Source organism: Ipomoea nil, unplaced genomic scaffold (assembly GCF_001879475.1).
Source record: "Ipomoea nil cultivar Tokyo-kokei standard unplaced genomic scaffold, Asagao_1.1 scaffold3069, whole genome shotgun sequence".
Taxonomy (NCBI): domain Eukaryota; kingdom Viridiplantae; phylum Streptophyta; class Magnoliopsida; order Solanales; family Convolvulaceae; genus Ipomoea; species Ipomoea nil.
In genome coordinates, this window is record NW_017619497.1 from 3,505,265 (window position 1) to 3,577,353 (window position 72,089).

General features: G+C 34.5%; 4 protein-coding genes across 9 annotated transcripts; 1 reads left to right on the top strand and 3 right to left on the bottom strand.

Moving 5' to 3' along the window:
* Nucleotides 1-5,492: 5,492 nt before the first annotated feature.
* Nucleotides 5,493-8,678, bottom strand: LOC109164631 (GDT1-like protein 1, chloroplastic). The gene is made up of 12 exons (XM_019313150.1): nt 8,437-8,678; nt 8,171-8,231; nt 7,592-7,870; nt 7,243-7,296; nt 7,031-7,092; nt 6,886-6,954; nt 6,707-6,758; nt 6,550-6,624; nt 6,343-6,472; nt 6,115-6,185; nt 5,905-5,952; nt 5,493-5,835 (listed from the first exon to the last, which is right to left on the bottom strand). The coding sequence occupies exons 1-12, from the start codon at nt 8,592-8,594 to the stop codon at nt 5,764-5,766; spliced, it is 1,131 nt and encodes a 376-aa protein (XP_019168695.1). The 5' UTR covers nt 8,595-8,678; the 3' UTR covers nt 5,493-5,763.
* A 10,860-nt stretch (nt 8,679-19,538) lies between these two features.
* LOC109164641 (disease resistance response protein 206-like) lies at nt 19,539-20,429 on the bottom strand. The gene has a single exon (XM_019313162.1). The coding sequence runs from the start codon at nt 20,340-20,342 to the stop codon at nt 19,770-19,772; it is 573 nt and encodes a 190-aa protein (XP_019168707.1). The 5' UTR covers nt 20,343-20,429; the 3' UTR covers nt 19,539-19,769.
* Nucleotides 20,430-30,749: 10,320 nt separating this feature from the next.
* On the top strand, nt 30,750-37,390 carry LOC109164555 (pentatricopeptide repeat-containing protein At1g74600, chloroplastic). 3 transcript variants are annotated; one of them, XM_019313054.1, is made up of 5 exons: nt 30,750-30,915; nt 31,516-31,620; nt 33,346-36,308; nt 36,672-36,841; nt 36,974-37,390. In XM_019313054.1, exon 3 carries the CDS (start codon nt 33,430-33,432, stop codon nt 36,139-36,141), a length of 2,712 nt encoding a protein of 903 aa, XP_019168599.1. In that variant the 5' UTR covers nt 30,750-30,915; nt 31,516-31,620; nt 33,346-33,429; the 3' UTR covers nt 36,142-36,308; nt 36,672-36,841; nt 36,974-37,390. The 3 variants fall into 3 exon arrangements, with proteins under 3 accessions (XP_019168599.1, XP_019168600.1, XP_019168598.1); XM_019313055.1 differs by lacking the exons at nt 30,750-30,915; nt 31,516-31,620 and adding an exon at nt 33,237-33,242; XM_019313053.1 differs by lacking the exons at nt 30,750-30,915; nt 31,516-31,620 and having other exon boundaries at nt 33,250-36,308.
* Nucleotides 37,391-38,661: 1,271 nt separating this feature from the next.
* On the bottom strand, nt 38,662-44,016 carry LOC109164598 (cation/H(+) antiporter 18-like). Of its 4 annotated transcripts, none has more exons than XM_019313113.1 (4): nt 43,730-44,016; nt 41,349-41,596; nt 40,151-41,152; nt 38,662-40,050 (listed from the first exon to the last, which is right to left on the bottom strand). In XM_019313113.1, the coding sequence occupies exons 2-4, from the start codon at nt 41,538-41,540 to the stop codon at nt 38,842-38,844; spliced, it is 2,403 nt and encodes an 800-aa protein (XP_019168658.1). In that variant the 5' UTR covers nt 41,541-41,596; nt 43,730-44,016; the 3' UTR covers nt 38,662-38,841. The 4 variants fall into 4 exon arrangements, with proteins under 4 accessions (XP_019168658.1, XP_019168660.1, XP_019168661.1 ...); XM_019313115.1 differs by having other exon boundaries at nt 41,349-41,593; nt 43,730-44,008; XM_019313116.1 differs by having other exon boundaries at nt 41,349-41,593; nt 43,724-44,008.
* Between the last annotated feature and the right edge of the window lie 28,073 nt (nt 44,017-72,089).

The following is a 72,089-nucleotide window of genomic DNA, read 5'->3' on the forward strand; positions in this document are numbered from 1 at the left end:
TCGATTAGTTATCGACAATCAGTTTCATCAATTTTTTGTTGATTTTGCTCACCCTTAGTATGGAGTGTTCGTCCAAACGACATTGTCTTTACATATTTTCTTTTTTTTTTTTGAATGCTACTAGCTCTATTATAATGTAGTATCTATTCATATACTTTCTCAACCTACTGAAACACAAAGAGCCAATAACGCCTCCACTGAGGCTCGAAATCACAATCTTCCAAATGGAAGTCCAATCCGGATACCATTAGACCACATAGTCCTGGTACATATTTTCTTAATTAATAAAACTTAGTTAATTCCGACCACTCAACTTAATTAATCCATCAGGTCTGAGAGTAATTTTAATCATGTATCTTACCCTCTTCGTATTTAGTGCATTTATTTTAAGAATATTTTAATAAGTTATTTTTAATTATTAGCCACACACAATACTGAATGGCAAATTATACCATGGATCATGGTCTATATTGCATTGTGGATCTTGGTTAAAAAATAATATTAGATTCTGTGCATGCAGTTGACACCTTTTGTACGTGCAATTAGTCGTTTATGTATCTATAAAAAAAAAAAATTGAAAGCACGTCACATGGTAATTAATGACGCATAACATGATAATTATGGACACATAAACTGTTAACTGCAGGTATAAAATATGTTAACTGCAGAACATAACATGTTAATCAACATGTTATGTGTATGCAGTTAACATTTACTGTACATACAGTTAATAATTTATGTGTCTATAGTTATCATGTTCTGTAATTATTATGCTAGGTGCCTTCAATTTGTTTATAAGTACATAAATGGTTATTATGCTAGGTGCCTTCAATTTGTTTATAAGTACATAAATGGTTAACTACAGGTACATAATGTGTTAACTGTAGATACATAATTTTTTAATCAAGATTCACAATACAATATGAACCTTGATGCATGGTATAACAGTTGATACCAAAAAACGCAATCCGTTGTATTGTGCCTGTTAGTCCATTAACTCCTAACCGGTGAATTGCAAGCAGGTTATGAGCTCTAACATAGAAATAGTGAATAGTAGTATAGAAGGTAGAGATCGAAAATAAAAATGAAGCAATAGGGAGAAAGTTAGAATTCCAATATAATCCATCAACTCCTTACAAAATAGGGGATACAACATATATATAATATACTCATATTAATAACAATAATAATGTTGAATGTTACAGATGTTATAACCGTTACAATAATGTCCTCACTTAATATTATTTATAACACAATCAAGTCAAGTAAGCTAATTTGGATGAAAAAATGTCAAAGTTGGATGCCAAAAGATAAAAATGCAATCTTGCTACTAAATTGAACAAAAAAAGTGTAATTAACCTTTTGAACAAGTAAAAATCGTGTAATTATACCCAAATGACCTGTTATACTGAGCCCGTCTGGTTCGCTGAAAAATATTTGAAGGAAATGGAATTCAAATTACATGGAAAACAAATTATTAGAAAAATGAATTTCATTGGTGAAAAAGAAATTACTGAGAATATGAATTTCATTATTTGGGTGGGTTTGAAATGGTAAGAAATTATGAATATAAAGACCAATATACCCTTAACAATCATAGTGATGATAATATATACATGTGTAATTAATAAACTTTGATGAGGGTAAAATAGTCCAATTATGTTATACTTCCTTCTCAAATCCTTTGGAAAACAAAATACCAATCTTTTGCTCAGATTTTGTTTTCCTTCACTTTCAGGAAGTCAAATTCCAATGGAAAATATTTTTCATCCAACCAAACAACATAAAACAACATTTTTCTCCACTTTTAAGAAAAAAAATTTCATGAAAAATATTTTCCATCCAACCAAACACCCCCTTGATAGTTATTTGTAGGTTATTATGCTTATTTGACATTTTAAATATAATTTTTATATTTTAAAAACAAATTAATGGTCCATGACATCACATTTCTATTTATTGTTAAGAGCAACCACATCACTGATTTTTGCTTAATTTGTTAGAAAGAAAAAATCAACATGTGATTTTTAACTAATGGGAGAGGTGGTTTTTGTGAGATTTTTATTCCTGCAATTCAAATTTTTGTGTGGCCCATGCTGCAACTTATTTCTAAAAAATAAGTTGACAGGTGCGCGTTTTGTGCACCTGCTGAGCCTAGCTGGCGCATGCGCTAGGTGCATAAATATGTGTCTTTTTAATTTATTTTTTTTTCCTTTTTGATTGTCAGTTCTTGGTTTTTTTCCTTGCTTTCCTCCCTTCTTCTCCCTCCCTTTTCTACATGGGTAGGGCCGGTCCTGGCCTTAGGGGGACCGCACAAGGCCTCCAATTTTTGGGGTCTCAAGTTTTTTTTTTTTTTTTTTTTTTTTTTTTTTTTTTAAATAGTTTTGATATAATTTATTATTTTTATAATTATTATTATTATTATTATTATTATTATTATTATTATTATTATTATTATTATTATTATTATTATTATTATTATTATTATTATTATTTTGAATTCATAGATTGATTTTAATTGTAATTGAAAAATAAATTTTTAGAATGAATTGACATCAGAATTTTGGTGAATAATTATGTATTTAAATAAATATGAACGAAAAATGACACTTTTTAATTAACTTTTGAATTGTATTCTTTCTTTGTTAAATTTTTATGCATTATATTTGGACAAAAAAAATTAATTACATTTTTATTTTTGTCATATAATACAATAACTTGAAGTTCATATTTGAACTCAATTATAGAGATTTTCTAGATCTTCTAGACTTCAATCTTCATCTTCCAAAAGTCTTTTAAAATTATGTTTCTCACCTTTATAAATAGAAATCTCTATCATTATAGCGAACTTTAAATATTAAATAATCTCTCTCTTGGTTGAAGGATCGAGATGTGTTGGCGGTCGAGGTGTTCACGGACTGTTCTACACTACAGGGTTATTTGACCTCCGGCTCGAGCTTCCTCCCTCATATGGGATTCATCATTGATTTTTGCAGGGTCACCATATCTACTTTTATGCATTGCTCTATTCATTTCGTTCCTAGACATACAAATGTTTTAGCTCATACGCTTGCCGCGTCGGTCTCTAGCTAGAATGTTTCGTTGTATTGGGATTCTATCCCGCTCGACTCTATTTGTGCTTTGCTCAGTTAATATATTACCGCTTTGCGCTCGTTTTCAAAAAATAATCTCTCTCTCTCTCCCCCTATATTCTTGTCTCTCTATTATTATCTTTGTCTTTGTAGTTTATTTTATTATATTTAGATTGCATCTTGGGACAAAAACAATGAAGATCCAAATTAAACTATTAAACATAGTCCTTATTTTTAATGGAACATCCCTGTACATGAGTATGACAAAAAACAAATAAAATCTTTAACTAATGTGGTTGCTCAAACAAAATTGATGTTTAAAACAATATTTTTATTATATTTGCAATAAAATTGATTTAAAAACATTTTATTTTTCCTAATATGAAAATTAAATAAAAATGAAATTAACTAGTGGTTCGTCAAATATGTAGCTTCGTCTCCTGTCAAAGTGCTAATATGAACCATTGAGTTGTTAATATATATATATATATATATATATATATATATATATTGAGTACTACTGACTCTTTTGTTACAAATTACAATGTAGTAATAACGTCATTTCATTTGGGAGAGTCACTTCGTATCACTAGACTATAAGGTTATTGGTCTATAAAATAATATTTTTTTAAAATAGCATAGCAAGATAACATGTAAGTAACTGACATTTTAAGGACATTCTAAATAGTAAAAAAAAATTATTAGATTTTTTTCTCCTCAAAATCGGAGAGAATGTTTATTTTTTCTTTAAGAAAAAGATCAAAGAATGACCACCAACATACGATCACTTGATAGGCAATTTATATCATCATGCTCATAATGTACAAAATTCATATTCATTATATCATGTTTATGTGTATGTATATTATGAACATAAATTCTATGCATTATAAACATGAAGTAGGTATATTATGAAGTCAAATTATGTGTATTGGATCGACCCTGATCCACGATATAACGATTGCACTTGACGTGCCCAACTGACTTGTGCAATTCTAGGTGCTGTTGATGTGTGAAAGTTGAAATGCATACCATCCTGGGTGCTCTCTCTTCCATCTCACCAAGAAAAAGCTCAACAAAATATGATATTCTCTCTTCCATCTCACCCTAATGTTAAAAAAAACAAATAATAATAATAATAATAAAACTCACAAAAAATTGATTAATGGTGATGCTTTAATAAAGTTGATTTTTCTATGAAAATTAGCCATCCAATTACACAACTAGGTTGCCACATTTCCATGCAAGATTTTCCAAATGATTACATCCTACCAAGTTGACTTTTTGAAGCCATCAGTCTCCTTTGCGATTAAAGGAGTGGTTTTCCTTCAAATTAAGAAAATATCCTAAGAACCATAACTTTCCTAAGTCCCATTTAATTAAAGTAAAAGTTGGTTCTTTGTTTGTTCTCTTGAAACCAGAAAGAGTTGTTTTCATGGGCACTTGAGAAAGGGGACCCCCCCAACCAAGCCACAAGGGACAACATGGGATTAATTGAACAGTTTATTGTGTTAATACCTTGCTGGTAAACATATATCAATTTCTTAATCTTGTCGAGAGTATGATCAGCCCGAACGGGTTTAACTCACTGGTTCAGTAGACAGTATTTGGGAGAAGAGGAAAAGAGAGTATGATGTTGATGAGCATGATCATATTTACATGGTGAAAATTAGCCGGCCGGGGGTTAAGATGGATGTGAAAAAGCTAAGAAAGCATAAAGAATTATTGGTTTGGAGTGAATTGGATCTATTCTTTGATGCCATTGATGTATGAACCACTGAATGTTGGCACAAATCCATAATTCTTGCCCTCCAGGGATCGTATGATGCTGGAGAAATATCAGATCTGATCTGATCTGATCTGATTAGCTACTTCACTTCATCCACCCCAGCCCTTTTCTCTGGAGTGGATCCAAGGTGGATGTGCACACACACACACACACATTTCACAGTGGAAACCAGCTGCATATTTAGGACAACTAAGATTTTTTTTTTTTGGGTGACCAGAAAACCCCACAGTCACTGCTCGGGGTAAACCCTGCCTTATGACCCTAGCCGACAAAAGATTCTGATGCCTTGTGACCCTAGCCACCACAAACCAAGAAGGCTAATAGGCTGCACTCACTGGGTGTCGGGAACTTGTAACCTCGTGGTTATCACGCCAACAGTTTGACCAATCTGGATGGGGTTGCCCTATTTTTTTTTTTTTTTCTTTTCTCTTTTTGATTCTTCAACTCTTTTAAAGAAATTCAGTGAATAAGCTGCTTTGATTTGCCTTTTTGTGACTTTTCCCATTCTAGGATGGTGATAATGGTGGTGTTTATGCTTTCTGGAGTTCAAATAGAATACAACTGTCTAAGAATATGCCTTTTCAAGATTCTCTTCTTATATGCAAAGAAATGATATCCTAAACTGCTTGTTATGACAACATTAGTAAATATGGATCTTTGGTCATATAAACAACTTCCAAATCTACATAGTCTTTGAGTTTTGAATGATATTTAAGAACTAATGAAATTTCTGGGACAGTTTCAAACTGCTAATTGGAAACAAATAATCACCTGGAAGCTCAAAACTGATGGCACTCATAATTATTCCTCTCAGCTCTATAGCAACCTATGGAAGTAAATTCTGCTCCTTAATACAAATTTCGAAGAGGGCGACCGCTCTTTTCAGGTTACGATCTCTACCAAGGTTACCACAGCAAATACTAGGAATAGCGTACCGCCAATGTATGCAATAACCTGAAACAAAAGACGTTAATTCTCTAGCTTTGCCATGAAGTAAATATGCTCAAGATATAGGAAGGTAACCTTTTCGGATAAGAATGACCCGAGTAATGAGCCACCAAGAACAGCCAGCTGCACGAATTGTCGTGTTAAAAGATGTTGTAGCATGGATAGATCGATATAACGAGAGAAAGAGAAAAGATATCCGAGACAAAATAGAAACAAAAATTGCATTTTCAACTCTTAAATCACTGTCTACAAATGAAAATTTGGTACGAAATCTGTTTAACGTACCAGAGTTGCCACTCCATGGCCAGCAAGCGCGCCTGCAATTACTCCAAGAGGCGAAGAGGCTGCAGCAAGAGCTGAAATAACAGCATTCTGTTAGTAGTTGTTGAGCATATAATACATGTAAACGTAAATGTGCAATTCAACTATAAGCTTAGGCTTTTAGTTAAGATGCATGCTTCAATTTGGTATCAGAGTCATGCCAAAGGTCATGGGTTCGAATTGTGGTCCCACCTATTGTAGAGAAAAACGATTTGTCACCCCATTCAGCAACGAAGACTAAAACAAATGTGCTAATGAGAGTGTTAGCAGAAGCCAATATTCCAGCACCATTTCCCGAAAGCTCTGAAACAGCCAGCTCAGCCTGGCATAGGAACGACCCACATTAGCCCGTTAAAAGTACATGAAACCATTCTAATTGGATTATCATATAACGTTTACCTCCTTCTGTTCTTCTTCAGCTTTCATGCCATCGCTAGAGGAGGCATCGAGCAAGGTCGAAACACCAAAATACAACTGCAAGTAGACAGACACATAATAAGGACTGCATTGCACATGTGATTGGTTCTCGTGCAAAATTGCATTACGAATTAATTACCAGAAGGATAACCGCAGCAATATCATCAATAGGCAAATCGGTACCACCAATCCTGCATTTATGATGTTTTGTTTGCTTTAGTAGATTGAGAGTTCGTGTCTCCAATCATCTATTTATCCGAGAGGTCTACAATCAGGATACCTTAATAGTGGCATTTACATCTAAAATTTATCCAATACCTGAATGGGAGGACATCGTCGACATAGTGAAATGTACGCCCAAGGACAACAGATATGATCGTCATTACCCTGAGAGAATATTAAAAATAAAATAAAAATTCGTTCACTTCATTGCTATGTGAGATGAAGAAGCAAAACAACTTACGCTAGTGCACCAAAAGTTCCAAAGAATGTGACGATAGATGAGTTCCGAGCAGCTAGAAGAGCCTGTTCATATTATCGAATGATCAAACTATCCAAGATTTGATTGAAGAATGGCACTGAATTAGAACAAAAATATGTGGCGCTAAGAATAATTTTTTCAAAAAAAAATATAAAAAGTAAATCTTTTTATACTATTATAGAAGAGTCTCATACTGCAATGAAGAAGGTTTTGTCCCCAAGCTCAGAGAAGAATATCAACAAGAATGCCTGTATATAAAAAGAGAAATTCAAAAGATTAGTAGGAAAGAAAACCATATATTAGATTGCAGTAAAAAATTGCACTTTATGGATTTGAAATTGGTAAATTCAAATGCATCTTGTTGTTAGGCTCATTTCATAAGTACAAAAATAAAAGGTTCATCCAAATGCATAATCATTTTGAATCGTTTAAATTGGAGATCCATTTTAGGTAGGGCTTACGAGAGAAATATAAAAGCAAGAAAATTTTTGTTTTCATATGAGCAAAACAAGATTCTAAACGAGAAGTCGGAGATTTCCTAACTGAAGCAAAACCTGTGCTTATATCGCCAAGATCCCCAAAGATGGACGTGGCCTGCAATCCAGTAGCAATATCTGAAGCAGCAATCGCTTCTTGAGTACCAAGGAGAGCGAGAAGCCCAGACATCGACACAAATTTAAGAAAGTTATCATGTGAGATATTTAAAACTTCATTTTTCCTCGGTCTATTCAGTAATGTAGATTTCCTTGGAAGGTTGCATTCTTCCCCAGCATGAGGCAACCTTGCAGTGCAGCAACATTTACGCTTACTGGTCTTGACCTCCTGAACGAAAAACCGTATTTTTAGATGAGAATACCAACCAAGTGAGACTTCCTAAGAACACCAAGATCTTTCAAAGTTTGGCAATTAGCAGAGAAAACTTATCTACTCAATCCGTCCGATTGAACATATAGAACAATGTAGATAATTATCACTTTAGGCAGGAAACAAACTCCAAATGGCAATCATATAATCCTTCAAAATGCTAAGCAACAAAATATAAAATTTTATGCAAAACCAGAACAAGAAGAAAATGCAGCAAATTGGAAAACCAATCAAAACTAAAGTAATAACTTTAAATACCTTGAGGAAGAAATTACCACGTAATCCATCATATTTGCATCCACAAAGCTGCCTTGAACACCTATCAATTGCTCAAACATAAAAGTAGAAGAGAAATGAACAACATTCCTACATATCATCCTATCTTAAAATTAAAACACCTAAAACTAACTGCACAACCATTCAAATATCAAGATTTGATTTTTACTACATAACAAGATCTCCCACATTTTGTACACTTAAAGAATCCTGCTCATAGTCCAAGAAAACTGGAAACAAAAACATACCCGGAGATCGCAAGAGTGTTATTGGGACGAGATGATTTTGTATGGAATCGAAAGGTGAAGAATCTAACAAATTTATGAGAGAAATTTAGAAGGGGAACATGGGTGGGTGTCATAGGCCTCAAAAGCGGGCGCTCTGAAGAGAGCGCAACGCCTAGCATTCTTGATCTCCTTCTGTTTTGCTCTCTGCGTGGTGATGGAAATGGTGGGCGCAGGGGATAGAAGTAGATAAGCTTATCAGTGATTGCGCGCCAATTAGACCGTTACATGCTTGGGCCGTTTTATCCATTTGCCAACAGTTTCTCTGCACAAGTTTCAGGTTTGCCAATTTGATTATTGTTGTGCGGCCTTACTAGTACATTATTTATGTATTGAATGTATATTATTTGACAAGATATATAAAATAATGTACTTTTAAAAAAAAATACTACTGAGTCTATTACAATGCAATATTTGCTCATAATTACTTTCTCAATCAATTGAAGCACAAATAGCCAATATTGCCTTCATTGAGGCTCGATCCCACAACCCCTTCCACTTAAGGGAGTAACTTGGTGCTTACTTAAAAAAAATATACTTTACGTACATAAATAATATATTTTTAGTATATTAAAAATGTACTTTTTATATATGGTCCACACAGTTGTGTAGACCATGATCCATGTAATAGAATTGACGAATTGTTATGCCGTGGAACCGTGTCCACCTTGGTTCTATGTTCATAATTATAAAATTCTGTGTTCATAGTTTTTTAACTTCATACTCACAATTATTGAACTCTATATTCAAAACAACAGAACTCTATATTCATAATTACTGAACTCTATGTTCATAATTATAAAACTCTATGTTCATAATTTTTGAACTTCATATTCACCATTATTGAATTCTATATTCACAATTATAAAATTCTATGTTCATAATTATAAAATTTTATGTTCATAATTTTTAAATTTTATATTCATAATTATGAACAATTTTAGAATCGTGTCCATCTTGCGTTCCAGCATAATTTGCCCAATGTAATAATGATTGACCGATACATGTTTGGGCCGTTTATAAAGTTGGAGAGCATATGCATGTTTGGGCATTTGCTCATTGCTAACATTTTTACTTTTTTTGGGCCGTTTATTTTTCGAGCAATTTATATCATAGACTAGGGACCAAATAGTATCAATCGTTATGCTCTGGACCCGTGTCTAGCATGCAGTAACAGTGCCGTTAGGCACTATTATCCTTTTTTTTTTTTTTTTTTTTTTTTTTTTTTTTTTTTTAATTTCAAATTCGTTATAGGAGTATATGTTCATAATTTTATTACTATATGTTCATAATTGTAAGTTCATAATGTCAGAGCTCTATGTTCATAATTCAATAACTGTACATTCATACTTCCATAACTGTACATTCATAATTTCGTAACTGTACATTCATAATTCAATAACTGTAACTTCATAATTTTCGAAGCTCTTGTTCACAATTTTAGAGCTCTATGTTCATAATTTTATCACTATATGTTCATATTGTAAGTTCATAATGTCAGAGCTCTGTGTTCATAATTCCATAATTGTATATTCATAATTGCATAACTGTACATTCATAATTCCGTAACTGTACATTCATAATTCAATAACTGTAAAATCATAATTTTCGAAGCTCCATGTTCACAATTTTAGAGCTCTATGTTCATAATTTTATCACTATATGATAATTGTAAGTTAATAATGTCAGAATTATGTATTTATAATTTTATAACTTACATTCATAATGTCATAACTGTACATTCATAATGCCATAACTGTACATTCATAATTCCATAACTGTACATTCATAATGGCACAAACGAATAACGTCGTTAACGGCGAGACAAATTCAATTTTTTTTTAACTGGAATGACGCGTTTTTCTTAAAAACAACGTCGTTTTGGACTCGTGTCCACAATGCATTGTGGACACGGGTCCAGGGCATAATTTGCCAAATAGTATGAGTAGTTATGCTGTGCATTACGGATGCAAAAACGACGTCATTTTATTAAAAACACGCGTCTCCCTTTTAAAAAAAAAAATCAGGTTCGATTCCCAGCAACAACATTATGTTGTTCATTCATTATGGAATTTTAGTTCATAGATTATGGAATTTTAGTTCATAGATTATGGAATTATAGTTTATCGATTCTGGAATTGTAGTTCATCGATTATGAAATTTTAGTTCATAGATTCTGGAATTTTAGTTCATTCATTCTGGAATTTTTAGTTCATTCATTTTGGAATTTTTAGTTCATAGATTAGATTATGGAATTTTAGTTCATAGATTCTGGAATTATAGTTCATCGATTCTGGAATTTTAGTTCATATGTTGTTGGTGGGAATCGAACCTGATTTTTTTTAAGGGGAGACACGCATTTTTAATAAAACAATATCGTTTTTGCATCCGTATACACTATGCATGGTGCATACAGATGCACAGCATAATTTGCCAAATAGTATATGGACCCTGGATCAAAACGATGAGATATAAAATTTATATTTGTAAAGTGTAGAATTTCATAACACAAAATACAAAAAGATCACAATACAAGACACATGCACATGTTATATATTTACTTATTTTTCAAATCTGATTTAGATACATAATTTATATTTATAGGGACAGAATTTCACAACACAAGGCATAAAAATTCATAACATAAGATCTAATTACAAATTTGTTTCAGGTACAAAATTCATACTCTTAAGGTATAAAATTTCATAACACAAGATATAAAACTTATAATATAAGACATACATACACTAGGATCTACTAGAATCCACAATGTACTGTGTACCCTGGTCCATAGTATAATTAGTATGCCTTTATTAATGATGTTGTCAAAACTTTTTTTTTTTTTAATATAAGTCTTTGAGATAATTAAAATATAAGTTTTAAAGTAATCATTTGTCAAATTGGTCATGACCTAAATACTAGCATGGAGCAATACCAATAATAATTTAATTTTAAAAAACCTAACGCCACTCATTTTGGCACAACTTCATTAATTATAATAATAAAAAATTACACTTTTCTTCTCTAAGTTATATGATAATTGGAGAATTCGTTCCTAATTGTTGTCATACTCACTTTTCGTCCCTAAGCTATCATTGGCGTTACACTTTTCGTTCATTTACTAACAAAACATTAGGGACGAAATTTGCAACTTTAATATAACATAGGTATGAAAAGTAAGCACAAAAAGTTTAAAAAAAAAAAAATGCAACGCCAATGATAGCTTATGGGCGAAAAGTGAAAACAACCAACATTTTGGGACAAATTTTACAATTATCGTATAATTTAGGGACGAAAAATATAATTTTCTCTTATAATAATGAAATAATAGAAACTATTTATTATTTGTCTGAAATAATAGCAATACTTATATATATATATATATATATATATATATATATATATATATATATATATATATTGGGTCTATAAATTCCAATGTGCTAGCTTATAGTGATTTCGCCATTGAGTTACACACAAACGTTTTACAAAGAAATTGAACAATTTTTTTTTTAATTTTTTTTGGTAGATAGGGAGAAATTAATTTATGTTATTCTAGCACATTTTCTTTGGATGATGAGGGAAACTTATAGTCACTACTTGAGTTTCAAGGTTGTACACGGGTAAATCACACTCTTATGTAATTGACTAATTGTCCTCAAATCACATAAGAAAGGTAAATCACATTAAAAAGACCCTGTACAACAAATTCAACCGATCCCAACAGGTGTTAGTAAGAATTTAACTCGTAATCTTTAAATACGAGATTCATATTCTACCCACTTAAATATCTATTTTGGGGCTCTAACACAATTTTTTACATTTACAAATCAAATTTCATTTGTAATGTTATTTTTTTGTAACTTTAAACATGACAACTTATCAATTACTACCGCTTTAAAAGCAAAGGTCAATCACGTATCATAATTTTAAATGGTTAAAGTCTTAAAGTAGCTAAGATGTGGTCGTAATATATTAATCTTGTTTAGTTTATTGGTTTCAACTTTGATTTATTTAGTTCATATATTTGAATATTTGATAAAATTAAGATATAAACTAATATTGTTAATCCAATTATTATATATACCTACTGCATGTGACAATAACGTGAGTATTATATTGCCACGTCAAAATATGCGTATGTGTGGTAATCAGCTTGCCAACTTTCATTATTTTAATATTTTAACAAATAAAATAAAATAAATATGTTTAAAGAAAATAATTATGATCTGGATTCTAGATAACCATGGTCAATAACTACTAGATTTGAATTGTCATGGTCAACTTGGAAAAATCACCTCCAATCAAAACTTTGAGCATCTTCACACTGCACGTCTGCACCCACCCTCACTACCTCCATCAAAATTTAGAAAAATCACTTCAAATTATATGTTTTCTATCTTGAAAAATTATCCTTCGTTTTCCCAAAAGGGATAATAATTTTTTACCGAAAGTATTTTTTTAAAAGTAATTTATAATTTTTTTTTTTACAGAAAACTAAATAAAAATCTTTAGCCGGTCCCATTCATTCATGAGATGAAGAAATATTTTAGCATGTCCGTATAGACAACTCAATTGATACTCCGTATTCAGATGATAAATTGTGAACAATGATGCAAAATTGACAGTTGCAGATGTGTTAGGCTCCAAGCACCGGACCTCCTACCTAAGAGACTATTGAGTCACTGTGATTATCCCTCCACTATCTTATTGGATTGGAACTAGCCTTTCATGGACCATTTTAGCATTTCAAATCACGTGTTTTTCCAAAGACCACAACATTTGCTACTAATTAAATGCAAATTATATAATTGAGGATACAAATTAAACGTGTTTGCTTTATTTTTATTTTTTAAATTTTTTAATTTTTTTTTAATTTTTTGTCTTCATTCACCTAACGTTTTGATCACCACCGCCAATTATTATATTTGATAAACTTATATTGACAAAGGTGCCAACTAAAACGAATCAGGTTGAGTTCATAATCCAATCAATAATGACCAAGAAGTAATGAAACAACACTGATGGAATTAATTAAACCGGGGGTCCGACTTAACTAACCCGAATGAGAATATAAATAATAAATAAATGATACGAGCGATATAACGAAGGCCGTGAGACCGTAGCTTGTATTAAATGCCGTGGAATTGGCTATTACAATGATTCTTCAGTACAAAGTGTGTCTGTAAAGTAGATTGTAGATAGCATGTCCCTTGTTAGGACAAGGAGGGGGGTTTTTATACAAGCCAAGCCCCCCAACCGCCTCCCCCTAGAACGGGGGGTTAGTTGGATCTGGAATTGACCGCGCCCGGTCTCGCGACCGGGCCGCGCTGCGGGGGCCAGGCCGAGCTCATCATGGGCCCATGTGGGGGTCGGCCCGGCCTCCTGGGAGGCAGGCCCGGCCTCCTGGAGAGGCCGGCCCGGCCTCCAACGTGGCCCGTGCGGGGGCCACGTGGCGAGGCCCCGGCCGGGGCGGGTACGTGGCGCCGCCCCGGGACCCGTTCTTGCTTCGCGCCCTCGCGCCCTCGCGTCATCAGTCCCCCACTCTCCGAGCTGCGAGTAATCGTCAGTGAAGGAGAGTAGATGCTCCGGCCGACCCTCCAAAATGTCGACCCCGAGATGTCCGCGTCCCAGCCTTATAGGTGACGTCAAAGTGCACTTCTTGTGATAATGACGAGAACTCCATCCGGAACATGACTCCTTCATCTGCTAGGACGCATACGGACCGCCGCATCTCTGCCATGTCACTCCGTCACGGCACCGGCGCGGTGGCGTCGCCGTGACGCTGCCATGGGGGTGGCCTGCAGGCCGCGCCTTCGTGGCCCCCGGCCGACCTCCCGAGCTCAAGCCACGCCGGGGTCGGCCTCGGCGACGGTCGTCCCCCTCTGCCGGGGTCGCGCCGAGGTCGCGCCGACCTCCGATGCCGAGGTCGCACCGACCTCGCCCGCCGAGGCCGTGCCGACCCCGGGGTCGGCCGACCTCGCGTGCCGACCTGCCACGCCGAGGTCGGGCCGACCTCGACCTCCGCCTATGGCCGAGGTCCTCCAAACCGCCCCTGTTTTTTTTTTTTTTTTTTTTTTTCCGAGCCTAAGCACTCGGGCTCCTCCGTCGGGGTTGGTACGCGAGGTCCGGCCTCGTGCCCCCTTAGGGTACTTCAGCCGCTCGAGCTAAGTCCTTCCGGACTACGCCACCGGGCTCTTCCGTCGGGGTTGGTACGCGAGGTTGGACCTCGTGCCCCCTTAGGGTGCGCCTAACCGCTTGGGCCCAGTCCTGTCGGACCAAGCCACCGGTTCCTCCGTCGGGGTTGGTACGCGAGGTTAGACCTCGTGCCCCCTTAGGGTGCGCGTTAGCCGCTCGGGCCAAGTCCTTTCGGATTGCGCCACCGGGCTCTTCCGTCGGGGTTGGTACGCGAGGTCGGCCCTCGTGCCCCCTTAGGGTGCGTCCTCCGTCGGGGTTGGTACGCGAGGTCGGACCTCGTGCCCCCTTAGGGTTCGCGGGGGGAAGTCATGAGTGAGCACCCGTTCCCCCTTTGTTTCATGATTTTTATTTTATTTTATTTTATTTTTTTTTTTTGAGAACCAACTTCGTAACAAGGGTCCTACTCACAACGTGTTTCGTGACATGAAACTTTATTCCGCTTATTGTTGTTCACCAAGACATTATTGGGGGGGGGGGGGGGGGAATGGTCTTCCTCCTAGAATAGCAATGCCAAGATCCTCCTCTTACGTGGCCGTCCTGGTGTGGACCTGGCGGTCCTTTTGACCAATTTGGCGGCACGCCTTCAAGTAGCAACTGCGGCTCACCTTTTGGTCCCCTCGGGCGACCCCGACACCGACCTGTGTCGGGAATTTGAGGCACAGGTGCTCCATGGAAATCACGCACCTGAGGTCCTCTTGGGCGGGTCGGCCGAGAATGATGTTGTGGGCGCAGTTGATTTTGACGACTACGAACTCGACCTCCCACCTCCTGGTTTGAGGTGGGGTGCCTATCTCTGCCTTCAAAGTGATCGACCCCTCTGTCTCGATTGAGTCCCCCGTGAACCCGGATAGGGGGGTTCGTACCTGCTCCAGCTGCCCTCTTGAGAGTCCCAGCAGGGTAAACGTGTCGTAGTACATGACGTTCACCGAGCTACCCGTGTCTACGAGTACCCGGTGCATCACCATGTTGTTGATGTCCAGCTTGACCACCAGGGCGTCTCGGTGGGGGAGGGGCCCATCTGGCAGGTCGGCGTCGGTGAACGTGATGGGCTCCCTCTTTGGTTTCTTCTCGTGGGGGGTACGTGTGACCTTCCCCATGTACAAGCTCCTCGCCCACCTCTTCCGCTCGGCTGGCGAGTCCCCTCCCTCGGGCCCTCAAAGATGACGTAGATGGCCCGTTTCTTCGGGGGCTGGGAGTCCTCCGTCGTCTTCTCCTCCTCCTCGGAACTGTGGTCGTGGTGGTCCCTCTTGCGGGGAGGAGCCGAGGTGGATGGCGCCTGGCCACCCCCCTTCCGCCATACATTGCCCTGCTTCTGGCCCTGGGCCTGTTCCTGCGCCTGGCCGGGCTTCTTAATGAATTGGCCGAGGTAGCCCATTTGGATGAGCTGTTCGATTTGTCTTTTTAGGAGGATGCATTCGTCTGTATCGTGTCCTTTCTGCCGGTGGAACCTGCAGTACTTGTTGGGGTCCCCCCTCGCCGATATCTTCATGCACTCCTCCTTCGGGAATACCACGATTCCCTGGTCCTCCGCGTGCGCCAAGATAGTACCCACGGGTTGTGTCAGCGGGGTGAGATAGCGTGTGGGGTTCATCCTGGGCCCCTCAGCGTACTCACGTCGGTGTAGTCGGGGCGCCTTGCGCTCCTCCTGGGGTGCCTTGTCTTTTCGACCTCTTCCTTCTTCCTGCTCCTTCTTCCTCTTCTCGGCAGCCTCGGCGTCAGCGTACCTTGCTGCCTTGTCCATCAGGTCGGTGTAGGTCCTGGGGGGTACCTGATGAGGTCCTGGTGAAAAGCGCCCGACCTCAAGTTGTTCCGGAAAATTACCATGGCCGATTTCGCATCAAAGTCGGCGACCCCCATGACCTCTTTCTTCCACTTGCTGAGGTACTCGGCTAGTGATTCCGAGCTCCCCTGCTTCAAATCACACAGGTCGGCAATTTGCTTCTTCCGTTGTATGTTGTTGGCGAAATGGGATAGGAACTGCCGGGTGAGGTCCGCAAAGGTGGAGATGGACCCCGCCGGGAGGGATCCGAACCAGTCATGCGCCTGCCCGTCCAGGGTGGCGAAGAACCCCCTACACAGGATGGCGTCTGTCGCCTCGGTGATCATCATGGCGGCTCTGTACCTGGTCAGGTGTGCCCGTGGGTCCGTGGTCCCCGAGTACGCTTTAATGGTGGGAAAGCGAAAGTCTCGAGGTAGGGGCTCTGCCATGATGGTATCCGCGAATGGGGAGGCCAACACGTCCTGGGGCTCCGGAGACCCGTCCCTCTCATCGATCTTCCGTTGGAGCTCGTCCATCCTCCTCTGCAGCTTCTCGACCTCCACCCGATGGGAGCTCGGAGCTCTACCTTTCGTTTCCCCCGATCGTTCGACCCGGGAGGCCTGCTCGCGTCGCGGGTGGAGTCGGGGGACCCGACCTGCCGACCCGCGCGAGGCTGCCTCGTGTCGCGGCTGGGCGCGGGGCCCATGGCTCGGCGACCTCCGGGTGACCGATCCCTGTCGCGGCGGCCGGCGGGAGCATGACTCCGCCGCCGGCAGCCCATTGGCCGGCCTCGGACCCAACCTATCTCGGGCTGTCACGCGATCGCCCAACCTCTCCAGGGCGGGCCTGGTTTGGGTCGGCGCCCTTCCATCGTCATCACGCAAGCGGTCTCGGCGGGAATCCCCTCCTCCCCGCCTCTCCGATGGTCGAGGCGAGTTGACCTCCCCCTGGGTGACAGGTGCCTGGGGCGGTCGGGTGCTCGGGCCGCTGCGCCCCCGGGTAGGAGGAGGCGGAGGTGACGCCGGCGCCCCCCCGGCGACGCCTAGGGCGGCTTGTTCCTCTGCTCGGAGGCCTGCCGCGACGCGCGCCAGCGCGGTGGAAGCTTGTTCGAAGACCGCCACCCCTTCCCGGATGAGTGCGCGAGCTGGAGCGGGGGCGGCGGGGGGTGCTGGTGGCGCACCACTACTACGGTGGTTGGTGAGCTGGGCCCTCAGATCCTCCCCCGACCTGGCGGAGGCGGCTGGTTGGATGCTGGGGGCGGGGTCCCCGTTGGGGCCGTTCCCGTTCGCGACGAGCTGGGTGCTGCGGGAACCATTGGTATGACGAGAGCTGGATCTCGATCGTGCCATCGCTGTCGATGAACAATAGTGGGGAGAGCGCTCAAGCTTGTACAGCCGTTCTCAACAAGAGCACCAATGATGGATTTAATTAAACTGGGGGTCCGACTTAACTAACCCGAATGAGAATATAAATAATAAATAAATGATACGAGCGATATAACGAAGGCCGTGAGACCGTAGCCTTGTATTAAATGCCGTGGAATTGGCTATTACAATGATTCTTCAGTACAAAGTGTGTCTGTAAAGTAGATCGTAGATAGCATGTCCCTTGTTAGGACAAGGAGGGGGGCTTTTATACAAGCCAAGCCCCCCAACCGCCTCCCCCTAGAACGGGGGGTTAGTTGGATCTGGAGTTGACCGCGCCCGGTCTCGCGACCGGGCTGCGCTGCGGGGGCCAGGCCGAGCTCATCATGGGCCCATGTGGGGGTCGGCCCGGCCTCCTGGGGAGGCAGGCCCGGCCTCCTGGAGAGGCCGGCCTGGCCTCCTGGAGAGGCCGGCCCGGCCTCCTGGAGAGGCAGGCCCGGCCTCCAACGTGGCCCGTGCGGGGGCCACGTGGCGAGGCCCCGGCCGGGGCGGATACGTGGCGCCGCCCCGGGACCCGTTCTTCCTTCGCGCCCTCGGGTCGATTCCCAATATATTCGTCAAACACAATATGGAATTACTGTAGTTGTATTATCTTAGAGTTAATACTCAATTTAGGTCCTTAACTTTCATTATATATATAGGGATGCACTCAGGTGCGAATAAGTACTCAGGAGAAAAATGCGAACGAATCAGCGCGCGACACGTGTCCAGATCTAATAACTTAAAAAAAAAACGCGGTGGCATTTTCGTAAATAATTGAACATCGAAGTGCAAGTAAAATCGCTTACAAGTGCACCTACTTTCACCTATAAGTGCATGTAATTTTGCCTTGTTAGCATTCACTTTCCGCAAACATTCATGCACCTGGGTGTGCTTATAACTATATGTGCAACTATTATAACTATAGGTGCAACTACTTTCACCTATAAGTGCATGTAATTTTGCCTTGTTAACATTCATTGATCTGAGTTCAGCGGGTAGTAATACCTCTGAAAACCACTCGCAAACATTCATACACCTAGGTGCAACTACTTATAACTATGTGTGCAACTACTTAAAATGATAGGTGCAACTACTTAGAACTATAGGTGCAACTAAGTATTGATGCTCAGTGTAAATTTTTACTTGCACCTATAATACATTTACATGCACTTGTAATACATTTTACTTGCACTTCGATGTTCAATTATTTACGAAAATGCCACCGCGTTTTTTTAAAAAATCAGTGTTTCTCATCCATTACACGTGGACGAACAGAATTCATTCCCGTCCAGAATTCATTCCTATTTCGCGCCTGGGCGAAGCATTCGCATCTGAGTGCGATTATATTTATATATATATATATATATATATATATATATATATATATATATATATATATATATATATATATATATATTATAAGGAAAGGGATACCCAACATATACACACTACTAGTGAACCACAAACCACTTGGTATCCCATATATTGTTAGTCCAATTAAAGCACCAAAATTACCACTTAACGGAGAAAAGTTAATAAGGGTAAAATTCAATTTTTTTTACGCCTTCACTGAGGCTCGATCTCTGAAGGTTCGATCTCATAACTTCCCACATGGAAGAGGTCACTACCTGCCATCTGAACACAAGAGGGTAAAATTCAGTTAATTACATCAAAATAGGAACAGATGAAACAATTATTTTGAGGGGAAAAAAAAAGTAACTCTTCAATTTTATTCCAAATTTTGTTACCTTGGAAAACACAGAGAAATAGGCACAGACATACAAAGGTAGTCATCGGACGAGGCTAACATTGTACCACATAAGTTGTGCCGTACGTACGCATACATATAACTTGTTTTCATAAATATGAAAAAGGCAATTATATTGAAACCCTATTTTACAATTATAGGGTGTGGACTATGAAATTATATTTCACTACCAGCACTCGTAGAATTTGATATCCACGCGAAGTCTGAAATAAACCTCGCCTTCAAAGGCGTCGGTCATGACGGTGGCGACGCCGCGGTGCATGAAGAAGTCGCCGGTGCCACCCACCACCGATATATCCCTAGTCTTATTCATCAATGGGTCTGCGCCAATGAAATTTATGCTCCCTTGAGAATCCGTAGTGTTAAGCACAAAAGAGAACCCAAGCCAAGCCGTGTAAGTATTCTTGGTGTCGTACATGTACATCCCTTGGGCCCTCCCCACCGGCGTGGAGTGGAAGTTGTTGTCTAAAGTGATGGGGTCGTCGAAAACGACGACGTTGCCGAAGTGGAACTGGGTGGCGAGGATGGTGTAGTTGCCCCACTGCGGGGCTCCGACAATGGTGGAGGTGGCGTTAGCGGCGTTTTGGCCGTTGTAGATGACGTCGTGGAAGTACAAGACTAGGTTCTTGCATGGCTTGTATGGCTTCTTCCTGCCCATTGGGTGTGTAGAGGAGACTGAAATTAGGAAGAAAAAGAGGCAAAAAAGAGTGAAAATATTGGGATTTCTTGATGTTGTCATTTTCTTAGCACTAAAAAGAAAGGGTATAAAGTTTGTAGTAGTAAGTAGTTAATGAAGTGTGGTGTGAGGAATGTAGTATCCAAGACAGGTTGCCTTTTATAGGAGTTGGGAGTTGCCTAGTTGGAGTGTTTGTATTTTTTTTATTTTTTTTATTTTTTTGAATGCGGGAACATTAGCTAGTATGTGGAAGTGTATGTACACTAGGTAAATCTTGTATTGTGATCTTAGCTGACAAAGAATCATAATGAGCTAAATCAGTCTAGATTCCTCATAGTTAATCAGTTCAAATCAAAAGATCAATAGACTGCTCCCATTCAAAGTCTGCTTTGTAACCCTAGCAGACAAAGGACCATAAGGAGATAAACAGGTTAGATTACTCATAGTTAATTGGCTCAAACAAAAAATGCATGCTAATAAACTGCCCATATTTAAAGTCAAACTTGTGATTATATGGTTACCAAATTAACTTACTAATTTGGCCGGTTTCCAATGTGTTTGTACTTTTGTGTAGTGTTAGCTAGTTGAAATGGACAGCCATTGCGTAGAAAGGCTAAATAATAATAATAATAATAATAATAATAATAATAATAATAATATTTTGGTTGATACCATTTGTACAGTGATCATTAAGTCAATAGTTGATTCCAATCCATTATTCTATCCAATTGTTGGACTTTTCTAATCTACCTACTACCAAATTATCTATGTATTATTGTGTGTAGGAATGCATGTGTAGGTTTCAAGAAGAAACATATTAAAACAAAAGTCCAACTCATATATATCAATAATGTCCTGGAATCAAGTCAATCAACCCACGAGCACTGCACATATTGGTGTATCTATATGGGCTTATTTTAAGATATGAATTAATTGTTTTTTTTTTTTTTTAAAGATGTGAATTAATTGATACCTTTTATATTAGATGTAATTACATACACCATATCTGGTTGTAATGGTTACTAATTCAAGTGGCTACTAATTTAACTCGGTTTGTTTCTTTTTATATACGTAATTATAAATGTAAGGTGCATGATTTTTGTGAGTAAGATGAGTGAGTTTTGTATATAAGGTGCGTGAGTTCGTGCTTAAGGTGCGTGAGATTTGTGCTTAAGGTGCGTGGGGTTGTGTACTTAATGGTAGTAGTTGTTAAAACTTAAGGTGCGTGAGTTTTATGCTTAAGGTGCGTGGGTTTTGTACTTAAGGTGCGTGAGTTTTATGCTTAAGGTGCGTGGGTTTTGTACTTAAAGTGCGTGAGTTTTATACTTAAGGTGTGTGGGTTTTGTGCTTAAGGTGCGTTAGTTTTGTGCTTAAGATGCGTGAGTTTTGTGCTTAAGGTGAATAGTTGCTGAAACTTAGGTGCGTGAGTTTCCTTCTTAATGTGCGTTGTTTTCATCTTAAGGTGCGTGATTTGTATGCTTAAGGTGCGTCAGTTATGTGAAACTTAAAGTGAATCATTTTTAAAATCTTAGGTGCGTGATTTGTGTTCTTAAGGTGCTTTGTTATGTGCTTAAGGTGCGTGGTTGGTGTTCTTATGGTGTGTGATTTGTGTTCTTAAGGTGTTTTGTTTGTGTGGTTAATGTGCGTTTATTGTGTACTTAAAGTGCGTCAGTTTAATGCTTAATGTGCATCCAATCGCACAATCGCACGGGAAGCTATTCCTGCACCTGATCCCTTCAGTATTACATTTGTTAGTATAAGTACATATTACATTTCATCTTAACTCGAATAATCTCACACAGATTTTTACCATAACTTAATTATCGCTCTTGCACTATGATGAATGGTGTTGGAAGACAAGTGATAGCAAAGATACGTCACATTAACATGAATAGCTTTTATGTAAAAGTCTTCCAATAAAATTAAAAGGGTCTAACATCCATTTATAAAACACAAAAGTATCTTCATATAATTGAAAAAGAGGGTGGGAGGGGAGAGAGAGAAGGGATGTTGCCATGTTGGGATTATTGGTGGGTGGCAATTTCATTAGTCTATTATGATTGGGGCATGTGCTTGGGCCTCTACCATGCATGTTCTCTTTGATGATACAATGAGTGTCTCATGGCTAAGGATGAAAATGAGTAAAGTGTTATAAATAGTAATGATTGTGGACATTATTGTGTAACGATTTCCGTTATGTCTCTATTATTGTATTTCGTTAGAATTGTTATTATATATATGTCCTTCTAATGTACTGATCAGTTGGTGGTTGAAAGGAATAAGAAACCCTCTATTTTGTCTATACTCTTCTTCTTGTTCTTACGGTTCTTCACTACTGTTCTTCACGAGCTAAAGGCCTGCAAACAAATTAAACTTGCAATACAACATAAAGGCCCTGTTTGGTAAAAAATTGGCCTATAGGCCAATTTTGGCTTTGACCACTATTAATTGTTTTTTTTTTTTTTTGTTTTGCCACTATTAATTGTTTGATTTAGTTAAAATATCAATATAAATGTTTGGTTAATTAGCTTTTTGCAACTCCAAAAGGCTAAAATTCAAAAAGCTACTCCAAGCAACTTTTTCAATTAGCTTTTTTGAGAAAAGAAATTATACCAAACAGCTATCAGCTAACAACTAATTTACCAAACACTTTTTTACAATCAGCTAATGTTATCAACTATTTATACCCTCAAATTAACACAATCAGCTAACAGGTAACAGCTATCAGCTAACAGCCATTTTACCCAACAGGGCCAAAGTCATTTGTTTGCTATTAGTGAATTGTTCGGTCAAATTTTAATTTGATTTAAATTCAATTAAATTTAAACTCAAATTTAAATTTTAATTTTTTGATTCATAACTCGTCCAGGTGTTCGCGAGCCCCCACCCACCCACACACGTAGCACTATAGTTTAAACTTGAACTCGAACTCAATTCAAACCAATCGAATTAAGTTCAGACCGTCGTATAAAAATTAATTAACTAGTCATTAATATAACTAGAGTCTAAATTTTTAGTAATTGTAACTATTTCAAACTCAAATGACTCAAGTTTGTCTATGTTCAAATTTGGCTTAGTTTGTTTGCACTTCTACTCATGGCCTATATATCCATACAGGTCTAAGAGTTGAGCAATTAGCATAAATTATAAACTTTTAAATTATTTCTGAATTCAAACCACATAAATTGATTTGTAACAAGAAAGTGAGTAGTCAAATGGTTTGAAATTAAAGATGAGAACTTAGATAAATTATATTGAAATAATGTAAGTCGATCGCTTAATAGCTTAGATTAATTATTATGATCTACCAACTTGTATATATATTGCACTTGATAACAATATACCTACATTTTGAATAAAGTGATAGCTGAAACAAAAAAAATATTTATTTATTTTTAAAAAATAATAGTTTGAAACCCCCAAAACCTCGTCTCTGTCATGCATGTTCGTTCTTGTACCTTCTCTATAAAATATTGGTGGGAGACTGGTGAGGTTAGGTGAGTGTAGTTTCGATTAGGTAATTGCTTAATGATATATTGATATGAGTTAATGTCATGTGAGTCTTCTGAGTATAGTAATTTTGCAACGTTTAGTTTTAAACTTTTAAATTGATCATTGTGATTCTTTGAGTTTCAAATTGTTATCATTCGTGATCCACAAGTTAACCACCCATGGTCCTTCAACTTTCAAAATTTAACCAGTCGTGGTTCTCATGAAAGGGCCATGAATGGTTAAAATTTTATAGTTGAAGAGTCATGGATGGTTAACTTGGATCACGAATAGTAACAATGCAAAAGTCGAAAAACAATGTGTAGTCAATTTAAAAATTTATTACTAAACGTGACAAAATCACTATACTCAAAGGACTTCATATGACATTTGCTCTAATTATATTCATAAATGCTATATGGTAACCCATTACAACATTTTCTAATCCTTTGATTTACCAACTATGGGGTTGTTGATTTTTATTTTTTCTCTTAAACAACTGTAACATCAATAGAAACAATCAGTCAATAATTATAAAAATAATTATAATAATTATTATTATTATTTCAAAAATAAAAAAGTTTACTTTTGATTTCTAATTGTGGAGTAATAACAGATTTACCTCTTATTTTCAAAATTATAGGTGTCACCACTTTCAATTCTTAAGTTATTATCCTTTTGTTAACTAGTCTAGTAAAAATTACTTTTAATTTTCAAAAGTTATACTTAATTAATCAGGGTAATAATGAAAATATAATTTGGATCTTTTTTTTCTTCTTCCCTCTAAATTGTACTCAAACTTCATGACTTCGCTTAGTCACTATAAAACTCATATCATTGGCTTCTATTACATTAAAGTGAAATTCTCTCTTAGCTTATTATTTTAATTTGTCTCAATTACAACGAATAACAAATTTATACATTCTTAATTATATTAATTAGCTAGAAATACAAAAAGAATATAAAAATTATATATCCAAACTCAATATTAGGGTTCTTTAATAGAATCAAAACCGTAAATGAACTCCCACAAGAAATCTTTTACTTCAATGTTAGGGTTTGAAGTAAAATAAGTTACTCAAAATTTAATTTATCACTTTTTACTTTGTAATAATAAAATATATACATCATATTCGTTCAGTATTCTTTATGAGGTAGTATCTGTTCTATATTTTTTAAAACAATTTCAATCCAAAGAATTTAAGACCTTCTATTGGGATTTGACCTATGACCACCCGTTTAAAATGATAATCGCCTAATCGGGATGCCATCATACCAAGATTAATAAAATGTTTTATAAAATATCGGGCTATACAAAACGACTGGCCATAGGTACAACATGCAATAATTCACTAGTCAGTACTGTTATTGTCATATAGAAAATTCAATGAAAATGAGACCGGGGAATGTTCAAATGTGGTCCACCATTGTTGGAAGATGTCATGATTGAAAATACACTTTACGCGTTATAGTTGGTAAAATAATTAGTGTAACTTTAGAAAGTAAAATGCTTTCATATGTACATATTTTATTTTTTATTTTTTGCAAGATGACGAGATTGTCACAGGTCCATATTTAGATTTTTAGGTGATGAAAAAAATTGTATTGTTAGTCATCATCAAATAGCATATACTAAGTAATTTTTTTTTTTTTTCTCAATAGCATGCAAAACACACATATAGGTCAATTACATTAGAAAAACCATGTGAAACAGCTCGAGCAAAAATGTATTGATAAGAATTGAACTCGTGAATAACTCATAAATCATACATGATAAGTAAACTGCACTAAGAAAACCTTGTGCGGTTGTGAGACGGACTCAACTGAAAATATGTTGGCAATATTTGAATTTATGACATTCTGACACGATAATCATGTTCATATTTGATTGAAAGATGAAATGGCTGGAAATGAATACAAATTATGACTCACTTTTTTTCTTAGGGTAAAAATAAAATAAAAAGTAAGAATAAATATAATATTATTCCAATTAAATTAAAGTTGATACTCTTTGCTTTTGTTTTGTTTTGTTTTGTTTGTTTTTTTTTTTTTTAACTCCAAAAAGAACTCAAGTGGATGAAAACGACATTACGAATCTGAATCATTCTTCTACTTCTTTGACTTAGTTTATTTTTCTTCTTGTAAATTAATCTGGATTATCCTAATATTATAAGAGAAAAATAAACCAATTCAAAGCCAACCTGTACATAGTTAAATAAAACATTAGGGCGGTTGCGGGAAGAAGATTCAATCTCAAAAGACTTTAGGCACAATTAGACATATTTAGAGAGAAATTTTTGCATAAATAGGTAGCAAATTATCACAATTTTTTTTTTTTTTTTTTTTTTTAAGGTCTTTAACCATCCTCATGAATGTATGAAGCTGCTCATTTTCGTTGAAATTATTGATATTGTAATTCGCTTTCTTGTTTTGTCCTTCCTTTCCTTATATATATATATATATATATATATATATATATATATATATATATATATATATATATATATATATATATATATATATATATATATATATATATATATATATAATATTTTATGCTTTAATTTTTATTTGCTCTCCCTTATGTCCCGTATTTGGTTTCAATAATACCCATACAATTATTTTATTGACAATTGTAATCAATCTTGACTATATTATCTTGCATTTGTAAACTTAGAATTACCAATTTAAATACGCAAATTCAACATTCAATTATCTATGCATGAACAATTCTAATATAATCTTGCCTTGATATACTTTAAAATACTTATTTAAGAAAAACATTGGGCATTATCTCAATTGCGCAATGCGCGTAAAAAACTACTATATATATATATATATATATATATATATATATATATATATATATATATATATATACACACACACACACACACACACACACACACACGCGCGCGCGCGCGCACACACATACACACTAAGTGCTTGTTTGGTAATTGAAAAATTCGGTATTTTTAGAGTTTAATTTTGAGTTTTGACTATCATTGAAAATTTTATTTGGTAAATGGTAATTTGGAGCAACGAATTTGTTCCAAATCGTCAAAATTGCAGCGTTTCAAATTGGCATTTTAGGCTTTTGCCTAAAACACCCTTAATTCTTTTTAAAAAAATTGTTTTATTAATAGAAGCCTGATGGGGAGCTCAACGACCTCTTTTAATTTAAATTTCAATGTTCAGTTGTTGTTGCTGTTGTACATGTTATTATTATTATTAAATTTTGTCTTTTACAAATTAATCGTTAACATTAAACAACTAATTTTATCAAATATTTTTTTTACAAACTACTAATATAATTCGTTGATCAAACCCGCTAACACAATCATCTATTCATTATCCGCTAACTTAATGCCAAACAAGCTCTAAGTATTATAGTTATAGGATATACACATATTGATTGAGAAAAAGAAAGAAAGAAAGAAAGAATCACTTTTAACACAAATGATCAATTAACGCAAGATAAAATGAATCGAAAAGTAGCTAGGGATAGGAGAAAAAGGGGATTACGTGCGGGAAAAGTAACTCCATTATAAAGGTGGATAGATCTCGTGCATGAACCTAATTACCTAACGTACCTAACCAAGAATATGGAGCAATTAAAGCTTATGATTGGTCCGACATTGCATCTACAAATTCAAAGCTAGCATTCATTTATTTATACTGTCGGATGGTACTACGAAATATTCAATCTAACAATGCAACTCTCCCCTTTTATGCTACTGTTGAAGTATTGGGTCTTCTATACCAATGTAATTTAGATCACTACAAAAAATAAAAATAAATCATTCTTAAATTAAATTACTACAATCTATACATATTGAAGTTACTTTATTTACTTATAGATTTTCTAGGTAAATCAATAAAATTTATAGATCTTTAAACTGTAGGTATTTAATTCAATTTCGACTCTTCAAGACTTCATTCAAGTGAAAAAAAAAAAATTGAATTCTGAAAATTTAGTCATGGTTGATCTCGGTACGGGTTGTAATGGCCCGTTTCAAGGAAAAATACACTTTGCCCAAGTTTAATATTTTAACGATAAAAAATTAAAAACTAAGGATCCCTGAGTACGTACTGTTACATTCTTATCCATATTTCATCTAGGATAATATTTGATTAGTTATTTTTATATTTAATTAATTAATAAATTACATTTTTTCACGTTAGGTGGAGTCAACCAATTCACATGGTCAATACATAAAAAATCCTCATAAATTGGTTATATTAATAAAATTGGGATGTGAAACTTTAAAAAAAAATGTTAAGACAAAAGATCCCCATGCATTCAAAACAATACTTAAAAAAGATGCCCAACAAATATAAACTTTAGAATTTAAGAACTAGAGTTGTGCACATCTAGCTAATTCATCAATTTTAAATGATAATGCACAAAGTTTGTTTAATTTTAACTTCTCATTAATTGTTTTGCATTTTATTATTATTACTATTCTTTATACATGTGATGTGTAAAAGTAATGGTTCAAAAGTGGTACTTAATATTAAAATTATGATGATAATAATAAACTAATTTTAAAAATAATAAGTAAATAAATAAAACGCAATTGCATAATATATATTATATTAAAATTATTATATTAATGATAACACTTATTTTTTACTATATGTTACCCCATATTTTTGTCCATTTTGTGCGTATTATGCATGGTGTGCTTAATTGAAAAATTGGACTAACTAATGTGTCTTTGCTTATAGTTTCAACCATTTGCATAACAAAGGAAAATGAAGCATTTTGGAGAAAAATTAACTAGTTTAGGAGCTAAGAAGTGCATGAGAAGGAAGCAAAAGGTCATTTGGTAGTAACTCACCCGGTAAGAAAGTGCACAAAATTGAGCAAAGTAGCTAGGGACATAGCGTGTTTCCAGCACTAGTCACGGGTGTTGACATGCACATCAATAGTTATGCTATGCAACCGAATGCACCATGCGCATGTGCATACAAGGCAAAACGATGTCGTTTTGACTAAAAATGTGCGTCCCATTTAAAAAAAAAATCAGGTTTGATTCTAGGCAATAGCATTATTGTGGATATATAGTTATGAATTTCTGGATATTTAGTTCATTCATTGTGGATATTTAGTTCATTAAATTCATTCTAGATATTTACTTCATTCATTTACTGTGGATATATAGTTATGAATTTATGGATATATAGTTATGAATTTCTGGATATATAGTTATGAATTTATGGATATTTAGTTCATTCATTGTGGATATTTAGTTCAATCATTGTGGATATTTAGTTCATTCATTGTGAATTTTTACTTCATTAATTCACTGTGGATATATAGTTATGAATTTGTGGATATATAGTTATCAATTTGTGAATATATAGTTATGAATTTATGGATATATAAAAATACTATTGCCGGGAATCGAACCTGATTTCTTTTTTAAGTGGGACGCGCGTTTTTTAACCAAAACGACATCGTTTTGTATCGTATGCACCATGCGCATGGTGCATTCGGTTGCACAGCATAATTTGCGCATGAACATGAGGAAGGCCTGGACCGGTCATGGGCCTTAACACGCTCGTGACCCGGTCGTCTCCACAAATGGGCTACGACATGTTCATGGCGCCGCCGCCCGTGAGATGGCCCATGTTGTGCGAATAAACATGTAATTTTCGTATCTAAAAAGAGAGTCCAAAAAGTGAGAGTGAATATAGTTGCATAGGGCGTAGAGAGTAGAGTGAGGTCTGATAAGTGGGAAGAAGCCATTCATCATGTCAAGCCTACAAATTATGCAGCTGAAAGCATACTATAGTTCATAAAGCTAAAGGGCTTTCTTGTCTTTTCTCTCCCTAGTTAGTTATAACCGTTCATCTCTGGTATATAAGTGTATATGCTTTGTTCTTTTCCCGCCTACAGTTTATAGAACACACCTTTGTAATTCAGCTCTCTAGCTATGAAAGCTTCTCTCCTTTTCTTGCCATGAACTGAGCCATTCCATCAAGGTCTCGAACCCTAAACTAAGAAAACACTTTTTCTTTTATCTAAAAGGGTAGATTCCTCTTGTTTTTCAAAAAAAAAAAAAAAGGTAGATTCCTCCTATTTCCATATTCAGTACCCAAAGGAGGTGTAGCTAGATTTATTCTTCTCGGTTGAATTCCCAACCTTAAAAGTTTGACAAAACATTTGAGATGATTAAATCACAGTGACTCATCAATGACTCAACAGACAGGGTCTAATGTCAGTACACACAAGGAATCTGTCACTTTGGACATAATTCCCAAACAAATTGTGAGTATTGATGCCAAATACCTTGTGTTCAGATGACACATCTGTGGCTCCCTTTGAGGGAGGTCATAGGATTGAACCTCGGTGGTGGGATATTGAGAAAGTATAGAACAATTTGTCTTTGATGATGATTTCTCAAAAGTTGAGGTTAGGAGTTTTGGAGATCTTGAATGATTTGTACTTTTATTTGATATTTAACTTCCCTAATAATAATAATATTATTATACTAATCCGCATGGGCAGCTCAACTGGTCATAGAGGTGAAACTTTGAAAGAATGATCAGGGATTGAGCACCGATCTAACCTTTGTGGTTCCTCTTTTTGGAAGAATAATATTATTATACTAATAATAATAAGAGAAAATACCATTTTTAGACCCTCCACTATAATACATGTATTAATTTTAATCTTTGATTATTAAAATTTTCAAATTAAGTGCATGACTATTTAATTTATATCACATTAGATTCTTAACTATTAACATTTACAAATTAGGTGCATGACTATTTAATTTGTATCGTGTTTGATCCTTACTATGCTATTAGACGATTAAACTAAAAAACAAATGCAATTGAATTCTTTAACAATGTAAAATGATGCAATCGAGCTAAATGTGACCAACATGCCATGGTCGCCTATTGTAAGAGCTTATTTTGACGCTTATTCAAAAAATTAATTAATTTTGCAAAATACTAAAACAAGTACACTCATCCTCTTCACCGCTCTGTCCCCGTCGCCGCCTCTCACAGTCTCACCCCTCTCACCGTCTCTCTCTGTCTCGCAGCTTTTCTGTGACTCAGTCTCGGCGTCTCCGGCTCTCCGCCCTCGGCGTATCCCGCACAAGAGTTCGAGTACAGAAGCGATTCTTACCAGGTATAAAATCCCCCTTTTCTATCTATGTTTTTCCTTGTATATGTGTAAATTGCTTCTTGAAATCGACCATTTTGTGATTTTTTTTGGCTGTATTTACAATTTAGGTTATTCCCCTTTGGGTTGAATTTGTTTCATATAAAAATCTTTAACTTTATTCTGTTTAATTTCTTTTTCATTTTTTTTACAAATTTTCGGCGTTTGGTGTTGTAATTCTAAACTGCCACTAAAAAAAAAAGAAGTTATTACTTATATAATATAATTTTCAATTTTTCATATTGCTTGGTTTATTGAATTGATATAGAATTTAGCATTTAAAAGGTTCCCATCTGTTATGGTTGTTGTTTAGTCCATGAACCATGTCTGCGATGATGTTGGTTTAGTGGGATCATCCCACTAAATTTTCCTTATTTTTCATCATTTTCCATGTGTCAGTGATCTGTTTGTAAAGCTCTGGCTTGAAGCTTATGCTTAATTTGCTTGTTGAGTTATTGTCCATAATGAACCAACAATTCAATCTTTTGTATTGGGAAAAAGTGATTTTGTTCCTTGAGTTACCCAATACTTAAACATGCATAACAGTGCCTTGAACAATGCTTTTAGGTACTCTACTGGCTCTCCAGCCTAACAAGAACAGATGAGAACTTTATCACTAAATCTGGGACTTCAAGTGAGGTGTTGCACTGATTGCACCAGATACATCTCCAAGTGAGTAATTTTCTGTATGTGGCATTGTTTAATTCTGTTTAAAAAATTATTTTTAAAAGTTAAATTATGCAATATGATACTATAGGAAGTTAATAAGTACTTGATATAGATGAACTTGCCCTTCCTCTTGCCTTGTGGATCCTTTTAATTTCACCATTACTGTCTAGTGTAACACTAAACATTAAATGTTGTTTGTGAACTCTTATCTGATATCTAAAATGTGAGTGTTGAACTCTAAAACCTGGAGTTCTAACTTATATGTAAGAATACTAAAACTTGCACTTCTAACTTATATATAAGACATATAGTTAGTTGTAGATGGTGACTTTTTAGTTCCCAAGATAAATAATCAAGTATTTTGATCATCTAGAGAAAAAAGTAATCCAATGCATGTGATTTTGTTAATAAAACGATTACACTGTTGCTTTTGCAAATGACCATAAACTGAACCCTAGTCTACCACTTTGCATTTTATACTTAAATGCTAATATTGAAAATCTATGTGAGGGCAAATGATGAATGTATATTTTGATGCCATTATATTATATTTTATTATATTATATATAGTAATAATTTTTTAAAAATATCATTAATTTAAAATGTTATAATCACATATAATGTATATGGTTAGTTATAATTCCAAACAAAAATAGATTGTATATTTGCTATATATAAGCATGCTAAAATTATTGTGTAATTGCTATTTTAAATAATTATGTATTTTTGAAGTAGCCAAAACAATAGTTTGCTATATAATTAAAATTTAATTAGTAGTTTGTTTATATAATCAAATTGATGCTAAGTCTATGATTAGATTTAAATTAGTTAGTTATTTATTGTTGAACTTTATCTTGAAATCATGCATTCTTTTGCAATTATGATATTTAAATAATTGTGCTATCATACTATATAGATAATCCCAATTTATGTATGTTGATAAGTTTAAGAGAAGGCAAATAAATATGTTATAACATTTTTAAAAAAAATTCTATTGTAGTATATTATTATTGAACAGTTCTGTATTATTATTATTATTATTATTATTATTATTATTATTATTATTATTATTATTATTATTATTATTATTATTGTTGTTGTTGTTGTTGTTGTTGTTGTTGTTACATAATCATATGGATGCAATGTTTGTAGTTAGCTTTAAAAAAATAATCATATATTCATATGTATGATGCTTTATTTATAAATTGATTTGTGTATTTTAATATTAAATTATACTAATTGCTTAGACATATTTATATAAAAATTAATTTGCTAACTTACAGCATACATATAAATCAATTTATGTATGTTGTTGAGTAATAAGGAAAGCAAAAAAAAAAAAAAAAAAACCAGAGGTGCATTTATTAATCAAATTGATGACTTATACCATACATAAAATAAATTTATGTAATATATTAGTAAGTTATTCTAAATTTAGATTATATTAACAGTTTATAAGTAGTTTTTTTTTTTTTTTTTTTTTTTTTTTTTTTTTTGGCATTACTGTTTATAAGTAGTTAGTTACTAATATCTTTGCTAACTTACACCGTACATAAAATCAATTTATGTATGTTGTTAAGTAACTAAGTTATTTTTTTTATATGTTTATATGGAGTGGCAAGTTTGTGAGTAGTAAATGTAAGGGCATTAAGCATTTTATATTAAAAATAGAATTAGAATTTGAAACCATTAATTGTGATGGTAACAGATTTGGATCTTTATTTACAGTTAGGCCTGGGCATAATATGGGTTTCACCCGAATTTTTATCGGGTTCAACCCGAAAAACTCATAATTCAGTTCTAAACCCGGCAATGTGGCGCCCATCTCAACAAATGAGTTCCGTCCTCAAAAGAAATTATAAACCAAAAATCTTAGCCTTTGGGCACAGATTCATATGCTCTGCCATAGCTCTTGAAACCCCGTCTGTTTTCTCAGATCAACATGGACAAAACTGTGCTGTATCCGATCAATGTTGCTCCCTCGAAGAACACAGTAAATCAACAAACCTCGCCCTCTCTAAAACCAAAATTCTGCACTCTCGTTTTCTGAGAGCCCACATTTTAGACAAAGATTACTCAGCTATCAAGTATTTGTTGGATGGGTACTACAAGTGTTCAAGAATAGACTATGCAGTCAAATTGTTCGATAAAATGGCTATCCCATATACGTTTTGCTGGAACCTGATGATTTCGGGTTGTAACAAGGCTCTATTGTTCAGTGAGTCATGGGAGTACTTTTGTAGGATGCATGTGTTAGCTATATGTATGGATAGGTTTACATATGGAGGAGTTCTGTCTGCTTGTGAAGCTTTGCAATCTGTGGCTTTTGGGGAGCAGGTTTATGGTCTTGTAATGAAAAATGGGTTCTTTTCAAATGGGTATGTAAGGTCTGGAATGATAGATTTGTTTGTGAAGAGTTGTAGGTTTGATGATGCTTTAAGGGTTTTTTATGACTTTCAGTGTGATAATATAATTTGTTGGAATACAATTATATCAGGAGCGGTTAAAAATAGAGAATATTGGGTTGCTATAGATAAGTTTATTCAAATGTGCACTGGATCTTTGATGCCAAATGGTGTTACAATCTCAAGTGTATTAAAAGCTTGTGCTCAAGTTAAAGAGTTTGAGATGGGGAAGATGCTCCATGTGTGGGCAATAAAATGTGGTTGTGCAAAAGATGACTTTGTGGAGACCGCTCTAATCGATATGTATGCCAAAGGTGGGTTTATGAATGAGGCTGTAAAGGAATTCATTCAGAAGCCAGTACGGAACGTTGTTTCTTGGACAGCTATGATAAATGGTTTTGTCCAGAATGATGATTATGTTTCTGTGTTTCAGTTATTTGATGAAATGAGAAAAAAGGAGGTGGACATAAATAGTTATAACATCTCCAGTGTGCTCACAGCTTGTGCTAAGCGGCCTAAGCCAGTTATGAATATAGAAGCAATGCAAATCCATTCCTTGATCTTTAAAGCTGGATTCTATCAGGACCCATTGGTTAAAACTTCTTTGATCAATACGTACTCAAAGATTGGGGCAGGTGATTTATCTGAAATGGTTTTTGCAGAGACTGAAGATCTCAAGCACATAGGCTTGTGGTCTAATATGATTTCTGCTTGTTCACTAGGCTGGAATCCCTCTATGGCAATCCATTTGTTTCAGAGAATGTTTCATGAGGGGTTGAAGCCTGATGAGTTCTGTTGTTCTAGTGTGTTAGGTATTGTGAACTGTCTATACCTAGGAAGGCAGATTCATAGCTACACTCTTAAATTTGGCTTAATCTGTGATGTTATTGTGAGCAACTGCCTTTTCACAATGTATTCCAATTGTAATAGTTTATTGGAAGCTTACACAATTTTTAAACTTATTGAATGCAAAGATAATGTTTCTTGGGCGTCAATGATTTCTGCTTTTACAGAACATGGTTATATAGATAAATCGATTCAGTTGTTTATAGAGATGCTCTTGGAAAAAATTATGCCTGATGAAATGACATTAAGTGCTGTCCTAGCTGCATGTTCCACCCTTCAGTCTTTGAAGATCGGTAAAGAAATTCATGGCTTTTCTCTTCGATGCAGAATAGATGAGTCGGTCATTGCTGATAGTGCACTGGTGAATATGTACACAAAGTGTGGAGATCTAGTTTCAGCAAGGAGATTGTTCCTTATAATGCCCTATAAAGATAAGTTTTCATGTTCCTCCTTGATTGCTGGATACACTCAAAGTGGTTATATTGGTGAATCCTTTCAAGTGTTTCATGAAATGCTCATGAATTATTTGCATGTCGATGCTTTCACAATTTCATCTATAGTTCGCTCTGCTGCACATTTGAATCGATCTGGAATTGGTACCCAACTGCACGCCCAAAGTATAAAATGGGGATTAGAATCAGATTCTTCGGTAGGAACTTCAATGGTTATGATGTATTCAAAATGTGGAAGCATTGACGAGTGCTGCCAGGCATTTAAACAAATACGGAATCCCGATTTGATTAGCTGGACAGCCATGATTGTAAGCTATGCTCAACATGGAAAAGGAGTTGAGGCTTTAAAAGTTTACGAGCTCATGAGGAAATGTAACATCAACCCTGATTCCGTGACATTTTCTGGTCTTCTTTCTGCTTGTAGTCATTCTGGTTTGGTAGAAGAAGGGTATTTCTTCCTGAATTCAATGAAAGAAGATTATGGGATAGAGCCTAATTACCGTCATTATGCCTGCATGGTAGATGTTCTTGGTCGTTCAGGTAGACTGAAAGAGGCTGAAAGGTTCATTTATACGATGCCTATAAAACCTGATGCTTTGGTCTGGACAACGTTACTTGCTGCTTGCAAGGTGCATGGTGAAATTCAGCTTGGCAAGCTAGCAGGTGAAAAGATTATGGAACTGGAACAGTGTGAAGCTGGAACATATGTTTCTTTGTCAAATATCTGGGCAGATGTGGGCCAGTGGGACGAAGTCTTGAAAACCCGAGGTGCAATGAGAGGAACTGGGGTAGAGAAGAAGCCTGGATGGAGTTATTTATGAAGCTTTGTCCTATAATTCTACGTCCTCAGCAGTTTGTGCGCCTAATTCCCTCCTTCCAACCAAACGGCCATAGGCTTAAAATCGTCTGACAGCTTTCTCTCTATACTCCTCCCAAAGCCGCCCTCTTCTGCCTTTCTCCGCTGTTCAGCACCACCAGTTCTTACCAGGTAGTAAAAGCCCTGATCTTTCGGATTCCATTTCTTTCTTGAATCCCGGTGTAATATCACGAGAAGTTCCTGCTTTTTGGTGTCTCTTGTGTGTGCTTTAACTTGTTTGCTCTAATATTCTCTTAATATTTGTGGATTTTTGTAGTGAAGTTGCTGTTTGATTTGAAATTAGGGGCTTCTGTAACTTGATTCAAAAAGCTTTTATAAAAAAAGGTGCAATTTTGTGTGCAAAAATCGGATTTTTTGCTTGTAATTTAAGTGTTTATTTGAATTCGAGTGTTGTGGGGAATTCGTGATCTTTGATATGATCACAAGAGTTGCGATATGTGCTTGTGAATTTTTAAATGATATATTGTTTTGCAGGTTAAGACTGAAGGTGTAAAGGCTTCAATTTTAAGGATGGGGAAAGGTTTGAAGAGTGGCGTGGGCAAGTCTGCATCTTACCAGCTCAGCTCTTCAAGGACAGGGCTAAGAATCTGGTGGATGATCTGCAGGGATGTTCACTAATTTGCAGTCCTCGAGGAAAGAGAGCCGTAAGTCCACTCTTTGAACCTCTGTTGGGTTGTGTTTGTGATTGCGAATTACTCCGTATGATTTAAGTGCCCTTGTTGTTATAAATGTAAATTTTTGGATGTGGACTTTGATCTTTATGGATGGAATTGCAGGGAGGGAGTTTGGGGTTTAACACATCAGTCTTCTTCGCCCTGTTCACTCTCCGAATTGAAGCTTTGAAAATGGCGAGAGGCAAGAAGGAGCTTCTTACGTCGGCCCCATGGAGCCATGGAGGGTAGGCCCCGAAGAGGACGAAAAGTTCAAGGACGCAAAGCTGAAGGTTACGAGCCAGCCTGAACATTCTTATGTTCATCTGTATGAGTTTTCCGGTGGGTGGTGGTAGCGTCTGAACTGGGTCCACCTTGCAAGGTGGACCTGTGTCCACAGAATAATTTGTCATTTTCAACCCTATGAAATGGTATTGCAACTAGAGTTTGCCAATCATAATTTAGGCAGAGCTATTGCATAATTAAGACATTGACATTGCCTTAATTACCGGTGATATTTGACCCAAAGATGTTGATCTTATTGTAAATTGAGTAAATAACCAAAATGGTACCTTGACTATAGCTAAATTCACAAATTGGTCATTGACTTTCAATTTTAACCAATTAAGTCCTTAACTTTACAATTTTAACACAATTTGGTCCTCTGTCTATTTGACCGTTTGTTGACTGTGATTTTTGAGAATATATATGTAATTTCATGGTCCATCGTTGGGTTTTTAAGGTTCCGGTTGCATTTTCAGATCGCACTGTTACATTTTAATCCATTGCCGAAAGCAATCTACCAAATCCGGTCGTCTTTCTTCATCATCCCTTTGGATTCAATGTTGTTGAGTTCGTACCAGAGCGAAGAAGACGACGTGTTTCCGAACCAGTGCAACGTCATCCTGGAGGCCTCCACGTGCTCCGACGAGAGCTGAAGATTCTTCTGGAGATCGTCGATCACGGTCAACAAATGGTCAAATAGATGGAGGACCAAATCGTGTCAAAATTACAAAGTTAAGGACTTAATTGGTTAAAATTGAAAATTGAGGACCAATTTGTGAATTTAGCTATAGTCGAGGGACCATTTTAGGTATTTACTCTTGTAAATTCATGAAGTTACTATTACAACTTCATCAACTTACTACTATATATTTATGAAATCACTATCTTAGGTATATTATTTAGTCACTATTGCAAATTTATTAATTCATTACCGCGGGTTCATTAAGTCACTATTATAGATCCATCACACAATTATTGAAACGATACATTGAATAATATATATTTAAGTAATGATTGATCAATTGATGTCAGTTTAGCAAACATATAGTATTGTTATAATGAATCTAAAATCATATTCAATTCATTTGAATTTTTAATGAACCGGCAATATTAATATAATGAAGATGAGTGCATAATGTAAAATGAACTTTGGTCTATAATATAATTTGTCTATCACAGCCCACCATCCTACTATCATTCCTATGACTTATCTCCCCACTACCTATTATCTTACTATTCATTTTTCTACAACTACGACTACATCCATTACTATTTTTCTTACATTATCTATTACCAAGGGCGGGGCAGGCTGGGGGCACCCCAGTATATATAGTATTAATTATATGCTTTAGTAGACCTAACTAATACACTATTATATATATATATATATAGAGTTCTACTCTGTAGTTCCAAATCTTACTTCCTGATGTGATAGACTTTGATAAGCAAGTTTTTTCATGTGGATCCAATACAAGTGTCTACATCAAAATTTTGTGTGTGATGAGAGTAAAAATTTGGAGTAGAAAATGAGAGTACAAATATCATTTTCCATATAAAAACAAGTAAAGATTTGAGATACTTTAGTTGGTTTTCAATTAAAAGTATACATATTGTGTATGTTAATTAAAAGCCCATCCAGATATATCTCCATCTTATTTGTTAGTGAAAGATGAGCAGTAGCACAGTAGTGTGTAGGGAGTGAAGTCAATTCAAGCTGAATCATAGTTATCCCCTTCTGTCGAGTCTCCATCTTTGAGCGAATTCAAATGGTTTAGCGACAGCTCCGGGCGGTACTGCTGAACCACAAGAACCGAAGCCGTTGTTGGGAAGTCTGGGTAAGTTAACAAGCTCCCCACCGGTCCCAATTCCGGGCACTCACCCTTCTTCCCCAACGCCGCCACTATCTCCCCTTCCGCCACTCTTCCCACCACCAACAAATTGCAACGACTGAACCCCTTAATCGCTTCGATCGCCTCTGCGCCGTTTTTCACTGTCGTCTCCACGTACTTCACCGATTTGTTCTTCATCGTTCTCTGCTTGAAGTCCGCCAGGAAGCCTTCATCGTCCTCCGAGGATCTTGTTTCTTGGTTCACGTCTAGTGTGACGCTTTGCGCGGCGATCTCCGGGTCTAATATGAAGCGGGCCACCTGTAAACTGATACCGGGATGCTCCGCCATGCGCTCGCCGTAGGCGAGCGCTTCACGGTCGTCGTGGCCGCCGAAGTATAAGACGGTGATGGAGTAATCAACGTTGCTAGCGGAGACATGCGACGTTCCGCCCAGCCCTCGGTCCACCAGGATACCGACCGAGCACGGCGCGTACTCGAGCACGCGCCGGTTGACATGCCGGAATTCGTTCCGGGTCGTCTCGAAATGCCCGTCGAGCTTCTGGTGCTTATGGAAGGGGAGGATGACCATGGCCACCCTCTTCTGCGTGGCGCACTGGGCGACGTCTTCGTGCATGCTGGACAGGGCGGAGATGGCGGTGGTGGGGCGGATAGACACCTTGCTGAGCTGCTCGAACGTCTCGAAAGCGACGACGATCTGGTTGGAATCGGTAATGGCGCCCTTGTTCCAGAACGGCAGCCCGTTCTTCCTGGCCTTGTGGCACATCAGAATGGCGGAGGGCCGCTCGGAGAGCTCCATGAGGTGCATGGCGTAGACCCTGAGCTCCCTCTTCTCCGTGCCCCGAGAAGCCTCGATGAGATTTATGAGCGAAGGGATATTCCGAGTGCTGTGGAAACATGCCAAGATTCGGAGTTGTCCGCTCGAATCCTTCTTGGTTTGTACCGATCTCCGCTTGTATTCCGTCACCGCCATTTTCGCCGGTTTGTATACTGCAATCACTAATGGTGTCGTGATGAAGGTGGTGAACAGAGCCATTAACACCATTATAGCAAACGTTTGATCATTCAGCACCTGTACCAAACAGAACTTATAACTTATTAGTAACTTAAAATAAACTATAAGCTCATAAATAAGTTCTGCCAGAAGAGTGCGTGACTAACTATTAGCTTACCCCTCTATCTTTTCCAATGTTGAGGACAATGAGCTCCACTAAACCTTTGGTGTTCATCAAGAAGCCGAGACTTAGAGCCTCATTTAAAGGCATCTTGCACAGGACAGAGGCAATAATAGTGCCAACAATCTTTCCGAAACACGCCGTGACGATGACTAAAACCAGAAGCCCCCAAGACTGCGCCCCTCGGATGGTGGCAACGTCGGTCTTCAACCCACTGGACACGAAGTACAAAGGGAGGAACAGCCCGGAAACAAGGTCCTCAACTTTCTCAACCAGAGCACCGGCGAGCGGCCCTTCTTTGGGGACAAGAACACCCACCACAAAAGCCCCAAACAACGCATGAATCCCAATCGTGTCGGTCACAAACCCGGCAGCCAACACCGCCGCCAGTGTCGCACACACGTATAGCTCATTCACCGGCTCCCCTTCCGAGCACCGCCGCGCCATCCAGTTGAATGCCGGAGGGGCGATGAGTATGCAAAGGAGCACGAACCCAGCCCCGCAAAGGAGCACCCAGAGTGAAACCAGGGGGGAGTGGCCTGTCCCCGAGAGGGCGATGGCGAGAGCCAGCAGAATCCACGCCGCCACGTCGTTAACCGCGGCGGCGGACATGGCCATTCGCCCGACGTCGGTGGTTAAGAGCTTGAGCTCGGCGAGGATACGAGCTAAAACTGGGAATGCTGTGATGGAAAGTGCCACCCCCATGAAGACGAGAAACGGGCCCTGCTTCACTCCTTCCGCGATTGTTCCTCGGAGCACAAATGACGTCCCCACTCCTAACGCAAATGGAAGGCTGATCCCTGCTAGGGCGATGCTTAAAGCCTGCTTCCCCGTTCTACGAAGCGACTTGGGATCAAGCTCAAGCCCCACAAGAAACAGAAAGAACAGGAGACCCAGATTCGCCAAGGTATCTAACACCGTCAGGCTCCTCGGAGGAAACACCGTATTCAGATAGTCTTTGTTCCTCCCTAACGCCGATGGACCAAGCAAAACCCCTCCCTGCCAAAACAACACATATAACATGTCAACTAATAGCCAAGGAATAAGTTTATTTCTGTCACATTTTAGAGTGCTGAATTTGACCATTCAGATCTCAATCTGTCACTTGTGCTGGATTTGACCTTAATTCTGGCAAATAATTTTTCTAGCTTTGAAAGTAAAACTAGTCAAAAACAAGAAATATATATCAACTTACAATAATCTCAGCAATGACGCGAGGCTGTCTGAGTGGTCGGAGAATATAGGCGAGCACTCGGGTGAGAACAACGACCAGACATATCTGCAGAATTAGCAGAGGAAGGGCATAGTCTAAGGGACTGTCTCCTTGAAATGAACCATTAGAGGTTGCCTTCATAGGGCTACATTTAACTGTGCCATTCGTAACCATTTTTATTTTGACCTCAAAATTCCAATTCCTTATTTCTCGATCCTCTCCTCTAACTGCTGCAGAGTAGATTAAAAAAAATTAAAAATTGTCAAACATAATGAATTTTGTTGCCAAGGTTAAGGAATGCAAAGAATCCTTTTATACTGATTGGATAAACTTTGACATCCTCTGATGAGGTGTATTAATTAATTAATGGTCTAATGGGTAGTATAATTTTACCTTTTGGTAAAGTTATTACAATTACTTTATATAGATTAATAAAATTCTTATAATATTCACTAACCAAATGTCAATAATATCTAATAAAAGCATGCATAATATATGATCGTATTTAATATGTTTGATATTGATATTAATTTGCACCGTTACGTTGAAATTAACATATATTAGTGAAGGAAGAAAAAAAAAACAATATAACCTCATATTAGTACCGATGAGGTCGGTTAACACTTGGCATATAATAAGTATATATTTTCCTAAATAATATTTTGTTGCTATCATAACTGTTTTAAAAAGTCAACTTTATTTTATCTACTAAAATACAATATCCCTAAATCCTAAGAATCTTCGCATTTCCCTGCCCCTACGATGTATATATAATAAAATTTTAAGTTTGTTGACGTGTTGGGCCACATCTGTGGGATCAATTCCATAAAAAAAAAGTGAGAAAATAAAAAGTTGTTAATTGTTTATTATGGTTTTAAAAAAACCAAAAAAGAGAGAACTAAAATTCAAAGTTCACTACAGCTTGAAAGATTAAGAAGTACATCAGAATCCTACAAAATGTTGGCCTGGTTCTTTATACTTATAAAAATATTTAAAAAATTAAGATTCCATGGTCCACCAAGGGATGTATTATTATCCTTTATAAATTTTTAATAACAACAAATATTAGTAATATTAAGTTATAATTTGACATAGGGTATTATTCATTGTGGTTAAATATTTAAAAACATAATAAATCTCGATCAAAGTTATATCCCTAATTTATGTCAATGTTTTTAGTGCTAATCATTTTATACCTTGTGCTTTTAGAGTTATAACTTTCATTACCTTTTTCATTATTGTTACCATGTACATGCATTTACAATATATTTTCTTATATTCTTTAATGATAATAATATTTCTAGTCATTATATATTTGAATTAATATAATAAATAAATTTTATTTCATATAGATTTTAATTAGAAAGATTTGTTAATTATTTTTAAAAATATAAATATTAGACATATATTTTTGCGCACCGCGCATAAAAAACACTAATATATTATATATGTGTAAATTATTCATAAAGTAATTGCTTTTATTATGAGTTTATTAGATAAAATAGTAGCAATAGTATAAAATAATAATAATAATAATAATAATACAAATAGTATTACGTAGTAAAGAAGTAAATTGATTATGAGTGGCAATTTTGAACTTTTGCACCTTGGATGGAAAACTATATGAAACAAAACAAATTGGAATCTGGTAGGATTTTTTGAATATTCAGTTTCAAAACATGTGAGCGAGATGCAGACCACATAAGTGTCAACAAACATCCTCAAAAGTCGACACAACGTGTCTCCTCCCTCACTGGCTGCCGCCACCATCTTTTCCTTCCCTTCCCCTCTGGGCCTAAAAATTTACTTAAAATACTTTCTTTAATCATATATGTCGCTCATATTAAACTTACTAATTAAAGTCCCCATACTAATTTATTCTTGTGTGGATAGTAAAGGTGGATTGAGTCAGTGTGATTTACATCCTCACACATGCTTTATCGGATCAGAGTGTGGAGGCCCTTAGGATTAGAAATTTAATTTTTTGAGACAAGAAAGAGTTTCAAGTGTACCCGCATAGACTTACTAACTAGTTTAATAAACAGTATTTTGAAAAGAAAAATTAAAATTCTAACATTGACAGAGACAGAAATACTTTGTTGGGCCCTCTTTTATTTAATGACTTATCGTAATTATGATCATATATATCTGTTATTTTAAACTTACACAACTATATTACTATAGAATCGTTCTAAACTCACCACCTACCAACTCCATTAAACCTCAGTTCTTTTAGTTTCTTTATAATATAAATCCCCAGAATCACATTTTCACTATTATATTCATCTACCAAGTAACCCTGCAACCCAAACTTATAATATATATGCATCGAGAGAGAGAGAGAGAGAGAGAGGGACCTGAACCTTGAGAATTGAAGTTGGAGAAAATCTATGAGGGAATTGAATGATCTCACTGCAGCACTTACTCCCTTCAGTTGCCCAGAAGAAAATATATAACGATCAAGAAAAGCAAATTTATTTCTTTTTAATTTTTTTTTTTGGAGTTGAAATATAATTCTTGGGTTTTAAAGCAGTGGATGGGCTGAAGATGAGAGCGAGAGAGAGAGAGAGAAAAAGGTACTGAAAATGCTCAGAGATATGATTGTGGAGCTATGGAGATGGTAAGAGAGAAATATGAACCGAAGACTCATGGAGAGAATGCCTTCCATTTCTCCGTATATATAGAATCGCCCACGTTCTCCCACTCCCCAAAATGCCCTCCCTTTCATAACTTGTCACTACTGTAGCAATAGGATAAAATGGTCCACACATCCTGACATCATACATTTTACCCAAATCCTCGACTCGGTCTTTCGTAAACAATAATTGAACATGTAATAATGTCATTAATGTGTGTGTTTATTTATTTATTTATTATTATTATTATTATTTATAAATAAATTCAGGTTTCCTAGTTCCACCATAACATATCTTGTACCCATAAATCTGTTGTTATATTATAGATCAGGGTTCATCATGTACATAGTAAATTCTGTTTAGATTTTATACATGTCATTAATATATGATTGTAGTATATTTGCAAACAAATAATACTCGGAATATCGGGTAATCGATCCATGGGGAAGTGATTGTATTTAACACTAGTTACTAATTTATTCATTAAAGCTAATCCTAACAATAGACTTAGGATGATTGCATTAAATAAATAAAATAAAGCAGTGATTTGGTTTTGAAAACAAAGTAGAGAGATTGAGATTTTTGGGATTTAAATGTTTAATCCCCTAGTGCCTAACCTAATGTAATATTAAATCTGAGTTCATACGAGTGTGAGAATACAATGTGGTATAGAGCTACTCTCATAGTCACTAACACTAGTGAATTTTCACTCTCGTGCGATAAACACACAATAAAACAAGATCAAGCATCATAAATTCCTAACTACTACCATCTCTCGATGTGCAATAATCAAGAATTAAACTCCCTAAATGAATTACCATTTCTCAAGGTGCAACAATTAGGTGCAATTATGTGTGCCCTAAATTATGTCCAACTCTCGTTGTGACACAAAGAAAACAAACGAAGCAGGTAACTATGACCACTAATTACAAGCATCAAACAATAAAATCACAATTGCAACACAAGTATTAAACCCAAATAATAATATATTAAAGAATTTGAGAGCTCGGGCACATAAGTTAATAAATACTTTTACCCAAGAATCTCTAATGGAATTATGATCTAGACGATTTTCTCAAATCTCCCTAGTCTTCTTCTTGCTTCCCAAGATAACTTGTGGCTCTTGATTTCTCTCCTTCTTGTCTCCAAAGATCTCTAAATGAATATTAGAGTTGAGGAATAGGTGATTTTATAGCTAAAAGCCTAAAACCAATCCCGGTTGAAATAGAAATTTTATGTAAAATTGGATTGAAATTACATCTAGGGCAAAATTGGAATTTCTCATCTTTCATAATGAATTGCCGCCTTTTATTGAAAATTAGTGCTGGCATCTTTATTTATTGTAATTAAGCATTGCTTTCTTTTGGAATTTAGCAAATCAGCGCCTTTAGTAAATCAACACTACTCCCTTTTGTTTTGGAAATAAGCGCGGCACTTTTGCTGCTCGACTTCGACGCGTCGAACTTGCTGTGTTTGTGTCCTTTGATTCATTTTAACTTTAAATTTGTCCTATGACTTTCCTTACTTATAACTTTAATCTGTAATGGTTCAAAAACATTAATAAATACCGTAAAATATTCAAAAAGAATGTGAATTATAATTAAATAATAAAATAAAGAATTATGTAATTAAATCACCAAAATCATGACCCTAAGCCTAACAAATATAGATAAACCAATACTAAAAGTATGCACAATTAGACTCACATCAATATGCATTCAAAAAAAAGACTCACATCAATATATTATATACTCTCAATTAATAAATTATATATATATATATATATATATATATATATATATATATATATATATATATATATATATATATTACATTTAGCATATTATGTATATGCAGTTAATAAATTATGAACTTATTGTAAGTAATATTTAACTGCAAGCAGCAAAGGGATTAGTCAATGTATCCGACTATAAAAACTATGGGTACACCCAAAAAAAAAAATTTAACTGCATGTATATAATTCGAATGTCGTTTTAAAGGTCCATAATATAAAATAGACATTGGTCCATGATATAATTTGTGCATGAACCCGTCTCTAGGTTCATAAGAAGTTAAATCGAGTTAATTTAGTTTACAAACTTAATACTAAATTGTACACTTCTAGGCAAAAAGAATCCAACTCAAGAACCTCAATGTTTGTGGTAAGAATCAAAACTCGATCTACCCTATTGTTAAAAATAAGTTGCCCCCGAGGCTTAGCGTAGTTGGTTCGTAGCCTAACTTAATGTCATGATTGAAAGCGACAGTGTGAGGTTTGAATCGCACTAGAAGCATGTATGGGAAAAAGGCCCAAGGATGCTAGAAGATATGTATTGGATCTTTTGTGCTCACATGAAGACTAGGATCTGATCGATGAGCTGATAGTGCGACTCACAATTTACCTCTGCATAGCTCTAAGGACGGCGTCCTATGAGCTTAAGATTAATACAAAACTGAGATCATCTAAGTATTAAAAAAAAGTTTTTAAGTGGGAGTTCTCATCTAGTAGTGATGCCTTATTAGGTAACTATGGAACATTATTCCATTTTTTAAAATATATTTTTAGTAAATTGAGTTATAATTTTACTTACAATAATTTTTTCAAGCCTCCAAAAGTATAACATCAATTGTGTATGTCTTAGCTGTAACCAAAGTATTAATTAAGCCCATATGGACAGCTTAGTTGGTCACAGAGGTGAAGTTTGGGATCAAATAATTTGGGATAATCGAGTCTCACTAGTGGTGAGGGGGCCGGGCTCCTTGTACGTAATAAGCGTAAGTCTAGCCTTTATGTTCAACTAAGTTACTATAATTTACATTTTCACATATGTTCTGTCGGATCGGTGCATGGAAAGCCTTTGGGGTTGGAGATTCAACCTTTTGGGAACAAAGTATTAACTAAAAACCATCGTGAAAAATTAATTGTCTTAGATAATATATAATACAATTAAAAGAAAAAGTATTAAATGTGTGATTTATCCGATGTACAATAGTGATTACAAATTTTTTTGTTGTCATTAAAAAAATGTATTAAATGGTTGCATTTTAATGCAAAAGCGATACATATTTCAGAACTTAAAGAAAACAATGGAACATTTGACTAATTTGTAAGAATCAATAAATTTAGAAAAGTCAAATTTAATAATATGATAATGTATTTAGAAAATATTTAAGGTGTTGATGGATATTTGATATCTATGACTTTTATACATGGTGCCCCCAAAGTGAATACTATATGTTTTGAGCTTGTACACCTGCAAAGTCAATATTAGTTTCACACTTTTTAACTGCTTTATGTTGTACAAGGAGGTAAGGGTGGGCAATTCAATACGATTTTTTCGAATTGAACTAGTTTGGTTTGGTAATATATTGAACAACTAACGATAATGGATTCTTGTATACTGAATAATTCGGTAAAAATTTAAATTGAACTTAATACTGTTTGATTTTTTAAATAATAATAATGATGATGATGATGATGATGATGATGATGATGATGATGAAGTAAATCCAAGTCTATTGTTGCCTGCCCCGATGTTTAGTTCATATTCTTACTGACCTCTCTCTTCAATTTTTGATTGATTTCTTTACAACTTGCTCTATACTTTGCAGTTTTGCTGTTTGCCGCAATTATTATATGCTTCACAATTATCTCTAACTTGAGTTATTCTTACAATACTCAGTATTTTCTTTAGTTTAATTTCATGTTTCTATGAAATTAATCTGCTTCAACATCATTATAATTTTGATTTCTAGTGCTTAGAAATGTTTTTCCAGTGCTTGGAAGCACTGGAATTAATTCTTTTCCCGTGCACTGGAATATTATTTTCTAGTACTGGAATATATTTCCAGTGCACTTGAAAATTATTTTGCCAAGCAATGATGGATTGTGTCCAAAAATTAACTATATAATATTTAACACTTGTTCTCCAAATCTTAACTATACAGATGGATGATTCTTCATCTTGTCAACAAATCATTCCAAGTGAGCCAACTGAAGAGTCAGTTGGGCAAAAAAAGGCAAATGATGTTTGGTAATTAGTACTTAGTAGTGTGTTTCGACTTTGGATTGCTATTTTGTTATATAATGTTTAGACTTTGGATTTAGACTATGTGAATATGTATTGTTTGGTAGTGTGTTTAGAAAATTAGAAAATGTTAAAAATTGAGGTTCTTAAATCGAACCGAATACCGAATTGAACTAATTTTGTACCGAAATTGAACTTCTTTAAACAAAACTAAAACTGAACTGAATTATAATGTTAAACCGAATGATATCGTTTTTTAATACTGAAATACCGATACTGAAATCGAAACTGAAAAAACGAATCGTGAAACGCCCACCCTTACAAGGAGGCATACGGCTAATTGACACCATTCCTTCTCAATATATTTAAGAATGCTTTTTTTTTTTTTTTTTTTTTGTGAAGAAAAGGAAAATGTTAAATCCCCTACAGCTACCACTCATAACAAAGCCACTTCATTATTTGCCAAGTTCTAATAGGTTTGTTTTTCTTTTTTTTTTTTCCTTGAGTTAATTTCATTTTTTTTTATCCTAGATATATAGGTGTCAGTCTACTTTTAATCATTTTTCAGAACAACTCCCTTTAGGTCCTAGTATTATTGTGACATTACTATTTTTGGTACTCTATCAACAAAATCGTTGAAATGTCATTAAATATAATGACATTTTGATTTTTTTTTATATATATATACAAAGTTAGTTGACCTTCTATATATTTTTATTTTTATTTTTATTGAAAAAAATCATAATTGAATACCTAAATGACCTTGTATTTTACGGAAGGAATTTAAACGGTTTTGTTGATGGATGACAAAAAATGATCATGTCACAATAATGCTAGAACCAAAAGATGATGTTTTGAAAAAAAAAAATGAATTGCCACATATAAATCTAGGACCAAAATGGAATTAACTCTTTTTCCCCTTTTATTTGAAATGTCAACCTATTAGAACTTGTCACATATTAAGGAAATGACTATTTTGTATGTGATAAATATAAGGGCATCTAGCATTGTCCTATATTTAATGTTTCTTTGCAAATGTCAGCATTTTATGATCACATTCCATATAAAACAAAATAAACATAAAAATTTATGAGATTGCCTCCCTAGAGATGTGTAATATATATATATATATATATATATATATATATATATATATATATATATATAATAAAAATGTAAATTTTTTTATGGAACGGGATAAGTATTAAATATTTTTTTAAAAAATAATATTTGAAACATTAAAAACATGGAAATATTGCAATTACTGGAATTATGGGCCCAATTGTTTGGACGTTTGCATTTCTCGTTCAATGTCGGAATTCCAAATAGGGATGGTAACGGGGTGGGGTGGGGCGGGGCGGGGGCGCGGAGTATACTTCCCGTCCCTGTCCCTGAATTTCGAACCCCGTCTCTATTCCCGGCGAGAAATTTAAAATAATTCCCATCTCTATCTCCGCGGGGAATTAGGCGAGGACGGGGATTCCCCATCCCGTCAACTCTTAGTTAAAATTTTAAATTTTAAAAATAAAATCGAAGTTTTAATATATATATATATATATATATATATATATATATATTTATTTATTTATTTATTTATTTATTATCTATTTAATTATAAAAATTAATCGGGGACGGGACGGGACGGGACGGGGTATCTCCATCCCCGTCGACGGGAAATTGTTTACATTCCCCATCCCCATTCCCGTTCCCCGAAAATTTTTTAAATCCCCGTCCCCGTCAGGGACGGGGCACATTGCCATCCTTAATTCCAGACATTTGAACACTTCTCAGAGAGTTTTACTACAAGAATTTTCAAATCTTAGTCTTTAATTTTTTTTTTTTAATATAGTAGATATTAATAAACTATTTTTTGCAGTAGGGTTTCAATATAAGTGTCTACAACAAATTTTTTTTTTTATGAAAATAAAAATTGCGATTAAAAAATGGGATTACACATTATTTTCCTTCCCAAATGTATTGCAACTACTAAGCTAGCTACCACATGGTCCACATCTACTCTATGAGAAAATTTTGTCGAAGGTCTAAGTGAAAACTATTGAAACAATAGTTACTTATAGAATGTGTTTGGTACTTTTCCATTAATTATATTTTTATAAATTTTTTTTAATAAATTTACCTGATGAGAATAATTTTACAAGAAAAAATAATTAATATATTTGGTATTACGATAAAAACATAAGAATTATACTTCATTTAAATTTTCTTAGGGAATTTTTAAAATCTATAATGTATTCTTACTATCCTTTCTAGGAATCAGATTACAAACAAGATGTAGAAACTCTATCAGAATATAATAAATGATTTTTTTTTTTTTTTAAAAAGAGTGAGAGAGAGAGACATGAATCATTATTGAGGATTATAGTTGAGATAGGAGGAAGAAAAAAAATACTAGTCAAGAATATTGACAATGTACCTATATGTTAATTTCTTATATAAACCATGTGTATTGGAGGAGAGATAAATTTATTATATTTATAAGAGACTGAGCCAAAATGATAAATATGTAACTGAATCAATTTGGTAAATTCACAGTTACCCAAAAACGAATCATATCCTCCTTAAATGAAATTTACTTTCCTTAGACTCCCAAGTCTCAATTGACCCAAACTTTCTTAATTTAAAATTATATCAAATATAAAATAATTTTTTCACCTTCTAAATTTTCAAGAAAGCTACCAAAAGTCTTTGGGGGGAAAAGTTATACCATAGAATGATGATAGACTTTTTAATTTTTACTTAATGGGATATATATATTTTTTTAATTGTATCAAAAGTAAAAACAAGAGTTTCTTCAAAATCAATTGTTTTTTAATTTAAAAATAAAAATTAGATTTTCTAAATTAATTAAAAACATTTGAAAATACCTTGTATCACCACAAAATAAATTGTGAAGATTTTTAAGTTGTACTGGATACAAAGTCAGCACTGTCCATATGTATATAACATTAAAGAAGCTAGGCTTCTAATTCAAACAAAAAAAGGGCATTAAAACAAGCGTAACAATATATTTTATACAAAAGTACTAATACTAATTAATGATATAAGACTTTTACAAAGAAAAGAAAAGTAAACTAAACTCAAGAAAGAAAATTTAAAATAAAAAAAATAAACAAAAAACAAAAACCTAGTACATAGACCACAGTGATCTTTATGTGAGTCACCAGTAGAAAAACAGCCAACAAGTACTCTACCTAGCTTCTCTTTAAATACCTCATTTAATATTTATTAACAAATATCTTGAGATATTTGTTAACTTTTTCCTGATTTTATTTGCAATAAATGAATTCTTAACTTTTTTCTTACACCAAAAGGTTGAATCCCCATCACAGCAACTCAATAGCTTAGCAAACATGACTAAATGTTGGTGCGCACAAGAAATCTGTCTACTTTGAACATAATCTCTACATTGTCATTGCAAAGTTTCGAACATTAATCTCTTACCCCAAATAGTGCCTACAATTCTTACATAGACGGAGCCAGAGGGGGGGCAGGGGGGTCAGCTGCCCCTCCTCACCCCACCCCACCCCTCCCCTCCCCTCCCCTATATTGTATATAATATGTATATATAGTACATTATTCATATAAGTATTATAAAACAGATTATGTAAACAAAAGTTGTGATAGACAAGGTGGTAGCTAATGTGTATGAGTTTCGGAATAGCTTGGGTTTGGGTCTTTGCATTGACAATGTCACAGTCTTCTTCACTTTTTTGATTAACACAATTAAATTTTGGCATGATATATATAACTTCCATTATAACTTTCTTTATATTAATAATGGAATGTGTAATTTATAATGTGTTTTATATTCGAATTGTTTTATCAAATTAATTATGTTTCATATTTTGTTATAAATATTTTTATAAAGTTTTAATATGTTTTATTTTTCGCTATATCCAACAATATTTATTGTTATACTTTTTAAGTATTTCATTTTTTTAAAACTTTATCTTTTATTTTAATTTTTTTTCCCTCACTAAAAAAATTTTCTGAATCCGCCATTGAATCCATCCTTACTTCTTTGCCCCCCTCAACATATTTTCTGGCTCCGTACCTGAATTCTTAACTTTTTTCATATATATATGATATGATGTAATAATGGCGGTTTAGTTAGTAGAAAATAAGTTTTTGAGATAATTTATTCCTTAAATTTGGGAAATAACACATAATTTTTATTGTGTTGATTGATGCCCTAATTTATTTTCAGGAGAATAAATTTTTCAAATTTGAGGAAAATGCATTTCTTAGTCTTTTTATATATTTTTAAAGAAAAATATATAATATGAATTTCTATATTACCCTCAAATAGGCTCTGTTTGGCCGAACTTATTTAGGATCTTATAGTTTATTTTAAGCTACTAATAAGTCATAAACTCTGTTTAGTTGTTTTCAAAATAAGCTAGTAGCTTAAAATAAGAACTTATTTTGAAAAGCTACCTTAGGTTCCGTATAAAAAATAAGCTAGGAGCTTCTTTAACTTTTTTTTTTTCCATCTTTATTCTTATTATTTTAAATAAATGACATCTTTTATCCTTTCCAATTAAAACTATTTTGGCCTTTTTTTCTTCTCCTATATTTTTATTCATCATCTTCCGCAACTCTACACCACCCAACAAGTCCTTAAAGTTTTGACTCCAGTCATCCGTTCATAAATAAATGACATCTTTTATCCTTACCAATTAAAAACTTTTTTCTTTTGTTTTAATTTAATATATATATATATATATACATATATATATATATATATATATATATATATATATATATATATATCACACACACACACACAGATATATATATATATATATATATATATATATATATATATATATATATATATATATATTAAAAATAATATTTTTTTTATAAATTAAATATATCTCATATATTTTTTTTGAAGGGATATATCTCATATATTTAATAATATAAAAACAATATAATAATCACATCATTTAAATTTTATGAAAATGTCCTTTTTAGCCTTTTTACATTTATCAGCCTATCAAAAAGCTAATTTTATCAAACACTTTTAAACATAATCAGCTAGTTAGCCGTTCTTCAGTTTTCAGCTTCTAGCTTATAGCTTTTCAGCTTTCAGCTACATTTTCAGTTAAATTTGCCAAACATAGCCATATTCTTATTATGTTAAGGAATTTAAGTTTTTATACTAATTAATCCCAACAACTCAGTTCCACCAACTAAAAAATAAATCAATATTATGGCCATTTAATTACTTTTTCATAGAATTTAAATTCAATCCCTCTTAAAATTTTGTATGAACCAAATAAGCTGTAAAAGTTTTATTATTATTGAATACAATATTATAGCACATTTAATTCACGGAATGAATATGAATCATATTTGGATTGGAAGATGAGAACTGTATATAATTGTATTGAATGAACTATCTTACAACAGACTGGGGGAATATATACAAAAAGAATCATATGGAAACTATGATAGGTAGTTAATAATATGATTCAAATACATAGAGTCCTAATATGGAATAAGTGAGTAAAAGAAAAAAATTTTCATTTAAATATTAGTTTATGGAAGAAATAGACTTCAAAAATTATATTCTAGTATGTAGTTGGATTAATAAATAGAAATATAATAAGCATTCAAATTAAAAAATAATAGATAAGAAGGAATAAGATACTACTATATATATATATATATATATATATATATATATATATATATAGAGAGAGAGAGAAAATTTCAATTTTGGTTCACTGACTATTGAGGTTGTGTTAATTGCAACACTTGACTTTCAAAAATATTAATTAAGTACCTTGACTATGCAATTTTTATCAATTTTGGTCACACCGGCCAAATTACCGGCCAAATGTGACCGAAAAATTTAAAATGAACAATTAGTCTTAAATAGGAGGGGCAAAATCGTCATTTCATGTGACTTTCTCCTTCTTCTTTCATTCCTTGCACCGGCAACGCAATTCCGATGACTTCTTTGAGGTGTTTCAATATAATATGCGTTTTATTATTTATTGTTAATGATTGTTAACACTTTTTTGTTCACGTTTATGCATTTTATAAATAGATTAGAGCGGCCATGTAATGAAAGAAATTATGGAAGCTTAAAATAAACCCATACTGATACTATAATGGCTCTGAAAGTTGAAGTTTATCAGAAAGAGAAAGTCAGGCCATCTTCGCCAACTCCCAAAACCTTAAGATCCCACAAGCTTTGTCTCCTTGATATGATGGTCGGAAATTTTTATCACCCGTTTGTTTTCTTCTACAACTCTGGCGCCGGGCCTCGTCTCCACGATTACGATAGGCTTAAGGAATCGCTCTCCAAGACATTATCCGTCTTGTACCCCCTGGCCAGAAGAATTAAAGATCGACTGCAACGATGAGGGTGCGGTTTTCGTCTGAGCGAATGTTACAAATACCGATTTGGCCGAGTTTCTTCGGCGGCACCCGAAGCTGGAACATCTACGGCAGCTACTTCCACTTGATCCGTACCCTAACGCCATTGATCCGGCCCAGCCAATGTTAGCTGTCCAGGTGAACAGGTTCCAGTGCGGCGGAATTGCGGTGGGGTTCTGCACTTTGCACTGGGTGGCGGATGCCAGTGGGATGACCGCCCTATTATCCGAACACCTCAAAGAAGTCATCGGAATTGCGTTGCCGGTGCAAGGAATGGAAGAAGAAGGAGAAAGTCACATGAAATGACAATTTTGCCCCTCCTATTTAAGACTAATTGTTCATTTTAAATTTTCCAGTCACATTTGGCCGGTAATTTGGCCGGTGTGACCAAAATTGATAAAAATTACATAGTCAAGGTACTTAATTAATATTTTTGAAAATCAAGTGTTACAATTAACACAACCCCAATAGTCAGTGGACCAAAATTGAAATTATATATATATATATATATATATATATATATATATATATATATATATATATATATATATATATATATATTGGTTCCTGTGAGTAGAGCCGTCAAAATGAGTTTTACCCGTCGGGTCGACCCGTCCCGTACTGCCGTAGGTAGGGGACGGGTTCTTCAAATTTTGATCCGCCAGGAGGCGGACTTTTTAGCCCGCCCCGCCTGGGTCACGGGTTTAGCCCGCGACCTGCTAATACATATATATTTAGTATTTAATACATATTATTTTTTGTGTTATTTTGGTTTGTGTAATTGTGTTATTATGTTATAACTTATAGGATTATATATTTAAAGGAATACAATATTAGGTAGTGTTATTGTGTTAGTGTACTGTACGTCTATATAGTGATTCTTTTTTTTTTTTTTTTTGAAGGATATTGTACAGTGATTTAAAAAAAAAATAAAAATTAACACAGTGAAAAAATTGATTGGTGGGCTAGCCCGCCCTGCCAGCGGGCTTTGGCATGGCGGGGCAGGCCGACCACATTCCAAACCCGCTAAGAGGCGGACTTTTTAACCCGTCCCGCTACGAGGACGGACTTTGGTGTGTTTTGGCCCGTCCCGTCTCGCGAGACCGTTTTGACGGCTCTACCTGTGAGAACATGTCTTCCCATGCGGTTAGTGCGGCATACACCATTGGGTATGCATAAATGCACTATACAGTGTTCGAGAATACACCAGAATAAAATGTCAAAAAATGCACCACACAAAAAAAATACACCACACATAATGGTGTATTTTCGAACACTGTGTGGTGCATTTATGCATACCTAATGGTGTATGCCGCACGGAAAAACCTGTTCTCACAGGAACTTAACCCTATATATATATATATATATATATATATATATATATATATATATATAAACAAACTATTCTTAAAACATCATAAATACTTTAATACCAAACTCCAGTGGAATAGCAAGGGAAATAGCTCATTACAAGGAATAAAATGATTTATTAGCTAGACAATAGAATATGCCGCCTATTCTCACGAATGTTTTTGATTTTGGACTTATCCACGTACATTTACGTTTTGATACAGTTACAACTTAAAATAACATAATAATATTTTCATCTGTTTATATTGTAGACAAAACAACTGTGTTTACCACATAAATGCAGAGTAATTCATTAAAATTATCTATTATCAGAAATTATACCTAATAGTAAAGAGAGTCTTTTTAGCTATGAGAATATGATAAAAGTAAAATTAATTTGGTGGTTAAAATTTAACTGAGGTTTCCAAATGGTCTCGCCTAAGTGACTAGAATCTTAAGATTTGAACTTACGACCTTGTCTAAGTGGTAAGCGTCTTAGGATTAAAATTCTTAATTATTCGTTTAAACCTTACAAAAGGTTATATTGTATAGCCTTCTTTTTCAGGGTGATTAGTTATTTTTTAGGGAGAAGTGTTAAATAGGTCCATGTACTATTGTCAAGTGCTTAATTCCCACCATGAACTAAATTAAAGGCTAATTAACTACACTTACCTACTAAATTTGTTCAATTAGCTTTTTTTGCAGGTAATTGACTTTTTTTTACAGGTTACCAATTCAATTATTAAAAAAAATAATTTAAAAATTATTAAAAAAAAAAAAAAAGAATACAGCCACGGTTGTCTTTGAAATGGCAGCCACCGGCTGGACAGCCGGTAGCTATATATATATATATTTTTTTTTAAATTTTTATTTTATTTATTTATTTATTTATTTATTTTAATAATTAAATAAGTAACCTGTTATTAACCTGTAAAAAAAAATTAATTGAACAAATTTAACTCGTAAATGGATTTATTTGACACTTAATTTAATTCGTGGTGAAAATTAAGCACTTCGCAGTAATAGATGGGCCTATTTGACACTTATGCCTATTTTTTATTACTCCGTAAGAAATTATTTTAGGGCAAGTTTGGTTCATCGGTTTATATTAGAACCTATGAATAAGAATAAAAGTTACAGGCAGTGTTTGTTTATTTATTTATTGCTATTCGGAATGAGAATAGAAAAAGTAAGTGAATTAAGTGTCTCATCCCCTACTTTGTATCAAGAATGAGATGTCCATTCTCTTGCCTTTATACTCTTTTTGTAACTAAAACATGCCCTTTTTGCATATTCCTTAATTTTAATCAAAAATAGTTTATTTGAGTTAAGATTTTATTCCTATGCCCGATTTTGATTTTGAAATTTGATACTGAAGAATATAGTTTAATTTATGTGTTGTATAATATTGCTTACAAAGTTTTAAATAATTACATATTTCATCTATAAGTTTGATAGGTAGACTCAACTCAAAGATTCAAAAAAAAAAAAAAATCAGCGAAGCGTCAGTAACGCGACTGCACGCGCCCGACTGTGCGCTGGGTTGCGCTTCACGCGACCCAGGCGCAAAAATTAGAAAAACCAATGGGTCCCACAAGTCTGCCAAAAATCAAGTTGTTGCAAGAAGATTTTTTTTTTCCTCTCTCTCCTCACCCTATCTCATCCACATAAGTTATGTTTTCTCAAAACCTCACCAAAAACTACGAATGAGGATGCTCTAACGACTAAAAAGTTTTGAGTCATGTTTACATGTATTAAATACTTGTATATATTTTTTTACTAATATACCGATTGTTTTTTTTTTTTTTTTTTTTTTCATTCAAAACAATGATCAATGAGTATATAACATAGTATATTATACCAACAAATTACTAATAAATCTCTACAATAATCAATAAGTAAACCAACACATTCAAATTCACGTATGTCAAAACATTTTTTCAAGTATAAAACAAGAAGTAAATTAAAAAAAATAAAAAAAAATAAATAAATAAAAAAGCTACAGATCGAACGGTTGGCAAAATACAACTAAATGAGTGAGAATTAACAATTTTTGCTAGAAAGCCAAGACGGATGAGACATGGAACTGATGGAAGATCAAAGAGATTGATTTCACCATGTGACATTGTTTTGTTTAAAAAAATGTTGTGGGTTTTGAGATGAAATTATATTTATACAAACATTCGTCCCTCTTGATTCACTGAAAAGTTTTTCTTAAAAAAACAATTGATTGTTTTTACTAACTAATAATTTGTTATCACCTCGTAAAGTAAATAAATAAATAAATAAAAATAAAAAGTCATATGTATATGCAATAATATAATACTTGTATTGTACCCCGAAGAAGTTGAATTGGGTGTACGTGCACCGAGCAAAGTATGACTTTAATACTAGAAGTTCACACGTTTGATTCTTCTCAACAATTTCTCAGTTAAATTCGTCTCATAAAGTCTTATTATCGCATGGTGATTATGAATTTCTCTCGTGACCCAAAATAATAATAATAATAATAATAATAATAATAATAATAATAATAATAATAATACCTACAATGGTTTTTCGTGTATTGCGCTTTTACCAGCAAACGTTCTCTGAGTATAAAATGACCAACAAACGTCTTCTGAGTATCAAAAAGTGACTAATAAATGTCTTTCGAGTATAAAAAAAATGACCACATGTGGTTATCCGTTAGCAAAGGCATAGAAGTGGTGTTACATTTACGGCTCACTCAGTTTACCCTTCAGTTTAATGCCACTTTCACACATTTGCTAACGGAAGACTACGGGTGGTCACTTTTTGATACTCGGAGGACGTTTGTTGGTAAAAACACAATACTCAAAGGACCATTGTAGATATTATATATTAACTCTTCTAATAATAATAATAATAATAATAATAATAATAATAATAATAATAATAATAATAATAATAATAATAATAATAATAATAATATAATAATAATAATAATAATAATAATAATAATAATAATAACAACAACAACAACAACAACAATTTGTATTGTTTACGGGGTATTAGCTACTTTCTTCTTCTTCTTCTTCTTCTTCTTCTTCTTTTTTTTTTTTTTTTTTTTTTTTTTTTTTTTTTTTTTTTAATAAAGTATGTATGGACATTACTACATTGTAATGAAGTCAATAATATTTAAAAAAGAAAAAAGAGAAAATAAATAGTAATGCATGGTTGCTTCTAGTAAAGTTTAAATCATGATCTTTTTTAGTCAATATAATGTCCTGACTTCATGACATTGCACAAAGGCCTTGAGGTTTCACATCATTAAAGTAGGAAAATACTACTTTAAGGCGCATTAAGACAATGTTTGGAAAGATGTTAAATTAATTAGTTTTTAACTTTTAACTATTTGCTGATAGCCTTCGTTGTTTAATTAATTATTCATTTATTTATTTGTACAAATATATTAATAAAAGTTAATAGTTATTTAGTCTAATGGTATAAATATGATACTCTCTAAAAGATTTTGTCACAAAAATTTTTCCTAATAATATATATTATATATTAGGACCTTAATTAAGTGGTGTAAGTTGACTAGACTTAAGTGGTCTGGTTGGACTGAATAACTAGAAATGGTTAGTCAATCAAACTTTGTGCCTAATATAAATCTAGATTGATGGGATACAGGATCATTGATTAGACAACACATTCAATTACGGTACTCATACTGCTCAGTAGACATCAATACACCATCTAGGGTTCCGAGTCTAGTATGAGGCAAAATATGACTAACGGTCTACCGTTCAAGGGACAACACAACAAGAACATCAACTGTGACTGGAGATCAACACGGCTACCGCTTTCGCTCATACGAGATCAGATTTCTCGTATACTATTATTCAGTATAATTAGACCATTTATATCTAACAATTTTCTTATAATAATTGAAGTTCTTAAATATTTATTTGCTAAAGATATAGTCCTTTTAGGCAGTGGCCACTTATTAGCAATCATAATACCATCGACCAAGGTTCACCACTTCATCGTGCACTGTGGACCCTGTGCATGTGTATGTGTCTTATGTAGTGAGTTTTTGTGTCTTGTGTTATAAAATTCTGTATCTTAAGAGTATGAATTCTGTATTTTAAGAGTATGAATTATGTACCTGAAACAAATTAGTAATTGTGTCTTATGTTATGAATTTGTGTGTTTGTGTTGTGAAATTCTGTGCCTATAAACACAAATTATATATCTAAATCAAATTTGAAAAATAAGTAAATATATAACATATGTATATGTCTTGTGTTGTGACTTTTGTGCTTTGTGTTATGAAATTCTGTACTTTACGAGTGTGAACAGAAGAACTCTATACATATTTTCATATATCTTAAACTAAAGAACATACATATTTATACAAGAAGCTATACACAAAAAAAGGTAAGGATCGGAACCCAATCCCTGTGAATATGCACAATAATCATGCTAGATATATTCCTACAATTTATCATGCCTAACACTCCCCCTCAAGTTGGAGCATAGATATTGTCATATTGATCATGTCCAACTTGTTACATAAGTAATCTATACGAGACTCATTCATGGCTTTTGTAAAAAGATCTACTAATTGTTCTCTTGCGTCACAAATCCTGTAGATATTAAGTCCCGTTGTATCTTTTCACGAATGTAGTAACAATCAACTTCGATGTCCTTGGTTCATTCATAGAAGACAAGATTGGCTGCAATATGGAGAGCTGCATGATTGTCAGTTTGTCACCCCATAGCTTCGTAGGAATATAAACCTTGAAACCTACTTTATTCATAATGTGATATATCCACAAGATTTCACAGGTTGCTTGTGCCATTGCTCTATACTCTGCATCTGCACTTGATCGTCAGACAACATCCTACTTCTTGCTTTTTCCACGAGATCAAATTCCCACCAAAGAAGACACAAAATTCGATTGTAGATCTCATATTTTCCATATATCAGCATAGTCTGCGTCTGCAAAGCACTCAACCTTCATATGTCCATAGTTTTAATAAACAATTTCACGTCTTGGAGTCCCTTTCAAATGGTTCAAGATTTGTTCAACAGCTCTCCAATGGTCAACAGTTGGAGAAGCCATAAATTGACTTACAATACTGACTGAGTATGCGATATCAGGACGGGTTACAATTAGGTAGTTTAGCTTACCAACCAATCGCCTATATCTTTCTGGATCATCAAATGGCTCCCCCTCTAGCGTCAATTGTGAATTAGGGATCATTGGAGTATTGCATGGCTTAACTTCCAGTTTCCCTAATTCTGTCAATAAATCAAGTACATATTTTCTTTGGGAGAGAAATATACCTTTCTTACTCCGTATTAACTCGAAACCCAAAAAATACTTTGATGTACCAAGATCTTTAGTCTGAAATTGACTATGAAGAAAGTTCTTAAGAGATACAATACTAGCGGTGTCGCTACTAGTGATGACAATGTCATCCACATAGACCACTATTCTCCACTAATAAGATAGTACCTATTTTAGAATGTTTATAAAAAACCGAGTAATTAGACTTTCCCTTTCAACATGCCAAACATTTCTATCGCTTGACTGAATTTCCCAAACCATGCACAAGGGTTATGCTTTAGGCCATATACAGATTTGCGAAGGCAACAAACTTTACCATACTCCCACTGAGCAACAAACCCAGATGGTTGCTTCTTGTAGACATCTTCGTGAAGGTCACCATGTAAAAAAGCATTCTTAATGCCTAATTGATGTAAGGGCCAATCATACGTAGTAGCTAGAGAAATGAGCAGCTTGACAGAAGTCAATTTTGAAACATGGGAATATGTATTTGTAATCAATACCATAGGTTTGAGCATACCCTTTTTGCAACTAGACGAGCTTTCAATCGAGCTACTGACCCATCAGGGTTAACCTTCACCGCAAATACGCATTTCCACCCAATGGCCTTCTTCCCTGCAGGTAAATTTACCATGTGCCATGTACCATTGAAATCTAAGGCATTCATTTCCTCAATCATAGTGTTACACTAACTAGAGTGGGACAAGACTTGTTTTATAGTTTTAGGAGTTTGTATGGAGTCAAGAGAAACAATGAAAGAGCAGGAAATAGGAGGTAAGTGAGTATAAGAGACAAAAGATAAAACAGGATAAGTACAGGATCTTTTACCTTTGCGACGAGTTATTGACAAGTCATCTAGATCACCCGACGAAGAAGCCAGCTCAGGACATTAGACGTGCATTATGTTAGGAGCCAAAGAAGCATCCGAGTTGGGAGTAACTATTTCTAAAGGGACAGAATGTTGCTTCCGAGAATAGACCTGAGTGATTGGTGGTCGTAAAGTAGGGAAAGAAGCGGATGTGGTGGTAATCGTGTAGATGAGAACATCATCATCGTCCCCGTGGCTTTCAGAAGTTGAAGGATGTGAAAAGGGAACATTTTCATGAAAAGTTACATCAATCGACACTAGATATCTTTCATGAATAAGCAACGAAGTAGGGCTCACGCACCAGCGCATGGGGATATCGGTGAATTATGGTGGCGGCGCATGAGGGTCACGCTCTGGGCAAAAACTCCCCGAACTTGGTAGATCGACCAATCAGCGACCGGCGACTCCACTGGTGCCGGCGGTGACAACAAACGACCGGTGAAACCCCTGACCCAAACTTCTGCTTTGAGCGCAGAAGAAAAAAAAACATGATTTTTTCTTCAAACCTAGAGCTCTTGATACCATATTATAAACTAAGATTGGATTAGGGTCACTCAACTAGGATATAATGCACATGGACCAAATGACACTAAAAACTTGAATCCAACCAATTAGCTAGTCTAACTCATGGCTTTATAAACTCATATATTCTCTCTTATTTTTATCAATGTGGGACTCTCAAAACTCCCCCTAAAGTGGACAACCAGGCCATTTGGAATCTTACCGGTTGACCACTTGAAATTGGATCGGGCCTCACCTGAAACGGAAGCTCTAGACGCCACCAAAGTGGACCAAACAAGCGTGCTTACGAAAGCTTGGACGCTACCAATACCATACCCATAACCGGGTGAACACAAAGTGGGCACAATAGGCTCTGATACCATGTGAACAGAAGAACTCTATACATATTTTCATATATCTCAGACCAAGGAACATACATATTTATACAAGAAGCTATACACTAACTAAGGTAAGGATCGGAACTCAATCCCTAAAAATATGCACAATAATCACGCTAAATATATTCTTACCATTTATAATGCCTAATAACAAATATAAATTCTGTATGTCATCGTTTCGATCTAGGGTCTATAATTCGCTTCAAGGTTTATCTTTTGAAGTGATTAGGTTAGACAATATAAATATATAGCCCAACAATAAAGCTTACACCTATTCATTTAATAATAACGGTTCACCATGGCCTCTTTCCTTGTCCATTTTGTGCTCCTTCATAGCAAACACAGCTTTGTAGACCATAGTCTAAAACAATATCATATTACATAAATTTTTCCACGCGACTCGCTGTAATATACATTTTTATAACTCATAATGTACATTATCTAACACATAAAGTACATTATTCTAAGTTTTAACACATAATGTACATTATCTTACCCCATAAGTTTCTTATTCTAACTCATAATGTACATTATTCTAACACATAAAGTACATTATACTAACACATAATATACATTATCTTACCGAGAAGTTTCATTATTAACACATAATGTACATTATTCTAACACATAGTGTAAATTATTCTAACTCATAAAATTCAGCGTAGTTATTTTAGACAGTTATCTACATAGCTGTATGGACTGTAATTTGCCCCTTCATAAGGGTCGGGCTTGAATATAAATATTCCATGCACACTGTTTTTGTGTGTGTACCATGGATTGTTAGGAATTGTTATTCCCATCGTAAATGAATTAGCCAATTTCATATATTTTATTCTACATGATAAAATAAATAAATCAAATAGGGAAGAAAACTGTTTTGTGAAATGTTATTTCATTCACAACCTATTTCTCAAACCAAACTCTAAGTTAATTCTTCTCTCATTTTTTCTAAAATAAAGGCTACATAAAATGTTTTTGAAACAAATTACTATATGACAATTAATAAAAATTAAAATAAATGATAAAATAATGTAATCTAAATAACATTTTTATTCTAAAAAAAAAGTGCATATTATTCCACACTCGATCGCTTTCCTACATTCCTTTCAGTTCAATTCCACCCATCCAAATACAAATATTTATATATATTCTAGCTTTCAAAATTTATATATATTCTTTTCCCATAATTTATTTATCCTCACTTTCCAGTTTCCAGTTTCCAGCCACCCCAACACATCATGAGATCAATGTTTGATCCTTTAATTTTTACCCTTTTTCTCCCCCGACTCCCAAGTAATTATTAAATACCCCTACGGGAAAAAAACTTACATTATTTTCATTGGGAGATTGATTGTGACAGCCAACAGTACTTGCTGGCATTATTACTTTTACTATTATGATTTTATTTATTTATTTATTTATTTATTTTTTACATCTATGAGGTTTAAATTTAAATTTTATGAAAAAAATTTACTGAAAATATTGAGTTCATTATTTAGTCCATAAATAAGTTATTGGGAATAATTATTATAATAAAAAGTGTGCATACAGTAATTAAATATTAAAAAAAAATAGTCTAATAACATAACAATGTGTCATGAAGTTTCAATTAAGACATAATTTTAGAGTAGTCAATACTGTCACTAAGTCTTAAATTCACAACCTCCCATATCAAGAAACAATTTGGTGTCACTAGACCACAAGGCTATTGGTAGTGCATGTTTAATTAAAACTCATATTTTGACCTAAATTTCCATTGATGGTCAATGTGGGATACAGTAAAATTTGAAGTAGCGCTAAATCTTATGTTTACTTTTTAATTTTTAAATGTGGGATTCACTGAAGTTATCAAGATTATAAAATTAAGCCAATGCCAATTACGCACCAATCGTTATATCGTGCACCAGGGCGCACGATACATTATGCATCCTCACTCAAAACGATGACGTTTTTATAAGTTGGTGGTGAGTTGATGTGACGGGCACCGTTTCATCCGTCCAATCCCATTACAATTTTTTTTTTTTTTAACACTTGAATTTATGTGTATTATATTAAGAGTTTATGTGTATTATGTTAAGAGTTTATGTATATTATGTATTATGTAAAATTATGTGTATTATGTTAAGAGTTTATGTGTATTCTACTATACAATTATGTACATACGAAATATGTGATTTAAAAAATAAATAAATAAAATTAACGGCACAAACGAGAAACGACGTCATTTTGACCAGAGTGCACAATGCATTGTGAGCCCTAGTGCAGATATAATTTACCACTTACGCACTCTATCCATTATTGAGTCATATTCTATTTAATTTAAATAAATTTTTATTTTAAATTTTTAATTTTAAATTTATAATATCATTCTCAATTTTTAAAATTACATAAAACCCCTCTTGGCTCAAGAGTCAAAGTCAAAATTACAACTCTTTAAAAGATTAATAAATTGAAAATGAACTATGTTGACCAAACCAAGCCAGCGAAGCCACATTTATTTTTGGGACAAAAAGTAACTCCATAATTCCGTATAGGGGACCCAAAAAAGAGTACTAAGCTAGCTCTTTCTTAGGTGTCAACGACAGATTTCTGAAAATATTATGCCTCTATTTGACAGAACTTATTTGAGAGCTTATAACTTATTTTAAACTACTAATAAGTTATAAGTTATGTTTGATAATATTTTTAAAATAAACTAATAGCTTAAAATAAAAACTTATTTTGAAAAGTTATTTTTAAGTAGCGTTTCAAAAATAAGCTATGAGTTTACTAACTTTTTTTTTATATCATTTATTATCCTTATTATTTTAAATAAATGACATTTTTTTTAGCGTTTTCAATTAAAACTCTTGGCATTTTCCCTTCTCTTATATTTGTATTCATCCTTTTTCCCAACTCTTCATTGCCCCGCAACTCTTTTAAAGTTTAACTTCAATCGTCCGTTCATAAATAAATGATATAATTTATCCTTACCAATTAACTTTTTTGTCCATTTATTTTAATTTAATATATATCTCATATATATTATAAAAACAAAAACCTTTTTTATAAATTAAATATATCTCATATATTTAATAATATAAAAACAATATAATAATGACATCATTTAAATTTTTTGAAATTATCTTTTTTAGTTTTTTTACATTTATTAACTTATCAAAAAAGTTAATTTTACCAAACACTTTATAGCATAATCACTAGTTAACATCTCTTAAGCTTTTAGCTTCTAGCTTTCAGCTACTTTTCAGCTTTCAACTACCTTTTCAGCTATATTTGTCAAACATAGTCTATATGTACTCATATTCTTTACTTCCAACTTTTATTCCTATATTTAAATTTTTGATATAGACACATTTACAGGGGCTCACATGAAAAAAATAGCACATCAGTGTCTGCCAAATAGGGAGTAAATTTGAGGGAGTAAAATTTGGAAGTTCATGTAGTAGAACTCCTCATCAAAGCAATGCACATCCCATTTACTTTTGGATAAGACCATTTCCATATCTACTATACTAATAAGAGCCCAAGAGTGTTGGGCCTATAATGGGTAGAAAAAATGGCGGTCAAATTTTTTAATCAAATGAATGGCTCAGATTGATCAGATTTTAATTTTTCCTTAAAATTTCTTAATTTATCCTTAATGAATATGATTATCCGTTAAATATTATCTTTTCCGTTAACTTATGTTAGTTCACCGTTAACTTACTCATTGATTTCAATAAGAAAGGTCTTAGGTTCGAACCTCATCCCAATCAAAGTTGGCATAATTAGTACTCTATTTTACTCTTATTAAATTAAAATAATAATTTAGTAGCTACAACAAAAAATAATACATATGCATTTCTTTATTTAGAATTATGTGTCTACAATGTCTTTACATTAAATAAGAGAAATAATTTCATTAGTTATATTGTATTTATTTTTCTCCAATATAAAAATTCTTTACATTCAAATTCATCAATTGATTATGTTCGCTACATTGTCCCTACAATGTCTTTATTTTAAAAAAAAAAATATTCATTATCAATAAATTAATTAAGAGAAATAATTTTATTAGTTATATTGTCTTTACATTTCTCCAATGTAAAAATTTTTTACATTCAAATTCATCAATTGATATATATCACTACATTGTCTATTATCTTTTTTGTGCACTATTTTTAATTAAATATCAAAGTTATAATAGAAAATAATGGTATATATTTATTTACCAAGTATTTTATTAATACCATGAAAAAGTTAAAAAATATATAATTAATAAAGTCAATCATATTAACTACTTGAGGGATTTGTTGACAAAGAGAGTATTCAAATCACACAACAAATTGAAGTGAGAACTACCGCGTAATGTCTTTGTTTGACAATCATCTATTAGCGGTTAGCGTTAGCGGATTATATTAGCGAATTTGACCAGCGAATTATATCAACGATTGGTAAAAACATATTTACAAAAAATTAGTTGTATAGATTAACATGTAAAATGACCTAAGGGTATAATAATAATAATAATAATAATAATAATAATAATAATAATAATAATAATAATAATAATAATAATAATAATAATAATAATAATAATAATAATTATTATTATTATTATTATTATTATTATTATTATTATTATTATTATTATTATTATTATAATAATAATAATAATAATAATAATAATAATTGCTTTAAAAAATAAAAAAAAATGAAAAATATATAGTTAAGCCAATCATATTAACTACTTAGCTTGGGGGATTTATTGACAAAAAGAGTATTCAAATCACACAACAAATTGAAGTGGAAAATTATCTCGCAAGCAATGTCCTTGTTTGACAATCAGCAGTTAGCTCTTCAATATTAGTATATATTTAATATTTTATGCCCTAATTTTTATTTGTTCTCCCTTATGTTCCGTATTTGGTTTCAACCATACCTATACAATTATTTTAATGACAATTATAATCAATCTTGACTATATTATTTTGCATTTGTAAACTTAGAATTGCTTATTTAAATACGCAAATTTAACATTCGATTATCAATGCATGAACAATTTCAATATAATCTTGCTTAAAAAAAATATTGGGCATTATCCCAATCGCGCAATGCGCGTAAAAAACTAATTTTGAGGATAAGCCTCGATCAATGACTGCCCTTCAAACCTTGTAGTAAAAGAATTGAGAGACTGGGCAAGATATTTGTTGATGCTCTATTATATTTCTAATTAACATGTTTTCTCCCACATAAAGTGATGGCACTGAACAAAACTCAGACCTAAATCAATGAGATTTTCATTCTCATTCAAAGCCCCAATGATCTTTAGATATTTAATAGCATTTTGAACCAGCCTTAGAGATTCACTAGAAAATCAATGAGAGGCGCCAAAAGACTGTTTCCTTCCGATGAGGACTGGCTTACGATCCATGGACCTATGTCGAGAGAGAAATTTTTATAATGGTTCAGCTGTTAACCAAGTCTAATTCACGTTTCTTCACAATGCGTGAAGGATTGCACTATGTCTCTATAGTACAATAACCACCAAGTTTGCTCCTTAACATCTTAAGATTCAAATCCTAAGGTTCCAACCTAAACTCTGATCTTAAAGTCAGCTCTTAACATACATCCTAGGACTCTAACCTAGGGTTCTGATCCAAAATGTAATTTTTCGTGGCTTCCTTGTCTCTTGATGGCATGCATCTATCAAATTTTGATTAGAACTCTATGAGTTACTACCACCCTTTAACCAAACAATCACTTTCTTTAAATCAGATTCAACCACTACCTAATAATATCCTTTCTCCCATGCTAACCTCGGACCTTGTAAGGTAGCCCAAACCCCTACCTCATCCACTTTACAGTCTCCAAGGATTTTTTTTATGAATCCCACTAATCAATTGCTAACTTCATCTCGAATGAATCTTTCACACCTCACTATTTGGAGACTAGGGTTCTTACATCCATCACAATCAATCTTCACCTATCCAATTTGAGGTATCATCCAAACACTTTTTAGAAAATCATTTTGTATGTAATTAGCTATCAGGTAATAACAACTAATTTACCAAACACTTTTTTTTTTTACAATCAGTTAATGTTATCAATTAGTCAAACCTACTAACACAATCAACTAACAGTTATTTACCAAACACCCCTAAATCTAATTTTATTCATAAATAAACGAAGATGCCAAATTTAGGCGCTAGAGACTCTACCCATTAAGGGAAAAGAGTTGAATAAAACGTGCCAATCACTCCAATCAGGCAATGAGTCTTTGAGTTGAATTATATATTGACCAATAATATGTTAATTTGCAGTTGACTTTGTAGTTTTCTTTTATTTTTATACATTGTAATGTTTCATATCATTATTTATTTTTCAAAGTCTCACATCAATTATATATGCAACGAAGGTTGGATGAGACAAGCGAATACGTGATCCATGTTCGCTTTTATTTTATTTTATTTTTCTTTAATATGAATATATAAAAATTAACAATAATTTTTAGACTTGTTGATAACAAAAACTTAATTTTTTGTTATTAATAATAATTATATACAAACATTTAAAATTTATTGATTTAATTCCTCTCAAAAAAATTTTATTGATTTAATACTACATCTTTGTATTATGTGATAATTATATCAAATTATATTATCCTATCCAAAAAAAAAGTCAAACACTCATGAATAATTAGCTATTAGTTACAATTATAATGTTCAAGTACAATTTTATATGTGTGAATTTCTTTTAAAGATTTAATTTAGAATTTAGTAATACGATGTATGTGTGTGTGTGTGTATATATATATATATATATATATATATATATATATATATATATATATATATATATATATATATATATATATATATATATATATAGGGAGGGCTTCAAGTGAGAACTCATGTTTAGGTAGGAACATAAGAACTAATCTAAGCCTTTGAATTCCATTCAATCAATGGTTTATATTAATTAATTAGTAATAAGGAGACCATTAGTATACGTAATTTCAAGGGATACTAGGGTAATTTTCAGCACCCAATAATTAATAATTAATATTGTATTTGAAATTATCCCAAGAATATAGGAGAAGTAGATGATTCAGGACTCTATTCTTTATGCTATTCCGCGAACGACACCACTGCGACAGGGACCTCTCCGACCAACGCCTATGAATCTCTACCAAACGTGTGCATCCTGAAGCAGCCAACGGCGTGGACCAATTGTTTTCCCCGGTCGGAATATTGGCAACAGAATACCATGACAATAAGTTCTATATTTGAATACGTAACCATGGTTGTGTTCATAATTTAAATTCATAGGGACAGGTAATAGAGTGTGTAATCATGCACTAATAGGCCCGTTTAAATCCCATAACAATGTGTGGAATCGCATGCGGCAACAGTAATGTTCATGCCCTCCCCAACTGTGTTCGCCCTACTAAACGGCACCCCTACAATGCTGAAGTGCACACACTAGCCTCGGCATATGTTACTGTGTGCACCCACGTTTACGGGGCAGTGCACATACGGCACAAACAACACAATCTAAGTGCACACCCCAATGTTAACCGTCTTTTCAGACACACACTAATTCTGCATATAATGGCACACAATGCGCAAGCCCTCCTGCCACATCCACCTAGTTCATATGGGGTAATGAGTGTGCCGCACAAGCCACAGGACCCTGTGTACATTCACACATCCCCTTCTCTGTAGTCGTGAATTTCGTGTGTGCACTTATGGGGTAATGAATGTGCCACAATGGCCAAGGAAGCCTTGAGCTCATGCACCTCGATTGGTCCTAAAGTTTTTAGAGCTTAAAAACTCTTCTTTAGTGGTTATTTGAGAACTTCAAAACTCTCCTTTTGGTATCCATTTCTCCTAGACGCTATTATGGGCATTTTGAATATATGAGAAGTTTGGTTAATTGATTACGAAATGCTTTTCTCATGTGGTGTGCACTTTCATGAAAATGGTTGTGCCATAACGATAGGAAAGATGAAATTAAAGTTGGTGTGCCCCTAAGTTATACTGTGTGTGCCAAAATGTACAGTGGTACTAACAGATTGTAGCCTCAAAAACTAGGATGAGGTGATGCACTATGGTGTGCACTTGGTTTCCTTGTGTGTGCCATACTGGGCGTGTTGAGTTTCTGCATGAAAAGGCATACAAGAAATTGGTGTGCATGTGTGTTACACCATGTGTGCCATAATGTGTAATATTAATTGGACCATGTTCTCGCGTGCACTTATGTTGATCTCGGTGAGCCATAATGTGTAAAATTATTCTAGTCTTGTACTGGCATGCACTTATGTTGTTCGTTGAGTGCCATACGGTCATTATATATTAAGATTGTAATAGATTGAATACACATAAACCATGATGATTTTATACACTTCTTTGTTCACTTGCAAAAGAATGATGTAGCCATAACGTATAATATGAGCGTGCCATAACATACAGAAAGGGCAACACTTATGTGGATCTGTGTATGTCATAATGTGTAGAACTAATTTGACCTTGAACTGGCGTGTAAAAATGATGTTTTACACTTCTGTGTGCACTTGGATCAAGATGACGGTGCCATAACATAGAACATGAGAGTGCCATAATGTACGCAAGGAGCGTTTGGATGAACTAACGAAAAACAAATTAAAAGTGTAAATCAACTAAGGATTAGCTATCAAATATCATAATCAGAATACATAAATTTACCCAAGTGAACTAAAGTAAAGTACTGATCAACTAGCTCCAAATGAGCACACGTAGCTACGAATGATCTTGAAATGAGCACATGTACCCAACATTGATAATCCGTCGCATAGTATTCAACTGCGCTACGGATGTTCTTGGCTACGTCATGCTAGAGGCCTCCTACGCCGAGCAAGGCCACCATCCGTAGCTTGCGTCCCTGATTGCCCACCAACCTCAACATGAGGCTGCTCCCCTGAACAATACATTACAACAATAACTCAAAATAAGCAAACAAAGCCTAAACCAGGTTGATGTGACAAACTAGGGTGTGCACATAGGTTAGTCTGTGTGTGCCATAACGTGCATAATTAATTTGTGTATGAAAAATGAAAACACAGTTATCAGATTCAAATACAGAAAAATATCAAGCATCAAAACTAATAATCTCTCTAAGGAATTATGTCGAACACATGATGGGTATTTGAAACATAACATACCCCCTTCCCAAATCTAATGCTTTAAT

Excerpts from the sequence above, each read along its gene's own strand:
- LOC109164641 (XM_019313162.1), bottom strand. The coding sequence starts at position 20,342 with ATGACAACATCAAGAAATCCCAATATTTTCACTCTTTTTTGCCTCTTT.
- LOC109164555 (XM_019313053.1), top strand. The coding sequence starts at position 33,316 with ATGGTAACAGATTTGGATCTTTATTTACAGTTAGGCCTGGGCATAATA.
- LOC109164631 (XM_019313150.1), bottom strand. The coding sequence starts at position 8,594 with ATGCTAGGCGTTGCGCTCTCTTCAGAGCGCCCGCTTTTGAGGCCTATG. Across the intron at positions 6,473-6,549 it reads CTGAAGAAGAACAGAAGGAG|GCTGAGCTGGCTGTTTCAGA; the intron begins GTAAACGTTATA and ends TTCCTATGCCAG. Across the intron at positions 5,953-6,114 it reads GCCATGGAGTGGCAACTCTG|CTGGCTGTTCTTGGTGGCTC; the intron begins GTACGTTAAACA and ends CAATTCGTGCAG.
- LOC109164598 (XM_019313113.1), bottom strand. The coding sequence starts at position 41,540 with ATGGTTACGAATGGCACAGTTAAATGTAGCCCTATGAAGGCAACCTCT. Across the intron at positions 41,153-41,348 it reads GCGTCATTGCTGAGATTATT|GGAGGGGTTTTGCTTGGTCC; the intron begins GTAAGTTGATAT and ends TTGTTTTGGCAG. Across the intron at positions 40,051-40,150 it reads ACATTGGAAAAGATAGAGGG|GTGCTGAATGATCAAACGTT; the intron begins GTAAGCTAATAG and ends TGTTTGGTACAG.